This window comes from Lupinus angustifolius, unplaced genomic scaffold, assembly GCF_001865875.1.
Source record: "Lupinus angustifolius cultivar Tanjil unplaced genomic scaffold, LupAngTanjil_v1.0 Scaffold_181_6, whole genome shotgun sequence".
Taxonomy (NCBI): domain Eukaryota; kingdom Viridiplantae; phylum Streptophyta; class Magnoliopsida; order Fabales; family Fabaceae; genus Lupinus; species Lupinus angustifolius.
Genome location: NW_017726582.1, coordinates 1 through 63,231, shown reverse-complemented (window position 1 = coordinate 63,231; position 63,231 = coordinate 1). Strand labels below are relative to the sequence as shown.

At 32.4% G+C, this 63,231-nt stretch overlaps 3 protein-coding genes across 8 annotated transcripts; 2 read left to right on the top strand and 1 right to left on the bottom strand.

Annotated features, from left to right (window-relative positions):
- The first annotated feature begins 14,801 nt into the window (after positions 1–14,801).
- LOC109340468 (PHD finger protein ALFIN-LIKE 4-like) lies at positions 14,802–22,755 on the top strand. The gene is made up of 5 exons (XM_019578171.1): positions 14,802–14,980; positions 15,364–15,396; positions 17,365–17,593; positions 18,704–18,839; positions 22,251–22,755. The coding sequence occupies exons 1-5, from the start codon at positions 14,884–14,886 to the stop codon at positions 22,518–22,520; spliced, it is 765 nt and encodes a 254-aa protein (XP_019433716.1). The 5' UTR covers positions 14,802–14,883; the 3' UTR covers positions 22,521–22,755.
- A 4,126-nt stretch (positions 22,756–26,881) lies between these two features.
- LOC109340469 (WAT1-related protein At5g40240-like) lies at positions 26,882–30,879 on the top strand. Of its 3 annotated transcripts, XM_019578172.1 has the most exons (7): positions 26,884–27,114; positions 27,567–27,632; positions 28,276–28,389; positions 29,609–29,849; positions 29,956–30,114; positions 30,442–30,593; positions 30,689–30,879. In XM_019578172.1, exons 1-7 carry the CDS (start codon positions 26,915–26,917, stop codon positions 30,834–30,836), a joined length of 1,080 nt encoding a protein of 359 aa, XP_019433717.1. In that variant the 5' UTR covers positions 26,884–26,914; the 3' UTR covers positions 30,837–30,879. The 3 variants fall into 3 exon arrangements, with proteins under 3 accessions (XP_019433719.1, XP_019433717.1, XP_019433718.1); XM_019578174.1 differs by lacking the exon at positions 29,956–30,114 and having other exon boundaries at positions 26,882–27,114; XM_019578173.1 differs by lacking the exon at positions 27,567–27,632.
- Positions 30,880–33,319: 2,440 nt separating this feature from the next.
- Positions 33,320–44,670, bottom strand: LOC109340471. Of its 4 annotated transcripts, none has more exons than XM_019578178.1 (15): positions 44,554–44,670; positions 41,955–42,491; positions 41,615–41,885; positions 40,917–41,215; positions 39,644–39,820; positions 38,669–39,412; positions 38,482–38,576; positions 38,329–38,388; positions 38,156–38,244; positions 36,465–37,052; positions 36,163–36,237; positions 35,869–35,939; positions 35,712–35,769; positions 34,812–35,073; positions 33,320–34,423 (listed from the first exon to the last, which is right to left on the bottom strand). In XM_019578178.1, the coding sequence occupies exons 2-15, from the start codon at positions 42,365–42,367 to the stop codon at positions 33,708–33,710; spliced, it is 3,918 nt and encodes a 1,305-aa protein (XP_019433723.1). In that variant the 5' UTR covers positions 42,368–42,491; positions 44,554–44,670; the 3' UTR covers positions 33,320–33,707. The 4 variants fall into 4 exon arrangements, with proteins under 4 accessions (XP_019433723.1, XP_019433724.1, XP_019433721.1 ...); XM_019578179.1 differs by having other exon boundaries at positions 33,320–34,382; positions 34,810–35,073; positions 41,609–41,885; positions 44,554–44,669; XM_019578176.1 differs by having other exon boundaries at positions 41,609–41,885; positions 44,554–44,669.
- Between the last annotated feature and the right edge of the window lie 18,561 nt (positions 44,671–63,231).

Below are 63,231 nucleotides of genomic sequence, written 5' to 3'. Positions count from 1 at the left end.
TATATATATATATATATGAGCATAAAATATCTCCTCATACCGGGAGGTAACTTATCTATTTAAATCCATTGATTATTTGACATATGTCTTATTTTTTATTTTACAATATATTTCAAAATGAATTTTTTTAGAGAGAAGTGAAATAAAACACATGTTAAACAATCAATAGATTTAAGAAGATAAGTTATCTCCTGGTATGAGGAAATATTTTATTTCTCTATATATATAAGAATGACTCAAGTGAGAATAATTCACATATAAAAATCGTGAGAAGAATAAATTTGGGCCCTACAACTAATCGTAGGTGATTAGGACTAAAAGTTACTTATTGGTCATGTAATAGTCATATGCATGTGTGAAAAATATATTTCTCCCGACCTTGGCACGACTTTGATGAAGATACCAAGATCACAAAAAAAGGAAGAAGACCATGAAGACGAAAAAGATTCAAACTTCAAGATGTTTATAGATTAAATCTTCATATAAATACTTCTATCCTTACACTCACTTTAATATTTAGTAGCAATGCTCAAACAATTCAAAATCATTTTTAAAGAATTGGATATGTCTAAAATACAAAGTCAAATTGCTAAAGTAATAAATTACTTGACCTGAGTAACAAGTTACCTGAACTGTGAGGTAGTTGGTAACAGGTTATTAGAATTGTGTAATATGTTACATGACTGAGAAAACAGACACAAATCAAAACTGACTAATGTAACCAATTAATCAAGTGTATTAATCGATTACCACCATGGACAGAACATTTAGATAATCAATTACACAAAGCTGTTGAAACCAGATTTTCAAATTCAAATGAACAACTTTCATTCAAAGTGAATAGATTTCATTCCAATCGTATCTCCTCTTCATGGAAGGATATCTTGACTGATTGGAAGCATATTTAAAGGCATTGAGACATCTAAATTAAAAACACATGACCACACATGATATACACAATCACACAAAAACTTTCACAACTTAGTAAACAAAATTCTGCATATTTTGTTAGCAACTTTGTTCCTAAACTTTCAGATTTTCTGAAGTTGCTTCCAAAGTGCATTTGTTCTAAACTTTCAAAAGATTAAGAGCATTTTATACTAAGTACTTATATTGTAACACCGTGAAAATTCGATGTATTTTATTAAGTATTTATTTTAACCAAAATTAATTTTATAAATTAATCGATAATGATTTAGGCTAAGCCGTAGTTGAGTGTTAGTTGTTTTTTGTGAATTCCTATTTTGTGGTAAATTTTCATAATTTTGTGTGAAGGAAAGTTTTTGGACTGCTGTCGGGCCCAAATTCGCCAGAAATTCGGCCCAATAACGTGTTTTTGAGTTCCGTAGCTCAGAATCGAATTCTGATTGTTCCATTGGCTTCGAAATATTATTTCAAGTCAATATAGACATCAATTTTGTCCATGACACATTTCTAAATATTTTTCACTCTGAATTCTGTGCATCGAAGTTCTAACCGTAAACTGAAATCGGAAGATTTTAATATCCATCTGAGTATTAGCCGACAATACTCGGACATGGTTCAATCGTGAATATTTCGCCAAAGAGGTCACTTCACTTTCATGAGTGAACCTTGCTTGTCAAGCAAGCAAAAATACTCATCTTTTACACAAAACCCCTTAAACCTTTCATCTACCCATTGCACCATTTATTCTTTGAAAACCTTTGGTTTGCTCCTTTTTAAATCTGATTCATTGTACTTAAAGGACCCCTCTAGTTAGAAAACCCTTGGCATCGCTCTTCTTTCTTCTTCATTCTGATTTGGATTCTTAAAAAACTCCAAGGTAAGCTTTGATCCCTTTCGTTCTTCATCTCTTCAAATCTAACCGTTATTTGTTTACGAAATTTTAGTATGATGTTTATACGCATGTTACGAAAATTTTCAATCGTAGAAATTTTCTAATAATCTTCCTAACTCTTGTTTTACTTAAGAACTCGAAAAATGAGTTTTCGTGAATTTAGAAATCGTTGTTTTGAAACCATGAAATATTGTTGTTCATGGGGCTGTTTTGGTTTTTGTGTTTAGTTTCTAGGCGTTCGAAGTCAGACAACCTACACATTCACGTAAAGGAGATCAACCACACTACAACCCAAGGTAAGGGAGAATACATCGTAACATAGTGGTGTCCAAATATGACATTTGGATCTGCCAACTACCTCAAAAGTTGGGAGCTATATTTGTTTTTATTTAGAAACTCATACTTAACCAAATGATTGCATTTCTGGATTAAGTACAAATCTTTTCTTAAGTTGTATGCCCTAGGATAGATTAAAATATCAAGTATTTTGGTTATTATCCATGATGGAACACCACTCGAGAAACTAAAACGTGTAGGGATCAAAAACAACATAGATTTTCGATCCAGTGGCCTAAAAGGGCGAGGAAGTAGTCCAAGCTGTTGGACCCCCTTGCTTGGGCGAGGAAGAAACATTAGCTATGGTCCCAAATCATCGCCTAGGCGAGCCAGCCTTGCTTGAGCGAGGGACATATAGGCGTTTCGCCTGTTCTGGGAAATTCTGGTCGCCCGAGCGAGACCCAGAGGGTGATTTTGACTAGTGTTTGGTGGATTTTTTGCTTGAGTGATAGTCCCCTCGCTTGAGCGAGAGCCATGCAGGGAATTGAGTCTGTTTTGATGAAATTATCGCTTGAGTGATAGTCTCTCGCTTAAGCGAGAGACATGCAATGTTTTTTTATTGCTTTTGATTGGTTGATTTCTTAGATAATAACCCTAGCTTAGGTGAGAAGTATATTTAATAATTGGGAGAGATTGTGGCTCGAACGAAGAGCCTGATACCCAAATCAACAAACTTATATTGTTACTTTTGTTCTTGCGCCTTATGCGGGCAAGGATTCCGACGATGATGTCATGGTCGTCTAGGGTAATTCAGCGATGGTTCGTAGTGGTAGGGATGTTAGTCCCATATTAAATGATAACGTAAGATTGGGTCCCACAGGAAGCATTCCTTTAGGAGATGTCATAGGATGGGCCGATCAATATAAAAGAATGATTAAAAGATTTAATCGCATAACTTCGATTAGTGTGCATACTCATTACGAATAACGAAATAGTGGAGAGGAAATTTACGGAGATGAACGATCCCCGCGATATTGAGAGGGATGGCGATGATTCGTCAACAAAGTCTTGAGGGAGAGTCTAGGTGAGACGAGTCCCTTTTATTTCTGGATGAGTTATTTTGTTGGATCGAACAGTTCTCACAGTGTAAACTAGACGATCTGTGACAACCCCTCTTTGCAATCAAGATCAATGAGAGGGATACCCAGAAAGTGTTTGATACGACACCGTCCTGAAATGGACAGTTCTTCGAAACTGATCGATCATATATTCTTGCGAGGAATAATTTTTGGTACGTTCAAATCGACTTGTTATGGGACCTGTACTCTTGGTTATTTCTGAATAGTATATTGGGAGGATATTGGTGTAAGGATGGATGAAATAAGCATAACATTCATACATTGAGAGCGTGATATTGATCCTCATATTCCCAATATATTCTTGCGAGGAATAATTTTTGGTACGTTCAAATCGACTTGTTATGGGACCTGTACTCTTGGTTATTTCTGAATAGTATATTGGGAGGATATTGGTGTAAGGATTGATGAAATAAGCATAACATTCATACATTGAGAGCGTGATATTGATCCTCATATTCCGAGTTATAACATCATTCATCATTATGCATTATGTCTTTGATCTATATTGTGTATATTATGCATGTCTGTGTGGATGTGATATTCTATGTAATTCCATGTTGTCAATGAATAATATTCATTAGATGTCTTACTCCCTTTTCTTATCTTTTCTTTCTACTTGTCTTTGGTTCGCGCTCTCATTCAGATGGATCGTACCACGAAGATTCGGAGCTACCGATTCTCGATGTCCCAGGAGGGGATATAGAGTAGTAACGGACACCGATACACCTACAAATGCCCTTGTGCCTTAGAGCTGAAGATGGTTTGTGATGGCTCTACGATGCGCTTCCCTTCATATCATATGGACTTGGAGGCTTCTTTCACTTTACCAGCTCGGAGATTTGCACCTGTTTCACAATCCATTCAGTCTGTGATTCCTCATGGACCCATTGCTGCGGGACCATCTCCTAGGTGAAGGAGTTGAGATGATGTGCTCAATTCCCCACCATGGAGGAGAGCTGCTCGAGAGACGCTGCCCGATCTTAAGGCATATGCAGGAGTGGGAAATACGTCGCAGGGTTCGTCCAATGACCCGGAAGAGGAGATAGAGGCTGAAGAGGAGGAGTTGGAAGCCGTAGAGGAGGACTGTATGGAGTTTTTCTGTATAGAGGACTTCATTGAGGTGGTGGACCTCTCCTCCGATTCTGAGATGGAAGAGGACCCCAACAAGTGTCCTAGTAGACCCGCTAACACCAGAGCTTGTCACTAGTAGTCATTTCCATTTCTAGTTGCCCTTGAGGTGGGTATCTGTGTAGGATACTTTTGATGCTTTGAATAAATCAGTCTATTGTGTATATTTTCAGTTTGGACAAGGATTTATTCCGCTTTTTTTGTATAAACATTTTCAATTATTTCCATTAAAGAATTATTCCACGATATACTAAGTGGCTTTACATTACCATTAGGTAACGATCGTTGTCTTTTCCGCAAGTTAGGTTACTTAACATGATGTCCTGAAAAGGAATCAAATGTAAATGGAAGAGTTTTACATTACAAAAAAAAAACTTTACCCATTTTTGGGCAATATTGTTGGAGAAATTTTCGGGGTGTTACATATATTGTGAGATTAAGGATTGCAAGTTATAGAATTGTCAAAACTTGTAAAGGCATTCATGTCATTATTATATTCTTCATCTTGGTTGTAAACTTTTCATCACAAGAGTGTGTTGAGAATGAGAAAAGAGTTCACTTGAAAATGGAATTTTCAAGGGTAATTAAATTGTGAGTGTGTAAGGTACAAAAGTATCAGGGAGAGAAATTATAATTACAACTCAAATTATCTAGTGGAAAAGTCTCATATGTGGCAAGAGTAGTGAATGTAACCTTCGATAGACAAGAAGGCGAATCAGTATAAAACTCTATGTGTACTCTTCTTCTACTTATTCTTGTCATTTACTTTTGCTTTACTTGGTTGAATTCTGCATAAATAATCCACTGCACATAAACTTTGATAACATAGTAGAAGAATCATCCATATTCTCCCAACAACTAATTCACCTCCCCTCTTAGTTGGCATCTTAAATTTACAATTGGCACCAGAGCTTATTTTGAGTAATCTATTCTTAAATCTGATCCTGTATTTAAGATTGCCTCAAGATAATTTCTAGGAGAAGGTTCCAACATCAATCACCCTCCAAGTCTTGTTGGAGAATGCTATGACTTCTAGAAAATCAGGATGAGAATCTTTATAGAACCTAAACACCTAGATATTTGAAATGTGATTGAGGAATGACCTTATAGACCCTTCACCATTGTTAATGGTGTAAGGGAAGTAAAGCCAAAATCTGCGTGGAATGATGAAGATAAAAAGAAAATGCAATATGACCATAAAGCCAAAAATATTCTTACTTCGACTCTAGTGGAAAATGAATTTTTTAGAGTGTCAAGTTGTAAATCTTCAAAAAAAATTGGTACACTCTAGAAAGAAATCATGGAAGTAATGAAGTACAAAGGTCCGCAACAAATAGTGAAGCATCAACATCAAAGCAAAAATCTACCGCTCTATATGCAGAAAGAAAGAATGACAAAAAGCTTAGAAGAATAAATGTCATATTAAAAGATAAAAATGATGGTTCAAGTGCAGAACTCAGAATTAAGGAGCAAACACACATTTCCTTGATGGCTTCACACAATTCAAATGACAATTATGAGGTTAGTAACTCTGAACCAAATGATACATTTTCATATAATGAGTTACATAACGTTTTTTGTTAATTGCATAAAAAATTTATTAGATTCTGTAAAGTATGCATTAAATAGAAAAACACTATAGAACTTCTCAAGAGTTAAAATCGAATTCTACAAGAAGATTTGGATGCCTTAAAATCCAAATCAAATGACATGTGCATTGAATGTCCAAAATGTGATACTCTTGAAACTTAAAGTGTTTCACTAAATTAGGAAATGAATATGTTCAAGAAGAGTACTCATAAGTTGGACAATATTTTAATTACTCAAAAACATACCAATGACCGAAGAGGTCTACGCTACACGTAATATCTCTAAATAAAATTTTGATCAAAATTCGTTCTACGAGTCTAAACAAAAGATGCATCAACATCAACTCACATGCTTTTATTGTAAAAATATTGGTCATACTCCTAATTCATGTCATATTAGAAAAGTTGGAATTCCAACTAGCCAATATGTTCTGGTTGAGAAAGATGCTAACCCCGCAAGACGCAAATCACATTGGGTACCTAGAAAATATTTTTAATTTGTTTTGAAAGAGTGCTTGAAAGCCATAATAAAAATGTGTTATCATGATAACGACTATTCAAAACACATAGCACGTGGAGATTCAAAATATTCAGATTATGTAACAAAGGTCTTGTTACCTATGCAGAGAACATCAAAAGAAAATTTTTTGGTATAGGTAACATTGTTATTATATTTATTTTATCTAAATGCGTGGTACGATCGTCTAACAAACTTTTTAACTGATAAAGATTTTTCCAAAGAAAAGGTCAACACTACATTATTCATTAAGAAAATAAATCATCATACTTTACTTGTTCAAATTTATATCGATGATATTATTTTCGGTTCTACTAATGATCTTCTATGTAGTGAGTTTGGTAAGATGATGCAAGAGGCGTTTGAGATGTCAATGATTGGAAATTTGAACTACTTTCTTGGACTACAAATCAAACAACTCAAGGATGACATATTTCTTTGTCAACCTAAATACTGTAGGGATCTGCTGAAACGCTTCGAAACGGATGACTGCAAAGCTATTGTCACTCCTATGGGTTTTGGAACTTACATTAATGTTGGTGAGACTGAAAAATGCGTTGACATATCTAAGTATCAAGATATGATTGGTTCTCTTCTTTACCTTACTGCAAGTAGACCTAATATTATGTTTAGTGTCTGTCTTTATGCATGTTATCAATCAAAGCCTAAAGAGTCATATGTTACTGCCGTAAAGAGGATATAAAATATCTTAAATGCACATTTAATGTAGGACTATGGTATCCTAAAGGAAGTATATGTAATCTGGTAGGATATTCAGATTTCACTAGATGCAAATCTGAGAGGAAAAGTACAAGTGTTACTTGTCATATTCGTGGAAATGCCCTAGTCTTTTGGTCCTGTAAAAAGCAAGTTTGTGTTGCTCTAAGTACTTCTGAGACCGAATACATAGCTGCAGGAAGTTGTTGTGCCCAAATATTGTGGCTCAAGCAACAATTGCGAGATTACATATTAGACTTAGGATGCATTCCCCTAAGATGTGATAATACTAGTGCTATTAATCTCACTAAGAATATGATTATGCATTCCTGAACTAAACATATTGATATAAGACATCACTTCCTTAGGGACCATGTCCAAAAGAAGATTATCTCTTAGAATTCGTTGATACACATGAACAACTAGCAAATATCTTTACAAAACCTTTGGCTAAAGAACCTTTTTATAAACTTAGACGGGAATTAGGAATCCTTGATGAAGCATATTTATCTTAACATGTTGATATATACATTATATGTACTTCATTATGTGTATTGCATGCCTATATGTACTTTTATATGTTTTTCAATGCTTATTTTTATTATTTTGGGTAAGTATTCTGTTACCATGGAAGAGTAATCGATTACAAGGCATCGGTGACAAAAATTATTCAAAATCCAGCCAATATAATCAATTATAGGATGAATTAATCGATTAACTGCCCAAATAGACAGTTTGAGTAATCGATTATTCAATTATGGTAATCGGTTATACTCTACACTATTTAAGGCAAAAAACAAATTTTTAAACTTCATATTCTTCATTTTCCCTCCTTCCAACCATGATAACCCCCATAACCTCGAATAACTTCCTCTCTAAACTGTTTTGCTTGATTTTTGTGGTGTTTCATACTACATTTTCACTCATAAACACATTTCTACCATCATTTTTGTGTTTAGAGCTCTAAATAAAATAAAAACCCCAAATCTCAAAATCTTAAAAACCTAAGATTTTCAAAACTCAACAACATGACCTCATCCTCTAGATCCAAGAAGCAAAGAACTAATGTGACTCAAGGAAGGCAACAAAACCCGAATGAAGTCAACACATTGGATTTGACACATCTTTTGGCAAACAAGGATCAACACAAAACCTTTAAGGAGCACTTCATACAACGACCCATTTTTCATCTGAAGTATGGTATGTTAAGTTCTTTTGAGGATAATAATTTCATATTCCCAATCCTTTTTGAACAACAAAAACTCTCTGAATTTTGCAAAATGCATTGTTCTTACTATCTGGAGCATGTATTGGTATTTTACTGTAATCTGAGTTTTAAGAAGAATAAAATTTTCTCTTATGTCAAAGAAGAAGAGATTGGTATAAACTTCAAAACTGTGAGTTCACTTTGCGGTAATATACCATATATAGGAACGATAGTAGAGCCTGACATTCAATGCGACCAGGAAGGGTTCAACAAAATGGATTTCTATTACTCTATGTGTAGATACTCTAAACGGGAAATTGAAATGCGTAAGCAAATGTCGATAGGTGACTCTATGCGAAACTGAAACATTTTGTCTGTCGATAACTTAAACCTATAGGAACATTTGATTCATTACATATTAAGCTACATCGTAGTTCCGAAGATTTCAAACCATTCACAAGTAAATGGTACAAAACTACAACTGATGTACACTATGAAACATAATGTTCCAATTAATTAGACATTAATGATAATGAGATAAATCTGGACCTTTGGAAGTGAGTATGGACCGTTGCCTTTGCTAGAGAATCTAAAATCACACTCGATATTCGTGATAAGATTGATGTGGTTATAATCCACAAAATGAATTTCTTTTGAGATACCAATGACATGATCTACAAGCATCACGGTGATCAACAGACTACAAATCAAGAAAATCCTTCTGCTGACCCTCCTACTCATCCCATATTTCGTGCTGAATCATCTTCTTCTTACTCCACTCCTACCAATCAAAATGATAATGGACAAGTTGTTCTCGCTTAACAGCTACATCAATACACATATGGATGCTCTCGATACAGTAAATCATCAAGTCCAAGAAGAGCTTAAACACTTATCAAATCGGTTGGACTACATTAACTTGGACTCTCAGAAAGCTGATCCAGATCATCAGGAGTAGTAGTCTAGCAAATATAGGATTTTACTTAAGTATTTCGATGTTGATGTTGTTATTTCAAAACTGCTACTATTTTTACTTTTACTTATGTGTTTGGATATCATTTCAAAATATTTGTGCTATGTGTTCTTTAACTATTTGTTATGTATGAACTCCATTCTCTAAACTGCATTTCAAAAGTTATGTTATGACATGTTAATTATTCTCTGAAATTTGATATTATTCAAAATTCATATCATGCAAAACTATGACCTTGGCTTGTAAATAAGTCAACATATTTTGTTACCTTTTTCTATATATATGTATATTGTGATAGACAAAACTAGCTTTTCTTCTTTTTGATGAAGTCAAAAGGGGGAGAAAAGTTGGAGTTGTATTTTTCTGTCAAATCTTTTCAGACACATACAATAAAACAAAGAGGAGTATACAAGATAGGGGAAGTATATTCGAACATTCAACAAAGTTATATCATACTCAATATGGTGAACCTCAGAAAAATTTAGATCTCCATTTTCAAATGATGTTGGTTTGTCATGTTTGTCATCATCAAAAAGGTGGAGATTGTTAAGAAGATCTTGCTCTTGACCATGATACGTTTTTTTATGAAGACACCAAGATTACAAAAAGAAGAAAAGGAAGAAGACCATGTAGACGTAGAAGATTCAAGCTACAAAATTTTTATAGATTAAGTCTTCATATAAGTACTCTCCTTACACTCACTTTAATATTTAGTAGCAATGCTCAAATAATTCAAAATTATTTTTAAAGAATTTGATATATCTAAAATGCAAAGTTAAATTGATAAGTAATGAGTTACTTGACCTGAGTAACAGGTTACCAGAACTAGGTAACAAGATACCTAAATTGTGAGGCAGTTGGTAACAAGTTACTAGAATTGTGTAACATGTTACATGACTGAGAAAACAGTTACAAAGCAAAACTGACTGATGTAACTGATTAATCAAGTGTATTAATCAATTACCACATTGGACAGAGCATTTGGATAATCGATTACCACATTGTTACAATCGTTACACAGAGTTATTGAAACCAGATTTTCAAATTCAAATGAACAACTTTTATCCAAAGTGAATAGGTTTCATTCCAATCGTGTCTCCTCTTCATGGAAGGATATCTTGGCTGATTGGAAGCCTATTTAAAGGCATTGAGACATCCAAATTAAAATCACACGATCACACACGATATACACAATCATACAAAAACTTTCACAACTTAGTTAACAAAATTCTGCACATTTTGTTAGCAACTTTGTTCCTAAACTTCAGATTTTCTGAAGTTGTTTCCAAAGTGCATTTGTTCTAAACTTTCAAATGATTAAGAGCATAGTATACTAAGTATTTATATTGCGAGATTAAAGATTGCAAGTTATAGAATTATCAAAACTTGTAAAAGCAATCCTACCATTGTTATATTCTTCATCTTGGTTGTAAACTTTTCATCACAAGGGTGTGTTGAGAAGAGGAAAAGAGTTCACTTGAAAATGAAATTTTCAAGGGTAGATAAGTTGTGATTGCGTAAGGTACAAAAGTATCAGGGAGATAAATTGTAATTACAACTCAAATTATCTAGTGGAAAAATATCTTGTGTGACAAGAGTAGTGGATGTAACCTTCGGTGGACAAGAAGGCGAATCAGTATAAAACTCTTTGTGTACTCTCCTTCTACTTATTCTTGTCATTTACTTTTGTTTTACTTGCTTAAGTTCTGCATAAATAATCCGCTGCACATAAACTTTGATAACATAGTAGAAAAATCAGCCACATTCTCTTAACAACTAATTTACCCCACCCTCTTAGTTGGCATCTTAAACTTATAACATATATTTTTTAATCTTGACCATTCGAATAAGATCTAATAATTCATATTAATTGTTCTCATTTCACACAATGCTCCCCCTTTCATTTGGAGTTATGTGCCTTAAATGTTTTAAACAGAAAATACATTCTCCCAACTTTTCTCCCCATTTTGACTTCATCAAAAAATAGAAAAACCAAGGGTTTTCCAGCACAATATATATAGTATACATGCAATAGGATATATATATATATATATATATATATATATATATATATAACATATATATTAATATAAGGTGAGCTTCGACGCAACTATGAGATTGTTTGTCTTACAATCTAAAGCTCATAGGTTCAAATCATAAAAATAACATTTTCTTCACTTGCGAGGACATATACATCTACCATCTTCGGATCCCATTAGGCTGGAGAACTTCAAGTGGGATATCCTACTAGTGGATATGTTACATGGATCAAATGATACCATAATATTCTATCATAAATCATGTTCATTGACAAAACATTGATATCTAAGTCTTTCTTAATCATTTTGCCTATGATTTTTCTTGGTCTACCTTTTTCTCTAGGAATTAGATCATCCTCTAGTTGACCTATTATCTTTACGAAGGGCTTTTATCAGTCTCATGTACACATGTTCAAACCATATAAGAGTTTATTCTACCATATTTTCTTGCCTATCATTGGTGAACAACAATGAACTAATGAAGGCAGGAGAATGACCAAAATCAATAAAAAATATTGGTGGAACATGTTCGAGAACATTTAGGCAGGAGAATGACCAAAATCAAACTAAATTTTGGTCACTTGTTTTCTAAAAAATATTATTAATTAAATTTCATAATTTTTATTAACTTTTGAATTTGATATTTTTAATTAAAATTTAATTTCAGAACAATATTATAAATCAGCACACATTAATTTATAATCTATTAACTATATAACAAAAAAGGTCATATTTGTCACATGTCAACTTCTCATTCATTTTTCCTTCCAAAATGGGTTACCTCCTTCATGTGTATATTCTCACACTATATATTTACTTTTCTTATTATATTAATATTAAATTCATTATTGCATTTCTTAATAATTTCAAAACAAAAAACATGGCAGTGAACCTCTGGCTACACGTCACACTAAATCTATTTACTATGTAATAATAATAATAATAAAAAAAGCTCATTATGATGAAAATCTATAGTATGTAATGTATTAGGTTGTTGACAATGATGAAAAAATAATTATTGCATCACTCAAACCTTTTAAAGTTTTAATTAACACAATAATGAGAGAGTTGATGAATACTATTTTATACTCTTATTAATGATAAATACTAAAATTTAGAAGAAAAAATATATTGTACCTTAATAGCCTATTATTTTCCTTTTACAATTTTAATTACAGGAGAAGTGATGAATATCATTCTATATTCTTATTAATGATAAATATCTAAAAATATATCATCATCCAGCTAACTATTCGACCAATTAATAATTTTATTTTCAAATATTATGATCTCACTTTTAGTAACAAAACCTTAATATAATCTTTCAACCTTCCCTTATGTAGTTATTTAATTTAAATTGAAAAAACTATACATATTCACTTTATTTAATATTTGTATTAATCTATCTATTATACTTAACGTTTACTACTACTCTAAAAATTACTGTATTTTCCATCTCATCAAAGTTTTATGATACTTTTCTCACTGTATTTTAATATCACATTTCAATTTTTTTGGATTTTAATTTTTCCCATATTATAAATGAAAAAATCAATTTCGAAATTGAAAAAAATCATTTAATTTTCTACAACTTTAAAATATTTATTTTAAAAAAGTCATATAGTATCATGTTTCGATTTCCTATTTTCATTAGAAAATTCAAATTCGAAATTGTCATATATTTTCCTTATGTGCTTGAACAGACCAATACAAGAGTAACATGTGTTCTTAACAATGCAAATATACGGGTAACATGTATGTTTTAACTACACAAATATACGGATAACATGTGTGTTTAAAATTAAATATACAGGTAATATGTGTGTTTTTAATTATATGAACACACAAATAATATAAATATTTTTAATCAGGTGAATACACATATAGTATGTTTTCTTAATAATGAGGCAAAAAATACCGGCCGTACTAATGTACCGGTGACTTGCTAGTTTAAAATTAAAAAGAAAGAACGTTGACATAATGATACATTGGTTCCCTCATAATTAGTAAATTATAAATCCTCTAAATGACCTAATTGCTTGTATATGTAGTTATGTCTATCGATTATATTCATTATATATGCATTTCACCGCAGGTGTTTAACAATGACATCAAGGGAATTATAAGTTGATTAACAAATTCCTTTGACAAAGGTAAGTTAAGAGCTCTGTTTGATTAGAAATAATTTTAAAAAAAATTCATTCTGATAATCCTAATTTGATAAATCAGATAAAGGGACTTGTGTGAGTGGAAGGCAAACAAATCTTCTCACTTATTACTAGATTTTATTTATTAAAAAATTTAAATAAATGATATGATAATTGTATATAAATTTAAAAAAATTATATTAATAATAGATAAATATTATATTTTTATTAGATTAGTAAACTAATTTTAATCTAATGTTTTCCAAATAGAGGCACCATGATTGTATCAAATTGTGCACAAATAACATATTAATGAATGAAAATAAGAAAAATAATGAATATTTAAAAAATTTAATTATGAAGTATTGTTTGACTTCATACGAGAGGACAACACAAATCCCTTTTCACTAATTGCAACCATAATATTTCCTTTGTGGTGATTTTTGTAAATATTTAATTTATATATATTGATAGTGTAAGTGTTTTTTACACTTTTAGTAAATCTCTACAATTCATATATTAATTATTATTGTTGATTATCAAACAAAAGTAATACAAATCAATGGTTGATGATGTGTTAATAGTATAAAACAGTTTTACACTAATGGTGCATAGATTTTAAACTCTTTCAACAATTACTTAATCCACAATTGTCTTCATATGGAATCGTAGTAATATGACCACACTAAGATGCAATACAAAAGAGCCGAATTTAGGAATGTCAACCGGGCGGATCAGGGTCGGGTTTGCACATATCCAAACCTGAATCTGAAATTCAAAACCCGAACCCAAACTCAACAGGGTTGAAAATAAAAATATCATACCTAAACCCGAAAAAAACCCGAGAATGATAAAGTATTAAGAAAAAATGTGATATTATTTTCGTGTAATTTTTCTCTAACATTTCTATTTTCTCTTGTATTATTTTATTTATTTTATGTTTGAAGATCCAACAATGTAAAGTAAAATTAAAATTTAAAAACAATTAGCAAATGCTAGAAATTTCAATTTTAGATTGAATTACCTTACTTCGAGACGAGTTCGGGTTAGAGTCTTTGCTATATCAAACCCGAACCCAAAATTTAAACCCGTGTAAAACCCAAACCCAAAATCACATCAGGTTCGAGTTTGGTTCGAGGAGGTATTCATGGGTTCGGTTTTTTTAACACTTAGACTATATCAAATCAGAAATATTTTTAATCACAATAAATTTCAGACAAATTAAAACACAAGTACTTAAGAGTCTTCAATGATTTTTCTTGATAAAGTAACACTTCAGAGTTGAGACAAGTAAAACGGAAAAAGAGTGAAGTGAGAGGTTGGGGAAGTGTGATGGACGGTGGTGCTCACTACAACCCTCGCTCCGTCGAAGCCGTTTTCCGGGACTTCAACGGCCGCAGGTCCGCCATCATCAAAGCCCTCACTACTGGTTTCCCTCTCTCTTTTTTCTTTAAACTTTCCATTTTCTCCAAAATTATCCTCTTTCATTGTTTTCAATTACAATGCGTTTATGTTTATCAAGAAAGCGCTGGCTTAGTAGTATAAGGCTCGGCTAGATCATCAGAATGACTACAAGGTTAAGTTGTATTCCTGGGAGCTGTACTTATTAGGAGAGGGTATCATGCACCCCAATGTGTATTAGTTCCTTACCCATAGGGTGAGGATACCTTTGTAGTACCGTTGGGTTTTCCGACAAATGGAAATAATTACTGACACAATTGAAGGCGCGATACAATTTTTAGAGTTCTGAAACTGCCATATTGTTCACTTTTTGGGGTACATTGTAACAATTAATTAATTTATTTTTTGCAGATGTCGTGGAATTTTATCAGCAGTGTGATCCAGGTTAGGGTTTATGGCTTTGTTCTCTTTTTCGTATTTTTTTTTCATTCTTCTTTGCTATTGACTATGAGGTCACTCTCTTCGCTTGCGGGATAAGACTGCATATATCTACTTTCCATAGGTATATGCCTCCCCTTTTTTGTTATTAACTATGGGAATATTTGTGGCTTTACACTAATGTGAGTGATGTTCTTGAGATTTAGCTCAGTTGTTAGAGTTGCGAGATATAAGTGTGAGGATCCGGGTTCGAATCCCAACAAGGGTGCTCTCCCTTAAAAAAAAGTAAAAAAAATTGTTTGGATATACAAATAAAAAACACATACTAGGGTGAGTGATTTTTCACTTACAATCAAACCTTAGTGTTGATCTTATTTTCATCCATTAGTAACAGTGATTTTAACTTTAATAAAGTGTGTTTGGGTGAGAGTTTTCAAAACATGGTTTTGAATAAATTGAATTTGTAAAATTGAGTTTTAAGGGAAGCCAACGCAATCTATGTTTGGATATTTTTGTTCTAAAATCAATTTTGTAGGAAAGTTCAGTATGAATGTTTCAACCCAACACAAAAGCTACATTTCGTCACTTCGAGGTTTTGATGCAAAATCGATTTTAAGATAGAATTGACAAACATGTTGACATGGATTTTAAGATAGAATTGTGCTTTTGCGTGCTGCAAGTTCTTCTCTCTGTTTAAGATAGCTGCAAGGAATGTATTCTTTGGAAGTTGTAAAATGAGCAATAGGATTCTGGTTTCATTACTGATACTGTTTGGTGTTTTCATGAGGTGTGATTGTGATATTAGTTAAGTAAATGTTGTATGAATATTTGTAATAAATAAGTATACAAATATTTGTAATAAATAAGTGCACAAATACTTGTAGATCATATAAATCTCATCCCTTTCTTTGGTTTTATATTTATCATCCTTGCTTCTGTTCCCAACTAAAAGGTCATTCCTGTTGAAAGCACAACATTTTTAACCTTCTTTTCTTTTCTCATCATTTTTTAAGAAAAAACTGAACTTTCCATTATGATTTTATTTTGATGAATTAGTAAGTTGATAAATAATCTACATGTGATCTCAAATGCTGCACATGTTTCCACCTGTGTTGAACTTCCCTTTAAATATATGGTAAAATTACTTCTTAATGTAGAGCTCACACGTATTGTATATTTAAATGTTGCTTGTAATCTTTAGGGTGTTTTCTTCATGTGTCTATATTTAAATTATTTTTAAGGTGAAGCTTTACATTCCTTATCTTCTGTTTTATGTTCTTGCTTCCTTTGTTTAATCAAAGATATGATCTATAATTTTGGCACCATTGTTAATATATCTTGTCACATCAACATACTTTGGCTTAGTAATTAGTATATATAGGCTTCTGTCAAGTCCTCTGTTCTATGAAATCCAATGGTATTGATTCAGTTGGTATTGGTTACTCGGTTTTATTCATCTAATTTAGATATATGCCAGACTATTAATCAATTTTATATTGGTGAATGAAGCTTTTAGTTTACTTGTATGACTTTTGGACAATGAAAAATTGGTAGATATGGATTTTGTAGTTTTCTATTTTGAATCAGTATGACCACTACCCTTGAATCTGTTATATTATTGCTTTTAATAGCTGAAGCAGCTATGTATATTGTTTGATGTTTTTACGTGCTTATTTAGAAGCTTCATTTTCTCAGTAATTGTACAATTGAAATTGGATGTTGAGTTTCTATTCATTGCATTATATGATTGTATTGGGTGATTATTTTGTGCATGTGGCTCCAAATTTGAAATTGCAATCCTGTGTTTTATTTGATCAAACAAGATTGTCGATTTTTGTTTTTCTCTTTCCTATGCCATATTCTTTTAATCTGTTGTAGATGATAAGCAGAAGAAATAACATTAATGGAAATGAACTAAATTGTTAAAAGATGTTGATGCTTTATTTATTTATTTATTTATCTCCTGTACATCAGAAAAGGAGAATCTTTGTCTGTATGGGTTCCCCACTGAAAAATGGGAAGTTAATTTACCTGCTGAAGAAGTTCCTCCCGAACTTCCCGAGCCTGCATTGGGCATAAACTTCGCTAGGGATGGGATGCAACAAAAGGACTGGCTTTCTTTGGTTGCTGTTCACAGTGATGCATGGCTACTTTCAGTGGCTTTCTACTTTGGGGCAAGATTTGGTTTTGATAGTGCTGACCGGTATAATTCTTTGCTCCAATCATTTGTTATGTTCTTCTCCAAGCAATCATTTTCTGAGTTGGATGAGAACATGTTTTGGATGCATGCCATTTTCTTTTACTTTGGAGCTCATGTTTCTGATGTGGCAATGTTGATTTCATTTAGTTTGCTTGTGTAGTGTTTTCCATAGAGCTTTAGTTAATTTGAAAACATTACAACTGTGATTATAATGTAATAAAATATGTAGGAATTCCTTGCTTAAATTTTCATACGACAAACAATTTTTGGAGCTGAAGACTTGTCTTTTGTTAATTTGCTAGGCATAAGTTATGATACCTATATAAGTAAATTTTATGGGGAAAAGATTTTCAATCAACACAAACTGTCATGAGAATGAGACTAACATGATCCGTCTAGCACTCTTAGGATAGAGCATTTTCTTTTTGCTATGCAAAAGGAAAAGCAAAGATGAGAAACACATAAGCAACGGACTTTACTTATGCCTTTCTCTTTTTTTCTTACTTTAATTGCAGTGGATCAGAGTGTCTTTTACTTCCGAACCATTTCATTTGTAGTTATCTTTACTGATAACTTTCTTGTTAGTCATATATACCTATCAGGAAGGAATGACCTTGTATCGAGAATTTACATTTAAGCTTCCAAGCTCCTCTCTTTATAGAAAAACTGGGGGTTTGACCCTTTGGGATGGGTTTGCATGACGAGATGTTAGCTATAAAATTTCCATCAAGATTGGGGTTTCATATTTTTAGATATGGTTAGCTTTTAAAAATTTCCTAGCCGATTTTTTGGGTTTGTTTCTTGGTTTCTAGACAGTGTTAGTAACTATTTGAATGGAATACAGAACTTATGTGTTGATATATGTCAAATAATTAGCAAGATGTAAAACAAAAGTAGTTCATTCAATGCAAAAGATGGACTGCGGCATCCGGAAATGGCTCATCTAAACTGAGCAAATATATAAAGTGAACATGTAAGGTTGTATCTGTAGATACACCCTTATTTATTTGCTCACGTTAGAGGAGTTATTTCTGTAGCATCAGGCATGTATATTGGGTTATTTTTACTTGTGATCTATATCCTGTCTGTTATAAAATGTGATTCTTTGTGCAGGAAACGCCTATTCACTATGATTAATGATCTGCCAACAATATATGAGGTTCTGACTGGAAATGCAAAGAAACAGTCAAAGGAAAACTCACCAGTTTCAAACCACACCAGCAACAAATCAAAGTCCGGTTCTAAAGGGGTAAAAAAAATCTGCTTACCTCCACTATTCCTTGAATATTTTATTTTATCTCGTGTTTTTTCTAATTGTTTATTAGTGTTGTAATTGTACTACATGTTTTGACTTGAACAAAACATCGACACTAGCTTCTAACTGTTCTGGATCCATGTATGTGACATGGATAGAAGCAGGAAACATCTTTCTTATAATACATAATAAAGTTGGTATGCCATATTTTTATTTACTTATTTATTTCCTTCCTAATATACTATTTCCACTTCATTGTTTTGTTATTGGACCAAAATAGCGAGGATCTGAGTCAAGGAAGTATACGAAGCAAGCAAAGGACGAGGATGAGGACGAGGAGGAGGAGAGATTGGTAGAAGATGAAGACGAGGGACATTGTGGTGCATGCGGCGAGATTTATGCATCTGAAACTGTTGAGTCTGGTTTCATTACTGATACTGTTTGGTGTTTTCATGAGGTGTGATTGTGATATTAGTTAAGTAAATGTTGTATGAATATTTGTAATAAATAAGTATACAAATATTTGTAATAAATAAGTGCACAAATACTTGTAGATCATATAAATCTCATCCCTTTCTTTGGTTTTATATTTATCATCCTTGCTTCTGTTCCCAACTAAAAGGTCATTCCTGTTGAAAGCACAACATTTTTAACCTTCTTTTCTTTTCTCATCATTTTTTAAGAAAAAACTGAACTTTCCATTATGATTTTATTTTGATGAATTAGTAAGTTGATAAATAATCTACATGTGATCTCAAATGCTGCACATGTTTCCACCTGTGTTGAACTTCCCTTTAAATATATGGTAAAATTACTTCTTAATGTAGAGCTCACACGTATTGTATATTTAAATGTTGCTTGTAATCTTTAGGGTGTTTTCTTCATGTGTCTATATTTAAATTATTTTTAAGGTGAAGCTTTACATTCCTTATCTTCTGTTTTATGTTCTTGCTTCCTTTGTTTAATCAAAGATATGATCTATAATTTTGGCACCATTGTTAATATATCTTGTCACATCAACATACTTTGGCTTAGTAATTAGTATATATAGGCTTCTGTCAAGTCCTCTGTTCTATGAAATCCAATGGTATTGATTCAGTTGGTATTGGTTACTCGGTTTTATTCATCTAATTTAGATATATGCCAGACTATTAATCAATTTTATATTGGTGAATGAAGCTTTTAGTTTACTTGTATGACTTTTGGACAATGAAAAATTGGTAGATATGGATTTTGTAGTTTTCTATTTTGAATCAGTATGACCACTACCCTTGAATCTGTTATATTATTGCTTTTAATAGCTGAAGCAGCTATGTATATTGTTTGATGTTTTTACGTGCTTATTTAGAAGCTTCATTTTCTCAGTAATTGTACAATTGAAATTGGATGTTGAGTTTCTATTCATTGCATTATATGATTGTATTGGGTGATTATTTTGTGCATGTGGCTCCAAATTTGAAATTGCAATCCTGTGTTTTATTTGATCAAACAAGATTGTCGATTTTTGTTTTTCTCTTTCCTATGCCATATTCTTTTAATCTGTTGTAGATGATAAGCAGAAGAAATAACATTAATGGAAATGAACTAAATTGTTAAAAGATGTTGATGCTTTATTTATTTATTTATTTATCTCCTGTACATCAGAAAAGGAGAATCTTTGTCTGTATGGGTTCCCCACTGAAAAATGGGAAGTTAATTTACCTGCTGAAGAAGTTCCTCCCGAACTTCCCGAGCCTGCATTGGGCATAAACTTCGCTAGGGATGGGATGCAACAAAAGGACTGGCTTTCTTTGGTTGCTGTTCACAGTGATGCATGGCTACTTTCAGTGGCTTTCTACTTTGGGGCAAGATTTGGTTTTGATAGTGCTGACCGGTATAATTCTTTGCTCCAATCATTTGTTATGTTCTTCTCCAAGCAATCATTTTCTGAGTTGGATGAGAACATGTTTTGGATGCATGCCATTTTCTTTTACTTTGGAGCTCATGTTTCTGATGTGGCAATGTTGATTTCATTTAGTTTGCTTGTGTAGTGTTTTCCATAGAGCTTTAGTTAATTTGAAAACATTACAACTGTGATTATAATGTAATAAAATATGTAGGAATTCCTTGCTTAAATTTTCATACGACAAACAATTTTTGGAGCTGAAGACTTGTCTTTTGTTAATTTGCTAGGCATAAGTTATGATACCTATATAAGTAAATTTTATGGGGAAAAGATTTTCAATCAACACAAACTGTCATGAGAATGAGACTAACATGATCCGTCTAGCACTCTTAGGATAGAGCATTTTCTTTTTGCTATGCAAAAGGAAAAGCAAAGATGAGAAACACATAAGCAACGGACTTTACTTATGCCTTTCTCTTTTTTTCTTACTTTAATTGCAGTGGATCAGAGTGTCTTTTACTTCCGAACCATTTCATTTGTAGTTATCTTTACTGATAACTTTCTTGTTAGTCATATATACCTATCAGGAAGGAATGACCTTGTATCGAGAATTTACATTTAAGCTTCCAAGCTCCTCTCTTTATAGAAAAACTGGGGGTTTGACCCTTTGGGATGGGTTTGCATGACGAGATGTTAGCTATAAAATTTCCATCAAGATTGGGGTTTCATATTTTTAGATATGGTTAGCTTTTAAAAATTTCCTAGCCGATTTTTTGGGTTTGTTTCTTGGTTTCTAGACAGTGTTAGTAACTATTTGAATGGAATACAGAACTTATGTGTTGATATATGTCAAATAATTAGCAAGATGTAAAACAAAAGTAGTTCATTCAATGCAAAAGATGGACTGCGGCATCCGGAAATGGCTCATCTAAACTGAGCAAATATATAAAGTGAACATGTAAGGTTGTATCTGTAGATACACCCTTATTTATTTGCTCACGTTAGAGGAGTTATTTCTGTAGCATCAGGCATGTATATTGGGTTATTTTTACTTGTGATCTATATCCTGTCTGTTATAAAATGTGATTCTTTGTGCAGGAAACGCCTATTCACTATGATTAATGATCTGCCAACAATATATGAGGTTCTGACTGGAAATGCAAAGAAACAGTCAAAGGAAAACTCACCAGTTTCAAACCACACCAGCAACAAATCAAAGTCCGGTTCTAAAGGGGTAAAAAAAATCTGCTTACCTCCACTATTCCTTGAATATTTTATTTTATCTCGTGTTTTTTCTAATTGTTTATTAGTGTTGTAATTGTACTACATGTTTTGACTTGAACAAAACATCGACACTAGCTTCTAACTGTTCTGGATCCATGTATGTGACATGGATAGAAGCAGGAAACATCTTTCTTATAATACATAATAAAGTTGGTATGCCATATTTTTATTTACTTATTTATTTCCTTCCTAATATACTATTTCCACTTCATTGTTTTGTTATTGGACCAAAATAGCGAGGATCTGAGTCAAGGAAGTATACGAAGCAAGCAAAGGACGAGGATGAGGACGAGGAGGAGGAGAGATTGGTAGAAGATGAAGACGAGGGACATTGTGGTGCATGCGGCGAGATTTATGCATCTGAAACTGTTGAGTTCTGGATTTGTTGTGACATATGTGAGAAGTGGTTCCATGGTAAATGTGTGAAGATCACTCCTGCCCGGGCCGATCACATCAAACACTATAAGTGCCCTTTATGCAGCGGCAATAAGAGAGCGCGGCCTTGATATCATAAGGACATTGTCGGTTATTTCTCATCCCTCTAACTTCCATGCTGGATTGCTGTCTTGTTAGTTAGTTACTCAGGCTTTCTTTGTTGTGCCATGTTGGTGCAGCATATGTGGTCATCTGAACTTCTTATGTGGATATGATATTTAGCATTTAATAGTTTGTGGGTTGTGAACAAGTCACCAATCTTTTCCCTTTAGTGCATAATTTTATGATCTTAGACTCTTTAGTGCATGATAACATCTATTTTCATTTTTCTTTCATGTTGGCCTCCATGCTGCATTAGATTAATCAGATATATGAACTGCACCCATTCCAGCTTTGAGAAAACGATCCCTGATGGCATAAAGTGCAATTTATGGTCAAAATATTCATTCAGCATTTAAGCACTATATCATATGTAAAATGCATGGTTATGGCTGAACTTATACTATTCATTGCTTGTTGTTTTGGTAGGGAAAATATTTACTGTCCTACTCCCACAAATGTCACTTTTGTTGATTGGTTGAAAAAACAAATGTTTCTCCATTTTGGTATGGGTTACTAGGTGAAAATGTTGTGTTTTTCTGAATCATGGCAACTTCATCCAATGTCAACAATTGATTTATTGTTGTTATTGTAGTATCCTAAATTTGCCCTTCTTGTCATATATAGATTTACTTATGACTATCACAACAAAATAAAAAATGAATGACTTTTGGACAATTTGTGCTTGACGTGTACCACGTGCCTAGACAATTACTCACATCATTGGAGGCTGAATTTCAAAGTTTTTATGGTGCCCCCTAATTTTTTTTTTTTGGTATTTCAAGTGGGAATGAAGAAGTCCTACACTCAGCAAAAATAGATGAGTTAAAAAACATGGAAGTGGATGTATTCATAGATCTAATTACTTAAGGTTTTGGGTCAAAATTGGTATCAAGCTCATTTATATGTTTTTTTCACTTAGCTCATAGAAAAATATTGTAACTCATGGATAAAGATCTCCCAACATTTTTTTAAAATATAATATAATATATGTATTTTATTAGCTTTAGTTTTCAATGAAGTATTTTGTAATAGCATTTGATTTATCCTCTAGAAGTTTTCTTTATTAGTTCTTGAATAGGATTTCATCTTGTCCTCTTTTGCACATTAAATTATATATATATATATGCATGATTATGACAATACATCTTTAGATAATTTGTTGAGGAGCTTAAGGGAAATAACCAGTTAACATATAATGTCTTGAAATGAGAAGTAGCTGGACATTATTACTTTAGATAATGCAAGTGATCTACTATTAAAAGTTGATTATACTTAATCTTTCTTGTTGTGTTTAAGTTAATTCTATTGTCTTTATGAAAGCTCATGTCATGATGTAAAATTGCATTAGTTTAAAAGTTTTGCATCGTTTAGTTTTGGTTAAAAATGCAAATAATTTTTGGTTTTGATTGATTATTATGGTTGTTATGTAAACTTATCAGTGTTTCTTTCGTATAAGTAAAGAATGTAGAATGAGTTCTTTTATTTTCTTTCGTAAAAGTTTTTTTACAACCGAGTTTATTTATTCTTTACTTCTATATTTTTAATTGACTATAAGGATGACATATATAACATACTCAAACATATGCACAAACATGATTTCATCAATTGTGAGAAGTTCATCTCTCTTTATCCAGAAGAAGGGTTCAGGGCAAGCCTCAAAAGCTCTTTATTTGTGTATGGAACATTATGGGTCTCAAAACAAATACTTATATATCCTGACTTAGTTTATAGCATATCAAAGGCCACTGTTTTATTTACTATTTATACCTATATTAAAGGCGACAATATTTTAGTAACTCGATTTTATTTACTATATACCTATATCGAAGGACATGGTTTTAGGCAGATGTGTTAAAATGGGCTATCCAGACGGTTTTGGGTTAAACTGGGTCGGACTAAAAAGTTCGGATACAATTTATACATATGAAATTATAGCACAAACTCATCCTAAACGGGTTGCGGTAGGCTAGCTCGCATAAACTGAAATATATTTATTTAAATTTTAACATATTTAATCTATTTAAAATATATATCATTTGATATTAATGTATAACTTTCTAACACACTTGTTATGTGCAATGTAATCAAACTTATAAATCTAATATCTTCTGTTTGAGTTAAGACATGATTTGAATTCCACGTATATGATTTTTAATGTAACTCATTTATTAAATTTCTCATTTCTATTGGACTCTCATTCCTAACACAATATAATTTGTAACTTCACTTTAATATATAAACTTTTGGACACTATAAAAATATTATCTTTTGTATGCTCTTTATCAAGACTTTCATTGTAAACTATTATATTAAATTTGGTTGTGTAGAGTTCTTTATGATAAACAATTATGTTGTCTTTTATTTTTATTGTAAATGATACTTTTTTATTATGTTATTGTTGTAAAAGTTAAATCTAATTAAATACACAATTAACAAAGGAAAATCGAAATCTATATGGTTTAGTATCTTCTCATTTGATTGATACATTATTTCGTTACTCCGCTTAAAAGGATATTTCCACAAAATAGGAAATTTATTATAATGCTTAACTTTATAACATTATTGTAATTAATAAATATTTATGTTTAGACATTACTCTATTTTTTATTCAAAGTGCATAACACAATACTTATTATCTATTTTGTATTATAAGTTACTTTGTAAATTTTCACCTAATGTTTATTACCAAGCCAAAAGTCCAAAAAGATTAAAAAAACTAGGAAAAATGAATAGCCCGAACCCGCTCGGATAAGCACAGTCCGAGCCTGGTTTTAATATAGTACAGTCGGCCCGTTTTGACACCTCTGATTTTAGGCATTGCTTATAATGACCATGGTTATAAAATTGTAGTCTTTGCTAAAAAAATAAATTGTTTATATTTCAGTTATAAACGCTACGATTTTTATTTATTATTATCTTATGTCAAAAAACCATTGTCTAACCAAAATGCAACCTCTTAGCTAAGACAATGCCTATAGACTACCACCAGTAGAAAACTATTCTTTATGAAAAAGGTAACAATTTTTACAGATTAGACCACTGTTTTGAGATATAGCCATATGTAAAAACACATTATATTTCTTTATATTTTGATGAAGATCTGTCACTGCTTATAGCATCAAAGAAGACCATTTTTTTATCCACAAAACTAACTACCTAATAAAGTAACAATTTATATAGTATGTAATCACCATCCAAATTAATATTAATAAAATGATAGAAACTAATTGGTTTCAACATTACAAAATCAAGATGATGAGACGCATTAACACTTTCTCAAAATGAGAATATAAAAATTACCTTCATTTAATTAATTATTTACCTCTATAAATATTTCGACTTTATGTAATAGTATAAATAATAATGTGGTGATTCTCTTTCATCTTAATGGCATATTACAAATTGTTAGGTGTAGTACATAAAGTAGGATATTATATTATATGTCAAATCATGAATAAGGGGATAAGGTGATCCACGATTGGCAATGGATGATAACTTATTGGATTCAAACTGGTAAATACTTGTTGATTATTTTATGATTTGTTAATATTAGTTTACTTATTTAGTTTAGAATTAATATCTATATATTGATAGTGTAAAAATTTGTATAAAGTCAATGCATTATCACATTTCATTTGGATTATTTTTTTAGAAAAGTCAATAATGATTGAAAATGAATATGAATGGTGTGAACAGTGTAAAAACTCTTATACTGTCAGTATATATCTTTCTCTCTTTAGTTTATTATATAAATATTATATCAATATTCTTTCATAAAATAAAATATCATTTCATTATTCAGTTTTAAATTGGTATTAAAACTACCTTTAATATATATTCAATCATGCAAAACACAAAGATTTATTTGTTTTCATAGTTTAACAACAAAAGTTCCAATAATTGACAAAACCCAACTTGCTCTTTTTTTAATTTTCTATTATCAAGTTGCAAATATAATAGCACAAGTTCTGATGATTTGTTTGTTAAAAGATCTCCAGAAAGATTAAAATGTTAATCGTTCGATTCCTCGAAAACACTTATTGAAAATACTCTTCGTTATACAAAAAAAAAACATTTTATTAATAAAACCTACTAGTATAGAATCAAAGTAAGTCAAATGTGATAAGTACGTTTGATATCTTTAATTCAATAAAATATCCAGTGCACGAGTCTCCCACTTAGTGAGACTTGTGGAGGGTAAATGTACGTAATTTTATTTTCGAAAATGAAGAGATTATTTTCAGAATTTGAACTCATGACTATCTTTAATTCAATAAAATATCCATGAATGGCCATACTATGACACATGCTATATAAGAATTATTAACATACAGACATATACAATTGAGAGAGAGAGATAAACATGAGTAGGAGCCTGAGATATTGTTACAATGAAGTAGCTCCATTTTCTGCATTGGTAATAGTGCAGTTTACTGAAGTTGGTGTCAACATTTTATTCAAGGAAGCTACCAATAAAGGGTTGAGTTACTATGTATTCATCTTCTATTCATTCGCTATCTCAACTCTCATTCTACTTATCCCTTTACCCTTCATATACCTCAGGTGATGTGTATTCTAAATTGTTGTTGTAGTTGTGGTCATGTTGTGTTTATCGCAATTACAGAAAATTACAATTAAGTGTGAGCAGTTGCAGCATAGTTGTTGTGAAGATCGAAGATCAAAAATATTTAACTCTTAGAAGATTATATAAAAATCGAAAAAAGAAAGGTTGATAAGAAAAACAATATTGATTGTCGAATCGGTTCGTCGGTTTATAAAAAAATGATCAACAATTTCTTATGAATGAAACCATAGGCTTTTCATTTATTCATAAGAGTAAACGTCAAATTAAAACTGCCAAATTTGTAATATTACTGTCGCACTTATAGTTGTGGAGTGCAATTTAAAATACGGTTAATCTCATGTATATGATATTTGTCCAAAATCAATTTGTTTCTGCTAACAAATAAACTATTCCTAACAAAAAATTGTGTATGAAATGTTTGTATATGTAGGTCAATTGGGCTTCCTTCATTCAATTTTTCTCTTCTTTGCAAAGTTTTCTCTCTGGGGTTTCTTGTGTAAGTGGTTTGTATGCATTTATAATTTTCATCCTTAATATTATTATCAAAATTATACTATTCTCTATCAGATTTACAAAAGTTATTGAGGTTATTCTCTAGCACCATATACATGTTATTTACTTTTGAGTTCCTGAACTTGAATAACTTTTGTCAATCCTGGATCATAATTGTGTAATTTTGATATTATCAGGGACTAAAGTGTGGGACAAATATAAAGTTGAGGATGAAAGTTGTACTTCACTCTAGTTTTTGCTATTGGATGGATTGAATGTTGAATTTACTAAATCAGAAGGGTTTACCGAGTGAATACCTACTTTGGTCCTTAACAAATTTCAATGTACCAATTTGGTCTCCAAAAAAGTAAAAGTCTAAACTAGTAATCAATGATCGTGAATGTGAGTCAAAATAATTCATGTTAGTAGTCATAAAATAACTAAAAATAACCAATTTGATATTTTTGAAACCATTTTAAGGTTTTCAATTTTTCATGGACCAAATTGGTATCCACAAAAATTTTGAAGAACGAAAATGAATATTTACTCAGAGTTTGATATGAACTCTATTAATAATAAGAGAGTGATGAAACAAAAGTGTTGTCAGCATTAATAATTGATGATAATGAAACTTTATTGAATGACAGATTTTCAGCTCAGCTTTGTGGATATAAAGGGATTGAGTACAGCTCACCATCTCTTGCTTCAGCTGTCAGCAATTTGCTTCCAGCTTTTATCTTCATACTTGCTGTCTTTTTCAGGTACTACTCATTCCTCCATTCACCAACAAGCTATTGATCTAGTGGTTTAAGGTCCCGTTAGATTTCTAGGATGACCAAAATGTCAATGGTTCGGTTCTTGAGAGCAACACTTGTTTGCTGGGAGGGGCAGTCACGCACCTGAAAGGAATTAGTTCCTTACCCAAAAGCTGAGTAAATATTATTGGTAGTACAAAAAAACTTTTAATATAACTAAACCTTGAAACAAGATTGATTGACAAATTTTGGAATGAAATGAAACTAACTGGAATATGAAACATACAAGATCCACTATGATTGAATTTATTAATATTAGAGTTGTTATTTTGTTTTTATGCAGTTATTTATAAAGAAACATATTTGAGTTAGTAGTATTTGTGTAGCAGATTAATGCAAAGATGGAATACTCCAAGTTTTTACAGAAGTAAATTAAGATCAGGTGGAATGGAGCATATAAGAAAGGAACATACTTTAACCGTCCATATATAGTTATATGACCCATATTTATTGTTCTCACGATTTTTATAAGAGAATTATTCTAATATAGAGATGCTCAATTATGATGGATTATGTCCCCCGCATCTGTGTGCATAGAAGGTTGTGCATTAGTTGAGATATCTATGGAATAAGTTATTAAAGATGTCATGGGAAACAATATGAGTGAATGCTGCACTTATCAAAGGTTAGTTTCCACATTACATCCTTGAAAGGACAAGGCTTTTCAAGCACTTAGGAACAATAACAGGAATATGAAACATACTGAATTATTAGTATTAGTATAGTTATGTCTTTTTACATTCTTTCTTTATTAAAAAAAAGAAGCTTTTTTCTCTTTGTGATGAAAAGTTGTTTTGGGATGAAACTGGGATGTTTGAGTAAAGAAAGTGATTAAAGTGAAATTTTTTAAGATAAGCTCCTGTTTCAGCACTAGAATCACAATCAAAAGCTGATTATTCTGGTATCTGATGTTTTTAGACAAGTAACCATAAAACATCAAATATTGTATCCAAACATAAAACTAGTTTCATCATAGCTGATTGTGAAATATATCATTATACATATAATGGACTATTGAACTAATTTTCTTAAGGCTAATGCAAACACAGCCTTAGATAAACATGATAATCTTTTCAGCTTCATTTTGGTACCAACTTTTCCCTTCAGGTTCCTTCTGTTGGAATCTTTATGTTCTTTTAACATGATTATTGGTCCCTATATGAAGGATGGAAAAGGTAAATTTAAGAAGTTCAAGCACTCAGTCAAAAATCATGGGTTCAGTAACATCTATAGCTGGTGCACTTGTAGTTATTTTCTATAAAGGACCTACAATCTTAAATGCTGCATCTCCATCACAACCTCCTTCACTTGATTCTCTACTTGTCTCTTCACAAAGGAATTGGATTCTCGGTGGCTCTCTACTCGCGGTAGCATATATTCTAATGTCAATCTGGTACATTTTGCTGGTAAGTGCACTACAAAAACTATGCAAATATGTACATTGAGCATGTTTAAGATTTAATCAGATTGAGAAACTCCTAGAAACTGAAGTTTTTTTGTAACATTGAACAGACTCATGTTATCAAATTGTATCCATCAGAGTTTATTGTGACCTTCTTATGCAACTTTTGCGCGACTATTATAGCGGTCCCGGTATGTTTTCTAGCTGAAGCAAACTTGGGTGCTTGGAAACTAAAACCTGATATAGCACTGGTGGCTGTCATATACTCAGTAAGCAACTGTGTAATTTCTGCAACAAATATGTCAATGAAGTACTGTGATACAAAAATTATCATCTCATACTACTTTTTACATAATATTATCACACTTGGTTAACAATGAATAAGTCCATAGTTAATCACATGTTTAGAACGGTTAATGGTTTAACAGGTTAACCATTAACAATGAATGTACTTACTGAATGAACAACCTGTTAACCGATCCAATACACGTAAACACGATAAACCACAAACTTATAGATCATTAATCAGGTAAAACTAAGTAGTTTGAGAATATAGAGTTAATTTCAGTAACATGTTAAAAGTGTAATTTTTGCAGGCATTCTTTAGCACAATTATCAGCACTATTATTCAGACATGGAGCCTCCATATGAAAGGTCCTGTATATGTATCAATCTTTAAGCCCTTATCAATTGCCATAGCTGCTGCTATGAGTGTCATATTCCTTGGTGAATCTTTGTATCTAGGAAGGTACGGATTAAAAGTTTCACTTTCTCATGTATTATTGCTAAATTTCCTTGGTTGGACTTTTCCATAGCTACTTGTTTTCTTTCAAACTTTTACAGTGTTGTTGGAGCAGTAATACTCTGTATTGGGTTTTATGCTGTTATATGGGGAAAATCAAAAGAAGAATTGATTGAGGATGATGAGAACTTAACCTTGAGTAACTTGAGATTCCAATCAAATAGTATGGACCCTTTGTTGCAAAGATGAAAGAGGGAAGACATGTAAGTTAAATGATATTATATAAGTATATGGAGTTGTGTAATTCTGGCTATGTGATGATTGGTTAGTTATATAAACTCTGAAAGGAAAGGGAGAATTTGGATTTAGTGGACATAACTTTATAAACTTTGTTAAAATAGTTCGGAATTCGGACATGATTTTTATATTTCAAAATTTAGAAAAAGGATAGCTCAGTGCATGAAGCTCTCATCTAAGAAGTCCGAGGAGTTAGAAGTATGCAGCTTTATCTTTGCAAGTGAAGAGGTTCTAGCAAGTGTTTGAGTCATCAATTAAAAAATTATGAAGTGTTACAACAAGAATTAAATCACATGATAAGAAAATAAATTGCATGTATAAACAGGACAGTCAATGAAGAGGCAACAAGAATAGCATGACATTGATAGTTATCTATAGTTTTCATTGTGGTTTTTTGTTCCTTGTGTTCACATACATGTGATCACAAATTAGTTTCACCATTACTACCAAGATTTTGGTTCTCACATAAAATCCATTGTGGTTTTTTTCTTGCTTTTGATGCAAGCCTTCAAGAAAATTTTCTTAGCAAAAGATACAAGAAAAATATTCAAGTATATTCTGCTTCAACTATAGTTGAACCATTATATTTTGTTAGATTCCATCTTACCAGCTCAGCTACCCTGACCCTATCTTGTAAGCATATGTTCTTGTCTAAATTATTGGATTTTTTAGTACTATCAAGGGTATCCATTTACCTTTTTTGGTAAGGAACTAATCTCTTTCAGGGTTCGTAGCTGCTCATCCCAATAAGTGTCGCTTCCAGGAATCGAACCCTCAACCTTAGGGATCTAATGAGTCTTACACCACTAGACTAACGCCTTGTTGCTAAATTATTGGATTAAAGCAGAAACAATTTTGTTTCCTTTTTCCTTTCAGATCTCCTATCAACGTTGTAGCAAATCCAAAGTGAAGTGTCTTCGTAAATCTAGATAGTAAGTGTATATAGAGATAGATTATAGATTATAATAAAGAACATTATCTATTTCGGCTTAATGAATAAATCAGAACTAAAATAAGAATTTTAAGATGAATGGATTAATGCTGTGTGCATGAAAAAGGTTTTGTTATAGAGATAACACATTAGTGATCATATGATTTTATTTTGGTTGGCTTAAGCACAGTAATTTTTGCTTTGAAATAAAATGACATTTCATATTCTTTCTTCAATTATGACGACAATATTAATTCCAGGTGGTGCTGATGAAAGGAAATGAGAAACTTTCCCCTTCTATTGTATCCCCTCCAAAACTCCCAAACATACCTTAAATGGCTTTTTCAACCTTATCTCTTCACTTTTTCAACTCCATCCCATGTACATTTTATAGTTATAAATTGTTTTGCTTATAATAAAAACTCCACCTGAAACATAATAAATTCAACTTAATAAATCCAACATTCAACATAATAAATTCTTAATAATACTCTCCAAAAACAACCAATTTGTTTGGAAATGTTGCTTTCCCACTCTATTAATACAAATTAGTTATATCATGAAGCACATGATTCTTCATCCATGGATAATATCCAAGATATTTGAGTGTTTATGTCAAAGGAGTTTCACTAACATTATTGCATTGCCTCTTCATCAGTAATCAGACGAGAGAACTTAAAACAAAAGATTAGTAAAGAAGGTTCCAAAGGATTCAGAACTTACTTTCCCAGGTAAAAGGAACAACTCAATTACCTTACGGTCTGTTTGCGAGTTGGATTTTGGAGTGAGAGGAAGGGAAGTAGAAGTCTCATGAGTTATGAAATATACTTGTGAGATGACTCCAAAGTCTCACATTTCCCTTCTCTTCCCTTCCAAAACTCAACTCACAAACGAATTGTTAGGGGAGAATACCTTTGCGTATTAATTTCTCAGGTGAATCATGTCAAGAACATTTCATAACAGTTTACAGGAAGTCCCTTTGAAATGGCATATTAACTTCTAAGAAAGGTGGATGGTGTGAACAACACTTCAGTTTTTCAACTAGATGCCTGATGAAGTCTTCATATCTTGTAAATTCACCCAACCAAGGAGATCCTGAAGTACGAATCAACTAGACAGAAATGGTAAGATCAGGAAAAATGTTAATTTCAAGATAACTAAATAGAAACAAAATAAGAGCAGGACTCACAGACAATGATGACATTTCAGAAAAGTGTCGCTCCTAGGAATCGAACATTTGACCTTTTCGCTTATCTGGGAATCTATCAGAGCCGTACGCCACTAGACCAACGCCTTGTTAGTGACAATGACCACATTTAATTCATAGTTATCAGTTTTTTCCTTGAAAGCCTCCTAAAAAATCTGCAGGAACGCCTGTGTGAAGCATAGTAAACAACTTGAGCTGCATCATGTTCAAGAAATACACCTGCAACATGCAAAATACCAGAAGAAAACCAGGATCGGGGAGGAGGGAGATGAACAAAGAGTAACAAGCCCGGTATCATTTCATCAAATGGAAGCTGATTTTATTAGAAATATAAATGTATGTACAAGAGGACTTGTTCTCTGATTTGTAAGAGCTACAACCAGGATACAATGTTTGCTAACATATAATCACTAGGAATACTAACTTGTACCTAGAACACAAAAAAAAAAGATCTTTACAGATGAAGTCATGAACTTCAGCAAGAGCAAAATCCGAAACAGATGGAGAGGTCTCTCAAAAACAACTTGGAGAGAGTAGCCTTACAAAGAATCTATATAACCTAACTGAGAAAAGGATTAGCCACAAAACCAACCTGTGTTAACTAGTTAATACTTTAAAGAACTTTGTTTCCTTTGTCACTAGTATATAATGAACAATACTATACAGAGAAAGCAGTTTCAGACCATCATATATTCATATTCAAGTCTGAAAGGTCATCCATGGGAATTTGAAGGCCCATACAGTCATTATCTTGTAATCCATCGTCATCAAAATTCAACCATGAACCAAGATCCTGACCTTGGGCATCAAGATCATCAGGTACACCAAGTACATCCATTCCAGGTAGCTGCAGGCCGGACAAATCAATAGTCTCATGGTCATCATCCAATTTACCCGAACCAAACTTATCTTTTTCCTTGGCATTGTTATTAGTAGACATTTCATTAGACTCTGAAACAGAGGACAATAATGGTTTTGATTGCTCTGATAGCTTGCCAAGGAGGCCATTTACAGAAATAGAATTCTGAGTTGCTTTCTGCTTAAGTTTTGATTTGGATTTCCTTTCTCCCTTAGCACTAGATGATGCTGACCTACCGGTTTTGGTAGTACCATTCCTGGATAACACTTCTCTGCTCTGCCCTTTTCCATCTCTGTCCCTGTCACTCCTCTTTCCTTTTGTACAGCTTGATAAAGAACCTCCAATGCCTGATGGGGCAATAGTACCACCAACATCATCAAGCGACAATTCCCTCTTCTTCACCCTGTGTGACCATAGACTTTCCTTCCCATTATTTTTTTCAGATGAATTATTTATAGCAGGATGAATATCTGATGAATTGAGATCATGATTGTCCATATTCTGACTAAATTGTAAAGGACTCTGCTGTGAACCCATGAAAGCTGCAGAAAGGGAAAAAACAAAAATAGAATATCAAAATTTGGCCTGAACACAAAAGAGCAAAAGGACAAACAAGAAGACTTGACAGAACAGATCAGAAAATAAGGGATTCCAATCTCTCTCCGCCAATAAAATACTGACAACTAAGAAAAAATTACACCTCTCTTAGTTGGCAGCTATCTCTCTCAGCCGGCAGTGCTACAGTAGTATATGTGGTCCACAGTATTTTATTGGGTAAGGAGGGAGAGAGGACAGACAAATTAATCCACAAAGAAAATGGGATATACAGTTAGGGCCATATGAAAATGTTGGCTAAAATGGTCATAGATGAGATAGAAAAAACACAAAACAGATCAGAGAACTCATTCACGAAGGTAATGAAGAAGACACCTGTTCGTGCTTCCACAGAAAGAGACGCAGCATATGGTTTTGCAGATTCAGCCTCCAGGCCATCTAATTGCCGAACAATGCTCAGCTGGGAAGAAGCAGCAAGGAACATACCCTTGAATAAAGGCTCATTGAAGCAGCTCATGCCAGTATCTTCAAATTGATGGCATCGTTCCAACGTTCGCCTAACGAATCCCAATGCAGCTTGCTTGGCCACTTTGCTGCTTGAATTTTTTCCACCAGAGGAACTACGACCACAACAAGCCTGCCAATCAACCATTGTCAGTTCACTCTGCCATATGACCTAATTATAGAAGTGCATCTTCTAATATTCTAGCATCTATTAGGCAATGGAGCATTCAACTCTTCCAAAAGAAATATAATTTGTTTGAGACACGATAACAAGACAAAGCATTGATTTTGTTTATTTAAAACGCTAGAATAATTATAGACCAAATATGTCACAAGTCTGAATTAAAAAGCAACAGTAAGACTTGCTTGAGAGTTACTAGTTCATATAGTTAGTGTTATGTTTTCAAACTGGAAACAGTCTCAACTCTTCATAGAAGTTTTGTAGGGCATTACGATCACCTAAATTTATATGTGCATGATACATTCCAGCCTCTGAATTGAAGGCTACACACTACTCTACACAACACAGTCCTGTATACTTTGACGTGTCTCTTTTTTCTACTTCCCACCCTGTAGGCAATCAAACAGACCATGTCCTCATTCTGGATCCATACTACCTATTAGTCTAATATAAAGATTCCCAGCCTTTTCAATAACTATTGTAATACAAGTGCTGGTATCGAGGTTGAATAGTTTATCATCTAAAATTTTATTCCAGAATTCTAAACCAAATTATGTACAAAAAGTAAAAGTGAATTCTAATAAGGTCACCATGTATCTCTGATAAGCCATCACAACAAGTTTGTCTAGTGCACGATGTTCAAAATCCCTGTTCAAAAAAATTGCATACTTCCATTCAGAACAATGACCTACAAAAGGTTAAACTAAGAAAGTAATATAATCAAGGCACAAATGGAAGTGTAATTACCTTTCTTGCAGCTCTTTTGTTACTGAGGCAGATCTCAACAATCTATCTAGTAAGACTTTCTTCTTGGAAATCTATGATATACATGAAAATAAATCATAAGGTATGTAAAATCAATATTAACCTCACTAGGTTTTGAATGATATTGATGAATCATATGTGTATGGTTCTAAACCCGGTCTATATATTTACACCAACTTTGAAAGCAGCATTTAAATATCAATTATGTGAAAATTTAACAAAAAAATATCAAAGAGAACATCTAGATGGTTAGAAGAGCACAGTATAAGTTGGTACCTGTCCTAGGTAATGCTCCTCTATGCTATTAATATCCTCACAAATTCCTTCATCATCTGCTTGCTGCGTTTCAGGCTTGAAAAACAAAAGTAAAATTAATATGAAATGAACAAAATGCATATTTAACAAGGACCGAATTTTTTAAGTCAATTCATTAGGTTTACTGATAAGTAGATTACTGACAGAACTACAGATCAAACTAAAACAAAATAGGTTAATAGAAGTTGATAATGATTCATAATTCCCCAATAGTGGGATTGCATATAAAAATGGCACAAAAGTCCTTAGAAAGGTAAGCTCACCACCAGTTCAGGGGAAATTCCAATGCTTTGAAGCTCCAAGAGAAGCCTATCATTCAGATCCAAGGCATCATAATGTGAATCTGAACAGGTCAAGCTAGGCATTAATGCTTTGTCATGAAGAAAACCGTTCACAGAGCTAACAAATCTTGAATTCAACCCAGTTGGTGGAATATCAACTATATCACTTTCAGTCTCAATGTGTTCAGGCTTCCCAGTCGTCCTATAACCATTGTAAGCAGAATGACAAGTAAACGGATAATTAGCTTGTGAGTGGTGATCCAAACCGCTCAGTTCTAAATCCCCATTTGTCTCAAATTCTGTGTCATATGTGTCAAACTTGAGATCTTCACTTTGACTGCAACACTCATCTGAAATTAAAGCAGATATCAGCCTTTGACAGAGGGGGATTGCATTATGATCACTTTTAGCTACTTGTAACTGTTCTGTAACAATTCCAGCGCCCCTTTGACCACCAGGTCCAACACCTCTTTCGCAAGCAATCAACCCAAACCCACTAACCACGGCTTGACAATAATCTATATTTGAAGGAACTGGAGCTGACATTAATCCGCTTGATTCAAGAATTCTCTGAAAGATGATTGAATTTAACTTATTAACATAGTTTGTCTAAGAAACTCAAGAGACTAGATCAGTACACACAATTGTAACTCCAAAATAACATAATAATACAATAAGAAACATTTGTAGTAAAAAAATTGTAACTCCAAAATAACAACCAAAGGTCACATTAGTGCTATAATATTAAGGAAATTTGTTGTACCAAATTACAAACATCCAAATACTTGTATACTACATTTCCTATTATAGATGGCGAAACTAAAACACCACCTTCCGAGATAGAGTTCAACTACAGTAACGCAGTAGGCTTCTCCAGAGTCAGCCTTAGAATACCTAAACAAGGAGTAGCACTGCTTTGTGCTTATAATAAACAACATCGGAGTGAAAAATGACCTTTGACGCATACAGAACTGATCTCAGTGTACCTTCAAGTCAATGTCATATCTAACCACAACCATTAATGTTGGACCGCTTTTTTTAGGAAAGAATAGTTTTAAGATGAAGAGAAAGAATTACAAAGAGTAGGGACTGAGGAGGATAAGGACCTTGTACACAAAAGAACCAAACTAACAGAATGAACTACAATTCAGAATATCCCCTATCATTTAATTACAAATAAGTGGAAATTCCATGGGAAAAACAGAATCTTCAACGCTATAAATTTTTGGATTGGGAAATTATGAGTTGAAAAGCATTTCTTCAACATGATAACAATTCTATCACCAAAATGTCTAAACTCTAAACTAAAAGTTAAAAATTAGCGTTTCTTCCAATTAAAAATCAGCTATTCTCGATACTAGTAGTCAAACACACTAGACAAATCATTGAATCCAATAAAACTAACAAAATATCTAAGATTTAATTAACCTACCAAAAGCCAAAACAACATACTGTTATCATCTTCCTATTTAAAAATTCCTTATGCATGACATATTTGAGGTCATAACTGGGCATTACATGAAATTGTAATATTATGGACACCATCACAAACATTTGAAGCCTTGCTGAACTGTACTCTTTCCTTAAAGATGAGAAAGTACCATGACTCAAATATGTCTGACAAGATACATTAGAAAATATTATCACTCATAATCTGTGATAAAAGTTGGTACCTTTTGCTTCCAATAAGTAATATCCTCCTCATTTATCAAACTGAAAAAAGGCTCCATCTGTTTCCAGAATGGGCTGGAAAAGGCATGAGCTGCAGTAATAAAAAAATTCAATCAGATGGAAATATATGGGCAACTCCTATAGACAGTATTTAGTAAGATACTAAGATACATACCAGAGTTGATAACACCCTTTACAGCAGCCAGTAGCTCCTCATGTCCATCTTCTGACCCAACTAAACCAATGAAACCAAAAAGGAATGATGCTATACTTTATTACATACGAAAAGTTTAGTTCATGAGCCTTCTCAATAAGCTTTAAAAAGTACCAAGAAAATCAGCTGCTGCACTGATAGCTGTATGCCTTTGACGTGCATATGCTTTACGATCAGATAGTTTCCTACTCGTTGGACGACCTGCCTTGCTGCATGGATTTCATAGAAAACACAAGATTTTAATCCACCAGTAGAAGCAAATTGTCAGACAATTTAAACAGAGCATTTAAATAGGAGCCACCTTTCACTCTTCTCAAATCCTATTCTTGAACTTCGAAGTTGTTTTGAAGTCCCTATGTTTCCAAGCTTCTCAACTGGTATCTGCGACCTTGTGGAAGGAAAACTGCGTCCTGTTCTCCCTTGCCTCCGAACACCATCTCCATGTTTTTCCCCAGAGACAAGCTTCTTTTTTCTTGTTGGAAGGACCAAGTTAGACACCTTTTGAACATTTTGTCCAGCATTCTGGTCTATCTCTTCTTTTTTCCTTCCCTGCTCTTTAGGTTTTATCTCAGCCACCCCAGACTCTTCACTTTCAGATAAGGCAGCTGAAGATAATGAATCGCCTTTTAATTTAATTTTCTGAGGAGAAGTGCCACCAGTAGGTCTGGCAAAGCCCGACCCAAGATCATTAGCAGCCACATCAGATACAGAGTCTGAAGCAGGGGAATCATCATTACTTGAAACAATGGGCACAAAATTTGTTCTTCTGGCAGTGCGAGAGCACTTTTGCGGCCTCTGCCAAGGGACAACGGGTGGAGAAGATTGTTGTGCTGATGCCACACGTTTACGATTGTTAGTGCCAACACCAGCAGGTGGCTTAGTGGTACAATGAGACATCTCCCAGTCATTAGAAACAGCTGCTCTATGGATAACTGGTGACAACTTGGAGGCAACTCCTGAACCTGATCGTGGAGCACGAACAGAAGTTTTCCTTTTTGCATTTAAATTAGGGCTAGCTGAATTAAAATCGTCACGAACAGTTGCCCTGGGTATGGAACAAAGGTGGAGAGTGAGACTAAATCAATTATAGAACATATAACAGAGATGAAGAGTTTTGAACACTAATCACAATTCACAAGTCTCCATAATAAATGGAAACACAACCAAAACAGGAAAAAAGGATAAAGCAACATATAACAAACAAAAGGCAAGTAAAAAGCTTTTTTCTTTGAACATCTCATCAAAACATAAGAAATAGGCACCATGGTGTGCTTACTTGTTAACGGCTCGGATGTTCACCTTTTCCTTGTCCGAATTAACAGGATGGTCCCGCCTATCATTGGTGGCGGAATTATTATCTTGGTCGATTCTAGGAGCAGAGACACGTATGCTCGACCCAGATTGTGGAGAGATACCATCTGATTTTCCAACTCCAGAGGATCCAACCACCGGCCTAAACAGAGGTACATGAAAATATTACATTAGTAGCTTATACTATAAAAAGTGAATGAGCAGGAACTAAATATAAATAAATCTTGTTAAATACATGATATCTCCCACCAAAGAGTTCGAATCCATGATCCTTAAAATAAAAGTGAACTTAGAAAAATCCTTAACGACAATATTTTCTTTCTTACTTCAACAACTGGTAGATTTCAAGCCACCATTGATTATATATGCAGAGAAACACAGACAGCTGTCTCAATTATCTTATTTTATTTTTCATTATTGTGGTATAAGTTTATAACCATAAACGGAGAGAACACAACAAATTACCATTGGTAGAGCAAGGGGGTTGTATCTATCCTAACACATTAAATGGTGATTCTTATTATGCCAAGTACCTCAGCTATTAGGCATCTTATTATCTGCATTAGATTAATATAGCACCATTAATAAATTGCTAATACTTAATATACCAATATTGGAGAAACATGTAATTTAAATTTAAATTCACTGTAAAGACATTTTTGCCATTGTTATATTGACTCTAAACCACAAACTTTTTACAAAAACCTTCACGTAAACTGCTTCACTAATTATGCCTTCGCTATTCAGTGTACATAAAGACACTAGACCAATAGCACATGAGAAACAAAGGTTTGGTCTACAGTTACATTGAATTAGTATATTCACAATATGGAAATATGCCTGCCTTGCAATGTAATTTAGCCATGAACACTTCAATCCTAAGCACAAGCACAGATGTTTTACCCTCAAGACCAGAGATCCAAAGTAAATAATAGTGTCTGTCTGTACAAGAGATACTGCCGTAATGCGGCATAAATATTGTTGCTATATAAAAAATTAAATGGAAAAGGTTTTATTATAAAAAAGGAAAAAATTAAAAGTGGATATTCCCCATATATGTGTATCATTATTTCTCTAAATCTCCGAAGTTTCTGTTTTTTTCCTTTTTAGACATAAAGGCCACCAGTTCATTTAATTATCAATTTACTAACTAACACTTTATCATATGGAAGCAAGAGGACAGATATAAGCCAGTTACATGTCCACAACAATATAAAAGCATATAAATACATTCATACCTGAAAGAATGAGAATCATTACTGAACTTTGACCGAGCATCAGTAGCAAGTCTTTGTTGCATTCCTTGTTTAGTTTCATGGGAAGTGTTAACAGGTTTCATCATTGCTGTACTTGGAGATCCATCTGGTTTGATGCCAGAACGCTTCTTCTTCATTTTCGACTTTTCCCAACCATCACCTCCAATAGGTAAAGTTCGTTCCTCACCCTGGAAAACACCATTGCTGGGAATCCGTAGCATTTCCTTATCTCTATCTACAGTCCCAGATGGCCTGACAACAGAATTAGTCCGCACGTCCATCTAAAATTTATGAAAACCAGGTCAGTTTTGCTCAATAGCTTTTAGAGAAAGGATTTAATATGTATAGACGGATAGTGTAAGTGTTTTTTACACTGTCAGCAAATCATCCACCATTGATTTGTTAACCACTATTGACTCTCAAACAAAAGTAATACAAATCAACGGTGGATGATGGGCTGACAGTGTACAAAACTTTACACTGTCAGTGCATAGATTTTAAACTCTATACTCGTATAACTTATCAGACCAGAAAAATAGTGAGAAAAAAAATAGTTTTGGAAACTTCATAGATGCAATGAGACAGGCATAAAAGAACCTATAGTTCCTGAAAAGCACATCTACAAGCTCAAGGGTGGAACACAATGTATATAACAAGTATATGAAGACACATACCCTAACATCAACCAAAGAAGTTCTAGTGCGCTTGTTAGGAACAACATTTTTGATTCTTTCTTCTGACTTTTGATGCTCATGTTCAAAACCACCTGTAAGAGCATGACATTGAACTCCAACCTTACCTATGCTTTGCCCCAGGACTGAACGGTCACTTGACGTGAAAGTAGAATGGTCGTTAGAAAAGCCTTCTGCTCGAGATCTCTTCTTCGAAGATATACTTGGGAAAACTTTGTTGAATCCAGATAAAGCTTCACTGAACATTTTAGCACGTTCCCTGTTGAGTTATGTAATGTTATTAAACAGATCTAACTTCAACACAAGTAGAAAACATACAAAGAACTACCTTCCCCTCCTAACATTTGCATGTAAACCATCCTTTATTCCTTTGATATCCTCTGGTACTGGAGACAGCAACTGCTTGCTTTTTGCAGAAGTAGATGGAGATTCATCAGGAGGAATTCCAAGAGCAGCACTGATATGCTGTTTAAAATCTGTTTGATGGTTAGACTTAAGCTCTGGAGCTACCAACTTTTGGTCGAAACGCACATAATTGAAGAAACTCATCACATCCTCTTGTGTTGCTGAAGAACTGCTTCTCGACATGTTTGTAAGAGAAGACAGAATTGGATTTTCAATGCTTTCGCGAAAGCTACCTGATCTATCTAATGAAGCAGTTATGTGGGATCCACGCTGCCCAGTGTACAATGGTCTATCTGGGCTTCTGGAAGATAGATCAAACTTACTAGATGCTGCCATTATACTAATTCTGACACGTCCTTTGAGTCAAAAATGTAGAACACATAGTGTTACGTGACAAAGATGTGGCACTATAGAACATAAAGGGCAAATATAAATTGCAAAGGTGTTCTGGACAATGAACCTGAAAGGATCAACATAATAACAGAAAAATCAAAGTCTATTTCCTGAAATATAGAGACTTAGGTGAACATGAAATATATGACTTCAGACTGAAAATTAGGACTCATGCTCAAAATCACCTAAAATTCATACAACAAACACACAAGTTTTTCAAATTTATCAAAAGCCAATGGATGTGTAATGTGACAAAGGGAGTTTATCTGAGCAACAAAATTTTATTACACTCTCCAAGTCCCAAACCTTCTAATCTAAAGTAAAGAAAGTATAATATCTTTGACATGTATACTACTTATTTCCACACATGATGAACACAAGTGCACAGAAATCTCTAATTTAATCTAAATGCAGAGAAATAGAGAACATTATAAGCACCCACATTCTTATAAAAAGCTACTTAAAATAGACACAAATTTGCAGAAGTTCATTATAAAGTATAACAGTATATCCTTAACAGTTAACACCATTCTCCTTCATTGTCTCATTATACAATTGGATAAAAAAATACATGATATATATATATATATATATATATATATATATCCCCGCTCTGCTCTATATAATACATGGTCATTATTCTAACATCGCTAATCAATCAGCAGCTCTCCTGGAGTGACTGACCAAAAAAAGACTTCATAGCACATGACCACCCTTTAAACAATTTAAACTATCTCAGTTACAACATGATGAATAAAGATTAAAGTTAAAAGTTTCCTTTTTAGGAGAAAATTGATTACATGTAATATACTGGTAGTGTTAACGACATTTATCTACCACCAGACACCCTCTTGCCATTAATGTAGCTATCTTTTAAAATGGCAGATTATTGAATGAACAAAACTTGATGTTATGACCTCCTAACCATTCATGTGAAAGTATGCAGGATTTAACCATGTGGGAGAATTTTGCAAATTCTACGTAAGTCATCTCTCAAGTAAATCACATTGATTGTAACGGTGTAATCATCGATCAATTTCATTCACAGACAACCAAACCTGTCACAGACAATTCAGATGCTAAATATTTCATGGTCGTGAAGTCTAAATTATTATGAAAAATGCTATTAAGATATTTCTGAAGAGCATACTATATGGAATCCAATACTACAACATCTTACCATTTCGACTTCAAAACCTATCTTGGCACCACTCACAATATTTCATTCTAATGTTCCTAACACAAACAGATAGCCTTTACAAACAACTACTGTGATTTTCAATTACGATAATCAATAAATTCTAACAGTCACTTTGAATTGAACTTGACCTACATCAGATGAACACCATTGTTTACAAATTTTCCTTCCGACACTCACACTGGCCAACTCTTTCTCCTAAGTTCACTTCTTCAGTTCAATACATGATCTGCCAACATATCCAGATTCTAGAGTAGCTGTGTAGTAAAAATAATAATAAAAAGGGGACAAAGGGTATGAGGTTCCCATCTAGTGAAGTCTGGGAATGGTAAATTTATGCAGTCTTACCCCACAAGCTAAGAAAATGTTTCCATGATTTGAATTTAATAACCTATTTGATCATTGAGCAACAACCTTATCATTGCGCCGACTGCTATCATTGCGCCGACTGCTGAGGCTCACCTTAAGTAAATGATAATGATAATAATAATAATATCATATGCCCGCTGAACTTCTACATGCTTTTTTTATTGACATTTCAAAATATTCGGATAAAAATCCAAAATATAAGAAAAAATTAAAAAATAAATAATTATGTATCTTTCAAAAACATAACTTCTATTACAATGTTCTAGGTACTCCATGCATGCAGAGTGATACTCATTCTTTTCTACTGTGTCAATCTCAGTTTGTTTCAAAGTTCAATTAAAAACAAAAACACAGAGAAAAAAGTCAGAACATGAAGACCTCGAGGTTGAAACAATACAAAAAACGAAAAATTCAAATCACGAACTATTTTATTAACAAGGAAAAAGCATTATGAATCTCAAATTCATAAACCCTAAAAACTGAACCAAAATGAAGAAAATAACAGCAAACTGAAGGAAAAAAATTGAATTGAGCAAGAAAAAAAATTAATATAATTACATACCTTGAAAATTGCAATGATGTGATTAATTTGAGAAATTTTGAGGAATTGAGAGAAGAATCGAATGAATTTTTTGTTCTTCTGAAGCTTCAAATCGATGTTCATAAATCGAACGAAGCCAGAGCAACGGTGTTTTTGATCGGCAATGAATCGGGATGAGTTGATATTACGGTTATACCCATGCTTTTATATATATTTGATAAATTAGGATATGAGATTTTGTAAGGACATTTTTGTCATGTAAATGTTAAATACCTAATATTAATTTTTTTATGATATTAAGAGTATCTTCGGTAAAAAAAACTAATTCCTTTCAGGTATGTGTCTGCTCATATCAAGAATATCTTTTACTATATTAATTAAGGAATTAATCTTTTTCCGATTTTTTTATTAAATAAAATATATGAAATTATATGATATTTTACTAATAATATACTATTTATCATTTATGTACTCTGTATTTACTATTTTACCATTTTTATAATATAATAACTGTGTTATTAATTAATAATAATTTATAATTTACAGTATATCGATATATATCATTTTATGTACATGTATGGTACTAAATTTGTGTATACGAGTTTATAGAAAAATCAATTAAACCATTATATATTATGAATTTACTTTTCTACCTTTTTTTGGCACTTATTATTTTACCATATGATCAAGATATAATAAGAAAGAAAAATATATATATTTATATTGTATGAGTTTTACATATTATTATTGTATCATCTATCATTCATATTTTATTATTAGATTATCAGTGACTTTTCAAGAAATTTTTTTAATGCAAATGAGTGGTAAACAATATATCTATTTTCCATCTATCTTTAAAGGTAGATATTTATCTTGTGCAAGGTTTCTTTTGTGAATTATTTTAAATTAGAAAATTCATCACCCACAAAAGTCAATATGTATGCTCCATTTCAAAATTATAAAAGACTAGTTTTTTTCTTCAAAATATGCATTAAATAATAAATTTTGTTTTGTATAAATATTAACAACTTTTAATTGGAAATACATTAATGCATTTTCCAAACTCATTATTAATATATGGGTACTTTATAATTTATTTCCATTTTCACAAGGATGACTTATAATTTATTTCAATTTTCACTAGGAAATATAATCAAATTCTTCAAATATCATATATATGCACTAATGTAATTTTTCAGAGTTTCAATTAATTATAGTTTTGACTTTGACACACACAAAATTGAGTATGGTATGCTGTTTTCCTTCTCTAGAGATTTTAATGCAAACATATTAAAGATTGTTTTATTCTCTCTCTTTTGAATACATTTGACTTCAAATGTTGTGGATAATATTTTTTCTCTCAATAAAAGCTTTGCAAAATAAATTATATAAGTTAATAAATTTCAACTAATTACAAAATATATAAATATGGAGATTTCTCATGTACTGGATTCTTTTGGTGTGAATAATTTTAAATTAGAACATTTATCACCTATAAAAAAATAGTTTTCTTGCTCCATTTCAAAATCCTAAAGGACTAGGCCAGTCACATCAATATCACTTATATTTTATTCTCCAATTTTTTAAATAATAAACTTTTTTATACGATAATGACAGGTTTTAATTTAAAAGACATTGATACATTTTCCACACTCATTCTTAATACACGTTAACTTTTTAACCTGTTTTTATTTTAATGAGCATATTTTATAATTTATTTCCATTTTAACAAGGAAATTTAATAAATTTCTTTAAACATTATGTATATACACTAAGAAACATTTTAAAGTTTCAAATAATTATAGTTTTGGATTTGAAAATATACACTAATAAAAAATGAATATTTACATATTGAAGCCCATTTTTCTTCCATGCACTTTTTGGTAAATACATATACTTGTTTTTATCTCTCTTTTATCGATTCATTTCATATATATCAATAAGGTGTTAGTCTAATAGTATAAAGTCTCACTAGATCATCATGATAACCAAAAAGTAAATGGTTCGATTTTTGTGAGGAACACTTATTGAAAGAGATAGTCACACATTATGAAATGGAATAGTTCTTCACCCATAAAATGAGGGAATACCCATAAAAGTACACAAAAAAAATACATTTGATACATGTAAATATTAATGATAAAATGCTTCTTCTTTTATCAATATAAGTTTTCCAAAATAAAGTTTATTTATTTATTGGGCTGATATATATATTTATTTATTTTCCTTCCATATAAATGTGGGGATTTATTTTCCTTCCATGTTTTATTAGTAGTTATTTTAAATTAAAAAAAATGTCACCTACGAAAACCAATATGTTTGCTCCATTTCAAAATTATAAAAGAGGAGACCATCCAGGTTAGATATCACTGACATTTTATTCTCAAAACTTGTTTTAAATAATAAATTTTGGTTTAGATAATAATTTATTTTAAATAGAAAAGACATCAATGCATTTTTCATATTCATTCTTAATATATGGCAACTTTATGATGTATTTCCATTTTCACAATGATATAATTTATTTTCAAAATGAATTTAATCAAATTCTATAAATATTATTTTATTTGTATACACTATTTAAGTTTTTAAAGTTTCAATTAATTATAGTTTTTAATTCTAGAAAATATACACAAAATAAATATTTTACATATTGAGTGCAATTTTTCTTCTCTGGACCTTTTTTATGCACTCATATGGAATGTTGTTTTTAGCCCTCTTTCTGATTTATTTTTTGGTACCTGTACTGGTTGAATATAAAATATTTATTTCTTTTCAATATAAGCTTTTTAAAATAAAAGTATCACTCATTTGAGAATCCTAAAAGATTAGGGTATTCACAATACATATCACTCATTTTATTTTTCAAAATTTGTTTTATATTATAACTAGCATATCCATAAGCATTTCATGTTTGCCGAAATAATATTAAATATTTATTTTTTATATATTTAATTTTAGAAAATTAGATTGTTTTGTACTAGGTGTGCTTTATGTTATGTTTTTTGTATTTATTATAATTTTTAATTTAAGGTGAGATATGTGATTATTGTATAAATAGAGATTATTATGTTAATCCCTTACTTTAAATTAATGCTTCATTTTTAATTACCACATTAATTCTTAAACCTCTCATTTTCAAACAGATAAACAAATATGGCTTTTCCAATGTATAAGTGAATTATATTGATTATAACATTAAATTTGAAAGGTGGATAAATTACTTAGCCATAACATTTTACTTTCATTTTTAACTTCTAACATATATCGCGTAATGGACATGCTAGTTATATTATATATGTTATTAATTACTAAATTGTTTCCTAATGTCTTGGTGATTTGGAATTTATTTTCCAACTTTTGTGATATTGAGTTTAAAACTAACATATATCATATATTGTTATACATGTATTGTTACATGTGTTACTAATTGAAAAATATAAGGTTATAAATGTAACTATTATATATTTTATTAATTGATATATATATGTTACTAATCATGAATTGTATAGTTATATATGTTATTAATATATATATATATATATATATTTTACTAATTGTGGACCGTAGTATTATATGCGATAATTCGTTTTTTCTCTCTATCAATTACATAATTGTGATATATGTTACTAACAAATAATTATGACTTTCAAATTTTGTACGCATTTACATATGATTCATAATTTTTTATAATAATAGTAGTAATGTTTATCTTTTTTATGGATAAATAATATATCTTGTAATTCATTTTGAACTTTCAATTTATGCAAAAAAATTATAAAAAAATAATTGGAAAAACCGTGGAACCGAACCGCACCATTTAAGAGCGGTTCAGTTTGGTTGTTATAGTTAAATCTGCGGTTAATTGAGCGGAACCAAACCATATGTTTTTGTTCAGTTCGGTTACTAAAATGCACCAAAAACTGAACCGAATTGAATTTTTACACCCGTAGTGATTACCTATGATTATATAGTTTTTTTGTAAAAATTAGAGAATGTTAAAGATAAAATAAGGAATTAAAAATTAATACATAGTGATAGTTATACTATGTTATATATATATATATATATATATATATATTACCACTGGAAAGACATTAAAACATTTTCCACACTCATTCTTAATATAGGGTTCATTATAATCTATTTTCATTTTTACACAAGGAAACTTTGTAATTTAGTTCCATTTTCTAAAGGAAAATTTAATCAATTTTTAAATATTATTTATATAGACTGTTCTAAAATTGAAATGTTTCCGTTAATTATAGTTTTGGATTTTGGAAATTTTGACAAAATAAATTTGAATATTTTACATATTGAATGTCCTTTTCCATTCTATTGTGATTAATTCGTATATATCAAATATTGTTTTTGACTTACTTTTGTAAGTGTTGCTCCGATTATTAGGATGAACACTTGTTCACAAGAAACAATTATGAATCTTTAAATATATTAATTTATTACCTATAAAAAGAGGGGATATACTTGATTATACTTTAAAATAATATTTCGATATTAGTAAATGCTGAGAATAAAATACTTCATACAACTTTTCAAAAATAAAATTCACAAATTCAAAATTTGGTATATATATATATATAGGATTAATCTTGCACTAGGATTTTTGTTGTGATTCATTTTAAATTATAAAATACATCTCCTACAAATATCAATCTTCTTAATCCAATTCAAAATCCTAAAAGACTAGACTCTTCACATTAAATACAACTCACATTTTAGGGTTTATCTATGTTGTTTCACTCTTTTGTGTTACTCCATGTATGAGGAGATATGATTGGTTAGAATAATGTTTAATAATTAAATTTTCAATTTAAATAATTTTTTTCAACCAATGAAAGGTGGTGGTATATAAAGTTATACAAAAAATGGGATAGCAAATGTACTGCCCACATTTTATTCTTCCTAGTTTCTTTTAAATAATAAAAATTTGGAATATAATAATAATGTCGACTTTTAATTTGAAAGATGCTAATGCATTTTCCACCATCATTCTTATTAGTTAATGCATATAGACTTTATAATTTATTACCATTTTCAAGAGAATACTTTATAATTTAATTCAATTTCCACAAGGAACTTTACTCAAATTCTGTAAATATTATTTATATAGACTAATGTAGTTTTTTTTAAAGTTTAATTAATTATAGTTTTGGATTTTGAAAAGTATACACATTTTTTTTTTTAAATTTGCATATTGAAGATTGTTTTCCTTTACTAAACTTTTTTTGATTCGTACATATCAAAGACTATGTTTAGCTTTCTTTTTTAACACATTTGGTACTGATAAGTATTGAAGATAAAACACTTCAAATTTTCTCAATACAACTTTCAAAAACCTAGTTCACAAGTTCTTAAATTTGTGATGATTATAATATATAATCTAGAAATAACTTTTGATTTTTGTACTACTAAAGGTATTCATCATCTTATGGGTGAGTAAGTAATCCCTTTCAGGATTCGTGGATGTCCATTTGAACAAGTGTCGCTTCTAAAAATCAAATCATTCACTTTTTGGTCATCCTAAGAATCCAATGGAGTCTTACACCATTAAATCAACACCTTTATTTCTAATTAAAAACATAATTATTAGAAAAAATTATTACAACATACAAATATTACAAATATTTTAAACTCTCCATTAATTCATGCTCATAGCTAGTATTTATATTTGTTGCACTAATTCTATGTATATACCCTTAAAGTAAACCGATCTAGAAACAATTTGTTGTTTCTTACAATTCCAAAAACAGATTTTCTCGTGTTAATACAAGCTGCCCAATCAGAATTTGTATACCCATTGAGATGAAGACTGCTTATAGCAAGAAAGAAGATACCATGGCTAATGGATCCTTTGAAAAATCTCAGCACTCCCATGGCTGATGCAAGATGTTGATCAATAGGTGTAGAGAGGAATTAACGTAGTTGTCCAACAACAATGGTATCTATTAGCCATGGTATCTTCTTTCCTGCTGCAAGTAGTCTTCATCTCAATGGGTATACAAATTCTGATTGGAAAGCTTGTATTGACACGAGAAAATCTGTTCTTGGAATTGCAAGAAACAACAAACTGTTTCTAGATCCTATGCTGAAGCAGAGTACATAGTTATGGCTTCAGCTTCTGTTGAGGCACAATGGTTGTTATGTCTTCTACAAGAGCTTGGTGTCTCTCATCCTAATCCGGTATAATTATTATGTGACAACCAATCAGCTATGCATATATCAACAAATCCAGTTTTCCATGAGAGGATAAAACACATTGATGTTGATTGTCATTCAATTAGAGAGAGAATTCAATCCAAGTTGATTCATCTTCTACCAATTTCCACATCTTATCAAGTGGCTGACATTTTCACTAAGCCATTATCTCCTCAACTCTTTCTCTAACTTCATTCCAAGCTAGGCATGCTCAACATTCACATGCCTACTTGAAGTGGGTTGTTGACTATATCCAATGGTTCACAAATTCTGCCTAAGTTACTTAGTGTTGTTGATTAGATTAACGTTTGTAACTTTTCTATTATGAGAATCAGTTAGTTATGTTAGTTTAGCAGTTTCTCAACTAACTTACTATATAAGGCAATAACTCTTGTAATTGAGTAATTCAATGAATTCATTTTGATCATTGATTCTAAAACTCTCTCTAAGAACCTAATTCCTCTTTTCTTATTCTACTACTACATCTATGGCTTTTATTCAATTTTCTTCTCTCACTGCCATTGTTGAAAGGATCCTTGAAGATTGTTGATTTTCATAGTTCTTCCTTCGTAACCTTGAAGAAGAGGTTGAAAAAACCGCCATTGGTGTGAAGTTTCTAGCTCCAAGACACTCCATTGTTGCTTAAGATGGTTATGGAATTTTAGCAAAGATAAAGCATACGTTGTTACAAACGATAAATGATAAACACAAGTAATAACCAGCAAATAAAGATAAATTATAGATAAACTCAAATAAAGTGAGACTAACTAAATCATAGATAGAATAATTCTCTATCAATCTAAATATCCTCTAATAATGATTTTGTATTAAACGATGCAATATTGAATATAATGTGAGTTATGTTTGTGAGTGTGTGCACATTTTGGAGAAAATAGTAAGAAAGGAAGAGAATGTGTATTTTCATTTGATACATAGTAATCTCCAACTTCTCAGGTAGATTGCTTTCATTTGATGTATTTGTTGTTGAAAGTTGTATATAATCCAAGTTTTAAGAGATGGATTAATAGGTAGAAAGAAGTTTGTTGTAACTTGCTAAAAACAGTAAGCATTTGAAATTCTGTTTTTATGGTTGAACTACCACTTACTATAAATAGTAAGTCATTGCAATAAGAGAAGAATGAAATTCATTGATTACTTTCTTGCATTTTCTCTTAATCATTTTCTCTTCTTCTTTCTATTTTCTGTTTACATTTCTCTGTTCCAACAAATTCTGGTATCAAGAGCTTGAAAGATCCAAGGACCTGCGGGTAGGAAGAAGGATTCTGTGAAGAACAAGGAGCTAGGATTCACTGTGTATGAACCAGTTGGGAAAGGAACGAGCAACAAAAGATTAAAGTAGGTGATCTGAGTAGATTTGCCACAGACCAATTGAAGATTCTGAAATGGTAGGAGGAAATTGCACCAATCTTCCCTCAATGGGACTCCCTATCCTCACTGAGAAGAATTGGGATCGGTGGAAGACTCAGATGAATGTGCTATTCTGTTTCCAAGAAGTAAGTGAAGTGATTGAAGAAGGACTTCCCCCTCTAAACACAGATTCCACAGAAACACAGAGGACATTACACAAGGAAGCCAAGAAAATGGACAACAAAGCTCTGTTTCTAATTCATCAGTGCGTGAATGATGCTCACTTTGAGAAAATTCAGAATGCAATCACTACCAAGGAAGCATGAGACATACTGATCAGAAGTCACACAGGAGGAGACAAAATAAAGAAGGTAAAGCTACAATCTCTTAGGAGACAATATGAGCTATTACACATGGAAGAAAGTGATAGAATTGGTGAATACTTCACCAAGATTCTGGCCATAACTAACCAAATGAAAGGTTATGGAGAATCCATCTCATATCTCATGATAATTGAGAAAATCATGAGATCTTTGCCTCAAAGATTTGACTTCATAGTAGTAGCCATTGAAGAAGCTAAGGACATGGCCACAATGAAGATAGAGGAACTACAAAGTTCCTTAGAAGCACATGAACTAAGGCTGTTGGACAGAAATCCAGCCAAGAAATCTGAACAAGCCTTGAAGGCAAGTCACTTCAGGGATGAGGACAGAAGGAAAGATAAGAGTTGGAGGAGAAAACAAAGCTATCATAAAAGAGGACAATTGAATCAAGCCAGGTCAGCAAATGATTGGTCTGAATCCTTAGATAAAGGAGGCAGAACAAAGGTGAATCAGAAGAGATTTGATAAAAGCAAAGTAGAATGCTACAATTGCCACAAGATGGGTCATTACTCTTATGAATGTTCCAAAGATAAGTCCAAGAATAATGAAGAAGCCTATGCAACACACGAATCAGACTCAGAACCACTGAATTTGATGGTGACAACCTCAGCTGTAGAGTCATACACAGAATCCTGGTATTTAGACTCAGGGTGTTCAAATCACATGACAAAACACAAAGAATGGTGATAGATTTTTACTCAACAAAGAAGAGCAGATTAAAATTTGCAGATGACAACTCATTAGAGGTAGAGGGAGCAGAGAATGTGGTAATCATCAGGCAGAATGGAACCAAAGCAGTAATCACAAATGTGTTGTATGTGCCAAAGATGAAATGCAACCTTCTAAGCATAGGACAACTCATAGAAAAAGGGTTCACAGTCTTGATGAAGAATGGGCAACTTGAGCTTTTTGATTCTGAAAACAAACTTATATTCAGAAGCAAGGTGAACAAGAATAGAACATTCCAAGTGAACATAAAGTCTGCTGAGATTCACTGCTTGGCATCTATGGAAATCAGTAATGAGAATTGGCTTTGGCACTCAAGATTTGGTCACTTGAATTTCAAGAGCCTACATCAACTAGGAGCAAAGAAATTAGTATCTGGTATGCCAATTATATCCATACTTGAGAAAACTTGTGAAGTCTGCTTGATTGGAAAATAAAACAAGGCAAACATTCAAATCAGAAGCAAAGATGAGGTCTAGAGCAATCCTTAAAGTGGTTCACTCAGATGTATGTGGTCCTTTTGAAACCCCCTCTTTAGCTGGAAACAAATACTTCATAATATTTGTAGATGCGTTTAGCAAGATGACTTGGTTGGATGTACTAAAGGCCAAGAGTGATGCATTTGAGTCCTTTCAGAATTTCAAAGCTCTTGTAGAAAAGGAAAGTGGCAGAAATCTGAAACTTCTAAGAACAGATGGAGGAGGAGAATTCACCTCGAATGAATTTGAATCATATTGTAGGAAAAATGGTATAAGGCACGAAATCATTGCACCATATACTCCTCACCACAATGGTTTGGCAGAAAGGAGAAACAGAACCATAATGAACGTGGCAAGAAGCTTAATCAAAGGAAAAGAACTACCTCAAAGATTATGGGCTGAAGTAGTGTCAACATCTGTATATCTCCTAAACAGATGTCCAACCAAGAAGCTTGAAGGAAAGGTACCAATTGAGGTTTGGACAGGAAGAAAACCAGTTGTGAGTCATCTCAAGGTGTTTGGGTCACTAGCCTATATCCACGTACCAGATCAAAGGAGAAAAAAACTTCAAGATAAAAGTGAGACTATGGTCTTTATAGGCTATCACTCAACTGGAGCATACAAACTTTATGATCCAAACAAAGAAAGGGTAGTGATAAGCAGAGATGTGGTAGTCCTTGAACATGAGAAGTGGGACTGGAAACAAAAACAATCAGGCCTAACCAGAATGGTACAGGAAATTCATGAAACTTCAAACTGTGAACCTATCCAAGAAGAATCAACTGAAGCAACTCATGAAACTCCTACAACTCAGAGGTCTCAGAGATCAAGGTCAATGCCAAACAGATTCAAAGACTATGAGATACACACAGATGATCAAATCAATGATGAAGGTGACCTGATACACTTGGCACTCATGGCTGAAGCCAATCCTATCAATGAATCAGAAGGACTAGCACAAAAGGAATGGAAAGAAGCAATGGTTGAATAGATCAAGTTAATAGAAAGAAATGAAACTTGGGACCTAGTCAAGCTGCCTATGGACAAACACCAGATATGAGTGAAGTGGATCTTTAAATAAAAACTTAACCCTAATGGATCAATCTCAAGGTACAAGGCCAGATTGGTTGCTAAAGGGTTCCTACAAAGGGAAGGGATAGATTACAAAGAAGTATTTGCACCTGTGGCCAGAATTGAGACAATAAGAACAGTAGTAGCAATTGCAAGTGCAAGAAACTGGTATCTATTTCAGCTAGATGTAAAATCAGCATTCCTACATGGTCCACTAATGGAAGAAGTGTATGTCCAACAACCACCAGGCTTCATAATAGAAGGCAAAGAGCAATATGTCTACAAGCTAAAAAAGGCCCTGTATGGACTTAAACAAGCACCAAGGGCCTGGAATAAGAGGATAGACTCATTTCTATTCAAACTCAACTTTAAAAAATGCCAGGTTGAGCATGGAGTCTATGTGAAGCAAGATGCAGAATGCCAAACTCTAATCATTTGCCTATATGTAGATGATCTGCTAGTGATAAGATCAAATACTGAAAGAATTGAAGAATTTAAAAGGGTAATGAAGGCTGAATTCGACATGACTGATCTAGGAAAACTAAACTACTTCCTAGGGATGGAGTTTGCATACACTGAAGAAGGAATAATGATGCATCAAAAGAGGTATGCAACTGAAGTTCTAAATAAATTCAACATGAACTCCTGCAACTCAGTTAGCAATCCAATAGAAACAAGCCTAAAATTGTCTGCATATGAAGAAGGTGAACCAGTGAATGAAACTATGTTCAAGCAGATAGTAGGTTCTTTGAGATTCTTGTGCAATAGCAGATCAGACTTGTCCTTTGGGGTTGGCTTGGTGAGCAGATTCATGTGTAAGCCAAAGAAAACTCATCTACTAGCAGCTAAAAGAGTGATGACATATATCCAAGGAACAAGTGATCAAGGAATTCTATTTCTCTATGGTAGACAAAGATCAGAACTGGAATTGATTGGGTATGCAGATTCTGATTATGGTGGAGATTTGGTAGAGAGGAAGAGCACTTCAGGTTATCTGTTCTTACTCAACAATGCCCCCATCTCATGGTGTTCCTCAAAACAACAAGTTGTTGCTCTCTCTAGTTGTGAGGCAGAGTACATCTCAGGCTGTTTTGCTGCTTGTCAATCAGTCTGGCTCGAGGAGTTGCTAATAGAAATGAAGATGAAGTTGGAAACTCCATTACAACTCAGAATTGATAATGTTTCAGCAATAAGCTTGTCAAGGAATCCAGTGAGTCATGGTAGGAGCAAACACATTGAAGTAAGGTTTCATTACCTTAGAGATTTAGTCAACAAAGGGAGATTCAAGTGGTGTATTGCAAGACACAAGAGCAATTGGCAGACATACTCACAAAAGCTTTAAAGGGTGATAGGTTTGAAGAGCTAAAAAGAAGAATAGGTGTATTATCTCTTAAAGAAGTTGTCTTAAGGAAGAGTGTTGAAAGTTGTATATAATCCAAGTTTTAAGAGATGGATTAATAGGTAGAAAGAAGTTTGTTGTAACTTGCTAAAAACAGTAAGCATTTGAAATTCTGTTTTTATGGTTGAACTACCACTTACTATAAATAGTAAGTCATTGCAATAAGAGAAGAATGAAATTCATTGATTACTTTCTTGCATTTTCTCTTAACCATTTTCTCTTCTTCTTTCTATTTTCTGTTTACATTTCTCTGTTCCAACATTTGTAGGGGGAAAACTACCTTTATCTACTCTTTTCAAACAACGGTCGCCAATTACGAAATTTGGGACAATTTTCCCATCATCTTTTTTTGGTAATGAATTAAAGTTGTTCCTTCCAACAAATGTTGTTCTCAGAAATTATCTTTTGATCGTATTGAAGATCTAACATGATCTTACATTACTAGACCAACACCTTGATGTTTGTCTCAAACCTTTTAATACAACATATTTGTAGATAAATGTATTTATGTTTTGGGAAAGACTTGTATAAGAAGTATTGTAGAGATAATTAATAAAATATTGAAAACACAATAAAAATTTAATTCTAATTAAAATTTAGTCCTATAGCACCCAAAAATATAAGTATATTTATCTATAAATATGATGTATTAGATACGTCTCCACATAAATTTTTTCTCTTGTGTTTTTTGTTCTATCATTTATGATTAAATTTAAATTATAATTAAATGTTAGAATTTCCTTATCATTGATTAAATAACCAATCCTCTAGGGATATTGAATCCCATGTTCTCACATAAAATAAAGAGTTTAAAATCTATGTATCGTTAGTATAAAGTTTCTTACATTGACAACGTATCATCCGACGTTGATTTGTATTACTTTTGTTGGAGAGTTAATGGTAGTTAACATATGTATGGTGGATGATTTGTTGACAGTATAAAAAACATTTACATTGTCAATGTATAGATATTAAATCCTAAAATAAAACAAGGATTGCAAAAAAATATTTGAATCTATTTTCTCAAATCTAGTTCTTCTTTGGTATACCTTGGAGAGTTTTAATATGATGATCTTTATCAATCAAATCTTGAATTCCTCATGAGATTTTCGTTATCTCTCTGATAAAGAGAAGAAAAACTATTTGTAATTTGTTGTTTTTGGAAACCATAATTGTTCCTGATGCATTAACATATAAGATTCTTATTATTCATATATGTCAACTATTTAGGTATCCACTCATTAATGTCATATTCATTATTAGTTTTAGAACTCCTATGCATTCTCACAATTAGATAAGTTGTTTTGTAACCCTTCAAATAAATAAAATATAATTATATTAAATATATAATATCCACATTAATTAGAAATTATAAGGTTCTAACATTAAATTTATAATGTGTTGTAAAGATTTTATTGGTTTGCCTTTACCTATATATGTTTCCATACAAATCATTCTCTGTATGTTCACCATGTGACTAGAATAATAATATAGTTATAGTCATGATATAATTTCAACAAGTTCAAATATATTGAAATATTACTTATATTTAAATATCAAATATGAATGACGGATGCTATAATAATATTGTAAAATTATGTTATGTTGTCTATGTTCTAGATCTAATGGTGTGTTTGTTTCTGAGAGGTCCAATGCATGGATGAATGGGCATGAGTAGTAGTTACTCGCTACCCATTTTGAAATATGGGAGTATTACTCATATCCACTCATACTCATGCGGGTACCTAGGTGTGGGTTTTTTGCGTGTATTTCTGAGTACCTGTGGGTACAATGGGTACACACAAGTTTCCTACATTATCAATGAATTTCTAAGTTCATACTTCTCTTATATTTTGCATAAGTTCAAACTAATTTATTTTGTGCCTTTTGATTTTAACATTTGACAAAAAAATTAAATCTATAATTAAGATTACTGGATATTGTAGTTTTCTATTTATGTATTAGCTATTCTCATTCCTTAAGAAAAAATATATATTTTTCCCCATCAAATTCTTTTAGAGTGTTTCACCACCAATTTTTTTTGCTACATATCATCGCCAAATTTAATAAAAGAAGTAAAGAATGTGAAAAAAATATAAACAAAGTAAAAGGAAACGATGTACTTGGTGTAAGGGTAAATTAGGATAATATATTATACTTTTTATTTTAATTAAGGGTAATATAGTAATCACATAAATAATAGGTATCCGTGGGCGCGGATATCACAATACTCATGTCTTCCCATATGTACAACGAGTATTTTAAAAAACCCGTTTTTAAAATCTGTGGGTACTCGTTTGTGACACATACTCATGCTCATATGAGTTTTACCCACGGATACCTACATATATGGATTTTTGTGCCATAGTTCAATGGTTCAATATGTAGCACGTAGTTTGTTTTTTTAGAAGTGAAAAAATTATGCACTTATACTCTATTTTACTGCATAAATTTATGCACAAATTTATTCACCATGATTTATATTTAAATATAAGTAATATATAGTATAAATGAACAATAAATAATGTAGTAATTATGTATACTACATGGATATTTTATAGATATTATGTTTTTTTATATTCCTCTATTTTTTCTAATACAATAGATGTGTAACATTGTTGAATACAAATTAAAATGTTATTAAATTAAAAGCAAAAAGTTATAAAAAGGAAGCAAGTTACTGTAATATTTTTCTCTAACTAAATTTTTAATTAACATTATAATTCATTACAATAATTCAAAATCATATTTTTGTTAAGCTATAAACCTTACTATAAAATGGTGATGCTCCTTGGGTTGTCATTTTCTGCCTTAAAAAATGTATCACTTTATATGTCATTATTTGTTATTGATCAAAAAAATACTCAACCAATCACAAGCAATGAGACACTTTTATGGAACAACAAATATGTTACTGATGCTCGTAACAGATAATAGTGCATTAATGTCATTTATAATAGTAAAATTGCCTGAAACTAAGATAAATAATTATATTCGGTGTACACTTGTCATCATACATGTCATATCTATGTATTGTTGGTATAAAAATTTACATGCAGTCATTATATCATTCACTATTTATTTTGATTATTTTTTTAAGAATCAATCATAATTAAATATGAATAGTGGATAATATACTAACAATATATAGAATTCATTCATTGTCAATACATAAGTTTTTTTCACATTTATTTAATAGTGCATAAAGATTATTTTATAAATTTTAGATGTAAGATTAGGGCAAGAACGACAATAACACACGCATGTGGATATTAAAGCATAAACCGATAATAATAAGTTATGAATGAGGAAGAGTATCATGATATTTATTTGTTACTCATATATTCATAAATTTATATTTAAAAAAATATTTTATATATTTTATATATTTATTATTTTGATATTATATATAATTTGTTATTTATTATTTTATAATAAACTTTAGTGGTGATTAAATAAATTTATTCCATTCATATGTTATTATTCATGTAATAAATTTGTTTTTATATATATTAATTATTATAAAATATATCAATATGATTAAATTTAAAAATCTATGTACTACCAATGTTTAGAGTTAAAGAATATTATGTTCAACTCTAAATTAGTTTTACCCTAAGGCTTTGTTTGGGAATGAAATTTTAGAGATGAAGGAAAGGGAAGAGATAACTTTGGAAAGTCTTCTCCTTATTTGGGAGTTGGATAAAGGAGATGAGAATATTTTGGAGGGCTTCAAAACCTCCAAAACACTCTATGTGTTTATTTTTAAAGCCCCAATTTGGAGTTTTTTGAGATAAAATGTCAAAATAGTTAAATATTTTTAGTAATATTATAGAAGTATACATTATTGCCCATTTGTCATTGTTAATTATATTTTTAACGAAAAATAAAAAATATTCTTACATTATCATTAGTTTACCATTTCTCATCTAAATTTCATATTCCCAAACAAGGGAGATGATTTCCTTCGTCCTTTTCCCTTCCCTTCCTCCCCATTCCCAACCTTTTGATTCCTCTCCTTCTCTTTCCCACATAGACAAAGCCTTAACAACACTGTAGAACACCCATGTGAGCAGTATGCTCATGAAAGACCTTGGGTGTGATAGCCTTTGTAAGAGGATCCGCAATCATGGAGTTAGTGCCTAAATGTTCTATGGAAAGCTGTCCACTTTGTACCTTCTCCTTAACAACTAGGAACTTAATGTCGATGTGTTTCGACTTTGCCGAACTCCTATTGTTGTTGGAGAACAAAACGGCTGATTTATTGTCACAGTATAACTTTAGTGGTCTTTCAACCCTTTTCACAATCCGCAGCCCAGTGACAAAATTTCCCAGCCATGATGACTGAAGTGATGCCTCATAATATGCTATATATTCTGCTGCCATGGTGGATGAAGCTACAAGGTTTTGCTTGGCGGAACGCCAAGAAACCGCACCACCAGCTAACAGAAAAACATAGCCCGAAGTAGATCGTCTACTATCTTGGCATCCCGCAAAATGGGAGTCAGAATACCCAATGATCTCTAATTGGTCTTTTCTCCTATATGTGAGCATATAGTCTTTTGTTCCCTTTAAGTACCTCATGACCCTTTTGGCTGCTTTCCAATGGTCCATTCCTGGATTACTCATATATCTGCCTAAAACCCCAACTATGAACGCTATATCCGGACGCGTACATACTTGAGCATACATAAGACTCCCTACAGCTGATGCATAAGGGATATTTTTCATTTCTTGAATTTCCAGATTTCCTTTAGGGCACTGATTGAGACTAAATTTGTCTCCCTTAGCAACTGGAGTATCCATTACTTTACAGTCCTGCATTGCATGCCATATCTTTTAAGTACCTTTTCTATATAGCTCTTTTGTGATAATCCAAGAATACCCCGAGATCTGTCTCGGTGTATCTGGATTCCTAATACAAATGAAGCTTCACCAAGATCCTTCATTTCAAAATTACTGGATAGAAATGTCTTGGTTTCTAACAAGGTACCCACATCATTAGTGGCAAGCAGTATGTCATCCACATACAAGAGCAAGAAAATATACTTGCTCCCACTGAACTTGTGATACACACAATCTTCGACTGAATTCATCTCAAAACCAAAGGAGAGAATCACCTCATGAAATTTGTGGTATCACTGACGAGACGCTTGTTTTAGCCCATAGATGAATTTTGTCAATTTGAAAACCATATTCTTTCGGTCTCCCGTTACAAAGTGTTCTGGTTGCACCATATAAATCCTTTCATCAATGTTTCCATTGAGAAAAGCTGTTTTGACATCCATATGATGAAGCTCTAAATCATAATGTGCTACAAGAGCCATGATTGTCCTAAGAGAGTCTTTCGATGAAACTGGAGAGAAAGTCTCTTCATAGTCAATCCCTTCCTTCTGAGTAAAACCCTTAGCTACAAGACATGTCTTATAACGCCCCGCTTTGTAACGCCCCGAAAAATACTTCTCAAAAACATTGCAGAAAAATGGGTAATTTTTTTTTTGGAATGGTGATGTATAAAATTGTTTCCTTTTTAAAACCTTCCTTTTCCGGGACATTACTTTAAGTAACTCGAATGCGGAAAATCAACTTATCGTTATCGAATGATAACTTAACCTGATTCACAATTTGCTGAATAACACAATGCATATAATCGGTTAAGTCAGAATTAGTTCATACAAACTAAGTCAACAAAGGCGGAAACTACATCGCCACTAAACATATACAAAATCCACATAAACACAGCCCCCATCAAAACAAAAAGGGGACATCGACTGGCCCACAAGCCGACTCAGAAGATTCCAGGAATGCTGGACCCTCACTCGGATCCTCTTCCTCTTATGAGTCAGACACGATGTCGATCACCTCCACCGAACTCTCGACATTCACGAGTTCAATGACCTCGTCTTCCTCCTCCTCTTCCTCCACTTCTTTATGCCATATCTCAGCGGCATAATTCGGAGGTGAAGGACATTCTCAAAGCCGGAGTCTTCTTGCAGGGACCTCCTCCAAGAACCCGGCTCCTCTGAGCTCTGCTGGATGACGGAGCATCCAAACAATCTGACCACGTCCTCCGACCGTGGGAGGGAGCAGCGCCATCACCCCTGATTGGCGGATCTCGAAGCCCATCCTCTAGAGTCCTCAGCCTCCTTGGTGGCAAGGTGAAGGAAGCATCAATGTAGGCATCAGGATGAGGGATCATCATCGATGACCCATTGTAGACCATGTGCAACGACAGACCGCAGGGGCATGTGTATGTGTACTTGTGTCCATCACTATCCCATTGTCCCATCGGGGACATCGTGAAGTGATAGCCTCGGATGTGAGTGCTGTTGTTGGCCATCTACATAAAAAATATATACAAAACAAGAACAATACAGCAGATAGAGTGAAACATCTAATGAACATAAATTCATTGACGGCGTGGACTTACTCAGAATATCACACTCAGACATAAAATATATTTAAACACATAATTCATCATTTATTATCGACATTATGTAGTAATACATAACTTACCATTTATTTCAACATTACCAATATATCAAATCATATAATTAATATACTACTCATAACCATATCACACGCATAAACGTAGGAATACACAATGATTGTAGCTCACGTGTGGGGATTTACTTCCACAATGATAATGTATGCATTATATGTCATGATTATCCACGTTACACCAATATCCATTCAACATCCTAATCAAAAATAATCGAGAGTACAGGTCCCATACCAAGCCGTTTTGTACCACCCGAAATAACATATCCTCGCAAGGAATTAAAAATAGATCGATCGGTTCCCTCAGGAACAGTCCTACCCGGACCTAGGTCGTACAAACGCTTTCTGGGCATCCCTCTCATCGATCTCGAATGCAATCCTAGGGTTGTCAGAGATTGCCTAGTTTGGCATGTGAGAACTGTCCGATCCAACAGGGTACCTCCCCAGGAATACAAATGGACTCGTCTCACCCAGACTCTCCCTCAAGACAATGTTGGCGAATCACCGTCCAATCAGTGCCGTTCCTACTTACATCATGGTGCTCTAAGTCATCCCG

Excerpts from the sequence above, each read along its gene's own strand:
- LOC109340469 (XM_019578172.1), top strand. The coding sequence starts at position 26,915 with ATGAGTAGGAGCCTGAGATATTGTTACAATGAAGTAGCTCCATTTTCT. Across the intron at positions 27,633-28,275 it reads TTCTCTCTGGGGTTTCTTGT|ATTTTCAGCTCAGCTTTGTG; the intron begins GTAAGTGGTTTG and ends ATTGAATGACAG. Across the intron at positions 30,594-30,688 it reads GAATCTTTGTATCTAGGAAG|TGTTGTTGGAGCAGTAATAC; the intron begins GTACGGATTAAA and ends AAACTTTTACAG.
- LOC109340471 (XM_019578176.1), bottom strand. The coding sequence starts at position 42,367 with ATGGCAGCATCTAGTAAGTTTGATCTATCTTCCAGAAGCCCAGATAGA. Across the intron at positions 36,238-36,464 it reads GAATTTCCCCTGAACTGGTG|CCTGAAACGCAGCAAGCAGA; the intron begins GTGAGCTTACCT and ends TTGTTTTTCAAG. Across the intron at positions 35,770-35,868 it reads ACAAAAGAGCTGCAAGAAAG|GGATTTTGAACATCGTGCAC; the intron begins GTAATTACACTT and ends TTTTTTGAACAG.
- LOC109340468 (XM_019578171.1), top strand. The coding sequence starts at position 14,884 with ATGGACGGTGGTGCTCACTACAACCCTCGCTCCGTCGAAGCCGTTTTC. Across the intron at positions 15,397-17,364 it reads TTATCAGCAGTGTGATCCAG|AAAAGGAGAATCTTTGTCTG; the intron begins GTTAGGGTTTAT and ends CCTGTACATCAG. Across the intron at positions 17,594-18,703 it reads GGTTTTGATAGTGCTGACCG|GAAACGCCTATTCACTATGA; the intron begins GTATAATTCTTT and ends TTCTTTGTGCAG.